Source organism: Protomyctophum bolini (genome assembly GCF_963924005.1).
Source record: "Protomyctophum bolini genome assembly, chromosome: 9".
NCBI classification, from domain to species: domain Eukaryota; kingdom Metazoa; phylum Chordata; class Actinopteri; order Myctophiformes; family Myctophidae; genus Protomyctophum; species Protomyctophum bolini.
In genome coordinates, this window is record NC_137870.1 from 8452151 (window position 1) to 8524239 (window position 72089).

At 44.8% G+C, this 72089-nt stretch overlaps 2 protein-coding genes across 3 annotated transcripts in view; both read right to left on the reverse strand.

Annotated features, from left to right (window-relative positions):
* Nucleotides 1-21065: 21065 nt before the first annotated feature.
* rsf1a (remodeling and spacing factor 1a) lies at nt 21066-44315 on the reverse strand (the record flags this gene model as incomplete). Its single annotated transcript, XM_080772140.1, has 22 exons — nt 43969-44315; nt 41223-41314; nt 37669-37761; nt 36899-37104; nt 36358-36482; nt 35390-35551; nt 34885-35207; nt 32542-33045; nt 30936-31978; nt 29556-29727; nt 28432-28656; nt 27825-27929; nt 27472-27551; nt 27199-27247; nt 26615-26736; nt 26260-26327; nt 25572-25746; nt 25017-25237; nt 24573-24767; nt 24144-24331; nt 22933-23049; nt 21066-21470 (listed from the first exon to the last, which is right to left on the reverse strand). Coding segments are annotated over exons 1-22 (4857 nt in total), but the record flags the coding sequence as incomplete, so codon positions are not given.
* Nucleotides 44316-46552: 2237 nt separating this feature from the next.
* LOC308321931 (cullin-3-like) overlaps nt 46553-72089 on the reverse strand; it is a 25669-nt gene continuing 132 nt past the window's right edge. The window contains exons 1-17 of one of the 2 annotated variants that reach the window (XM_080773041.1): nt 71864-72089; nt 67254-67424; nt 66468-66494; nt 65063-65176; nt 62301-62461; nt 60919-61033; nt 59719-59947; nt 59420-59565; nt 56710-56886; nt 56258-56428; nt 55445-55552; nt 54799-54923; nt 53764-53860; nt 52059-52196; nt 51257-51443; nt 50951-51096; nt 46553-49293 (exon numbers count right to left, since the gene is read on the reverse strand). The exon at nt 71864-72089 is cut by the window's right edge and continues 132 nt beyond it. In XM_080773041.1, the coding sequence (XP_080629167.1) occupies nt 49162-49293; nt 50951-51096; nt 51257-51443; nt 52059-52196; nt 53764-53860; nt 54799-54923; nt 55445-55552; nt 56258-56428; nt 56710-56886; nt 59420-59565; nt 59719-59947; nt 60919-61033; nt 62301-62461; nt 65063-65176; nt 66468-66494; nt 67254-67424; nt 71864-71926 (2307 nt within the window). In that variant the 5' untranslated portion in view covers nt 71927-72089 and the 3' untranslated portion in view covers nt 46553-49161. Of the gene's footprint in view, nt 49294-50950; nt 51097-51256; nt 51444-52058; nt 52197-53763; nt 53861-54798; nt 54924-55444; nt 55553-56257; nt 56429-56709; nt 56887-59419; nt 59566-59718; nt 59948-60918; nt 61034-62300; nt 62462-65062; nt 65177-66467; nt 66495-67226; nt 67425-71863 lie in introns of both variants that reach the window. The other variant, XM_080773040.1, reaches the window with a different exon arrangement.

The window sequence follows — 72089 nt, forward strand, 5'->3', positions numbered from 1 at the left end:
CGTTTAACCAAATCACAGAGCTGACCTACACAGACATGTGGCTTCTTCGTGGTCCGAATGGAAGCATCCTTCTTTTGGCCTTCATCAGCATCTTCACCTGCTATTTTCGGATCTTTCGAGCGGCGAGGAAGGTGGCACTGACTCTGCGTAAGAGCTACCGTAGAGCAGTATTGCACATGGCCTGCTACCTCGGGATGTTTCTGGTGCAGATGCTACCTCTGTGTTGGTTGATGGTAATGTCTGTATTCGATTCGATTCACCCGGGAGTGATCCCTCAAACTCATAGCCAACTTGTGCTGTTAATTACGATGATGGTCAGTCCGTCAGCTAACGTGCTCACCGTGATTTATTGCAACAAAGTGTTTAAGGAAGCATTGCTCCCCGTCTGCTTTCTCAGGGTTATGTGTCGAGTGGGTCCAGAGTGTAGGGGTCCAGAGTGTAGGGGTCCAGAGTGTAGGGGTCCAGAGTGTAGGGGTCCAGAGGAACTTGATCTGCCACAGATACAAGGACGGGCTTGTGACTCAAACGAACAATAGGTATTATTGTGGTTGTCATTGTTATTATTATAGATTACATGGTTATTGTTTGTTGTGTGTGATTTAATTAATTCAATTCAATTCAAAAGAGCTTTTTTGCCATGAGAAAATGTACATTTAACATTGCCAAAGCAAAAGTGGACGAAAACAATCTAAACAAAACTAGAACTGCACTCTGTCGAGTGCATACTTGCTTGTTGCACACTAGTAGGCCATAAATGGCCTGCTAGTGCACAAGCAGAGCGCGCAAGTACTTTCGACCGCTACAAACTGTCAAATCTCAGTTTCTGCCTCTATGTATATGTCATTTGTAAGCGGTATACTGTGGTTACTTTGCGCCCTATGCACCGTCCCAGCCTTTCCGATGCGTATGCACCGTCCCAGCAATGACTAATGACTAGACATACGTATACATATACATTATACTATATAGAGTATGTGGTTGTAATTTGATTAGCAGTATACTGTGGTTACTTGGTGCCAAAAAGTGACAGCCGTCTTTTTCAACCGTTTTTATGTGTATGCAAATCTGTGCCTGGTTTGCTGGGACCAGATTACACATTACGTCATCGTTGAGAGCTGGGACCAGAGTACATGGTGTGTATATGTATGACTAGCTCTCAGTGATGACGTAAGAGAAATGGTCATCTGTGTAATCTGGTCCCAGCAGACCAGGCACAGATTTACAAATTACAAATCACATTACAACTACATACAGAGTATGTGGTTGTAATTTGATTAGCAGTATACTGTGGTTACTTGGTTACAAAAAGTGACAGCCGTTTTTTTCAACCGTTTTTATGTGTATGCAAATCTGTGCCTGGTTTGCTGGGACCAGATACCACATTACGTCATCGTTGAGAGCTGGGACCAGAGTACATGGTGTGTATATGTATGACTAGCTCTCAGTGATGACGTAAGAGAAATGGTCATCTGTGGTATCTGGTCCCAGCAAAACAGGCACAGATTTGCATACACATAAAAACGGTTGAAAAAGACAGCTGTCACTTTGAAGAGACCAAGCGAAATTATTACTTGTGCGCTCTGCTTGCGCAAGTAATAACGTTTAACCATTAATGATGAGTGTGTTAGGGCTACTCTAGATCAGCCGGTTCCCAAACCATGGTGCGTGTGTTACGCACTGTCACGCACTCTAGGGGGTGCGTGACATAAAAAGGGTAATGGCGGTTTTATGGTGTTAATAAGCATAAACCATAATCTGGTAAAACGCTGTTGCAAGGAGATGAAGAGCAGCTGTGGGAGTATACAGCAGCAGCATGTCTCTCAGTGCAGTGACATTCTGTGATCTATTTTCCATAATCATATTGAAATCATTTTATCATTTTCGGCCAAATACAACGACCGGCCAAAAAAGGTTTGGGGACCGCTGCTCTAGTCAGAACTTGTCAGTGCACCACTGTGTAAAATGAGAAATAGTGTTCTGATAGACCGTAATAGAGTTATTGCCATTGGGCAGTCAGAGAAGGACTCCTCCCAGTCCCAATCATTAAGGGCACAGAAATTGAAGTTGTAGAGAGTTACAAATACTTGGGTGTCGTTCTGGATAACAAACTCTCCTTTGACTCTCTACATCAAAAAAAGTCCAGCAGCGTTTTTTTTTTTTCTGAGGAAAATGCGTTATTTTAATGTCTCGTCTGTAATGATGAGTCTTTTCTATAGAAGTTTTATTGAATCTGTTCTCATGTTTTGTATGGTTGCACCATAGATACTGGTACGGTAATCTGACCCTGGCAAACAAGAACAGGCTCAGCAGCCTCGTCAAAGTGGCCAGTAAGATTTCTGGGAGAACCCAAGCCCAACTCATAGAACTGTACAAGTGGCAGATGCTTAAGAGAGCCTATCAGATCACCCACTCCGGTCTGAGTTTGAACTGTTGCCCTCAGGTCGTCGGCTGAGGGTGCCCACTACAAAGACTAATTGGTTCAAACTATCCTTTGTCCTGGCTGCTATTCAACTGCTGAACAGCAGATAACACTTTATTCTTGCCTCTTTGCACATACTGCCCAGTGCCCACTAATGCACTTTTGCTGACTTTGCTACTATTGAATGTCATGAATTCTCTGTCTCTAGTGGCCTGTTCTTAGATCTTGTATTGAATGTTGTTGTTGTGTGTGTATTTTTACTATGATCTGGCTGCAAACCAATTTCCTGCAAGGGACAATAAAGCTAACCTTGAACCTTGAGAATGGCACTGTCATCAGAGTATGTATTTTAAAGTATGTGATGTTAGTGGTTGAGGGGCTATAATAGTCATTCGTGTATAGTGTGTAGAGGGAACGACTGAGGACACAACCTTGATCACCATTGTGCTATCTTTTTTTCCATGTGCAGCAGGTATATTTAATGTAACTGTCAGCAGGCAGAAAACGTATTTTCTTTTCTATTACTGTTTATTTCTTTGTTTGCTGTGTATTTTCTATTATTGTTTATTTCCTTGGTTGCTGTGCTACAATTGAGTTGATTATTTTGATGCATGATTTGTTTACTTTTTATATTTGTGTTTCGGTATTGTTTTCTGCCACTGCACCCAGGACAAATTAATGATGGACAGTGATCTAGGTATAGTGATCAGTATGGGAGCACTCAGGCAATCGGGAGCCGAGTTCAGTCAGGGGAGGGTCCCATGGCATACAGGCGGAAAGATACAAATGTTTGTGGCAGAGACGAGACAGACAGCGAAGAGAGCAAAGACGAGACGGAGCAGAGGAACGACACAGCAAGCAGAACAAAGAGGAGGTGTGCGCGAGCAGTTTGGGCAGACAGACACAGCGAGATCGGGTGGACCACCAGACCAGAGACGGAAGCAGAGAGAAAACAGCGCGGGTCGCAATACTGCACGCCGACGACAGAAGGGCTCAGGTTAATACCTGGGCTGGCCTGTAAGTACCCGATTCGCAGTATCAAATGTCACTACCTGTCACTTCGATCCACATAGCCGAAGGCACTGTTAAAAACCAGATGAACTGTGTATAGTTTATTTTTGGGTTGCAGTATCCAAAAGAAGAGAAGACACCGATGTGACTGTCCCCACAACCGCACCTCCTCCTGCATTGTTGCACATTGCTCCAGACGTTTTAATTGGCATTGATCATTGTTTTGTTTTATTGTTTGGTTTAAGATACAACATATCGTTCAGGCTGAGTGTCAGGCTAGTATAATGACTCACTCCCACTGTAGGTCTGCACAAACCTTAGTCTTTTAGAGCATTATATGGGCATACCTATAACAATATATGCCAAAACAATGGGAACATATCGTGTATTTCTATTATTTGTAGCAAGTGGCATAGTTGGCTACATTTTAACTTAAGTCTCACAGTATAATGCACACACGCACTTTAACTAGTGCACTTTAATGTGTTTCTTGTTTTGTATTTTACTTAACCGGCTCCCGTCACATAACCTAATTCTGATCAGTGTTGGTTCTATTGTATTGCTCCTCTACTTGTGCAGATCCAAATAAAATAATTCAAATGCGTGAATGTGTGTGTGCATGGGTGAATGTAATGCACAACCTCTGTAAAGCGCCTTGGATAAAGGTGCTATATAAATGCACCACTTACAGTAATATATCATAATAAATAGTAAATAAGTGGAAGGAAAGAACCAAGTATAAATAAGGCTTTAAATATAGCTAATAGGCTAAGGGATATGAGAAGATATCTGCTTTTGCCAATAATAATAAACAACAATAATAATAATTCTGATATGGTTATACAATGTAATATGTATTTTATATATTGTCTATTCTTATGACAATTTGTAAATGGCAAAACCTTGGGAGCTTAATTTCTAATTCCCTGTGAGTCTGTGACAATGACAATCATCAGGTCTTTAGAATGGTTTGTTCAGCCTAAGTGACAAACTGAGCTGGATCTGTTGCTAAATACAAGAGGTTTAGAATAATAGGCTACATTGTATCTTAATGTCATTTTATAATGTGGGTGATTTGATTGATTGTTTTTAGACCCGAGGTTGAGGATGATTCTACAAATATCTTCTAAATCCTGACAGTTTCCTGAAAAACCTATGTTTCTATGTCAGTGGTTCTCAAACTATTTCAGGTCAAGGAGCCCCACAAATTATATGTAATTGGCCGCTGACCCCCATCTGAAAATATATTGTTCCTCCAGCGACCCTCCCAGAAACAAAGATTTTAGTTTAAAAAGTTCGCTCCAAAAGAATATATATAAATATTCAAAGATGTGCGCCACATTTTCACGATTTTTCAAAAATAGCAGATCTACAAGCTCATAGCTAGCTATGAGCTATGAGCTTGTAGATCTGCTATTTTTCCAATAGTTGAAGCATAACATAATGCTTAAAACACCAAAAAGGGTTCCGACCTAGAATGGGATAAAGATGAGCGGTGAACACTGCCACCTGAGCCAAACCAATTATCCAATATCACAATAATAATGAACATGACAGGTATAAATATATATATACATTTTAACACGGTACAGAATGTATACACCGTGTGCAATATATAAGCACAACAATACACAGACTGAATTCAGTATAGGGCACAAATAAATTGTCAGGGATAGCAGTAAATCCAGATTCCAGATTTAAAAAATAAACGAGTCAACTATTAAGGGCTATTAAGCTCAGCTGTCCATATAATGAAATAACATATTATCAACGAAGTAGAATCACAATCAGAGGAACTTTTAGAAGCATTTAACCAAGCCATTTAAATGCTAAATGTGACTTTTATATGTTGAATAGGTTTTGCATCATGCTCAAATTTATGTTCTGACGAAATGAAATGAAAATTCAGGCCGAGTGTCAGGCTAGTATAATGACTCACTCCCACTGTAGGTCTGCACAAACCTTAGTCTTTTAGAGCATATCCATGCGGTCATTATATGGGCATACCTATAACAATATATGCCAAAACAATGGGAACATATCGTGTATTCCTATTATTTGTAGCTTTTGTTTTCCTGTGGCAGATTTGTCTGGTCGCCAAATACCAAAAATACTTTGTGAACTGACTTCCAGACCTTTACGTGTAACAAAGTGTTTACTTGACTAAATCAACTGTAGATTTAGTCAACAAAAATATTATATTTAGTGTACTAAAAGTACACCAAATCTAAAACATTTCAGATGACTCAAACTAAATGGAATTGTATTTAAAATACTTAAAACTAAAACTAAATCAAAATGTGCTGTCAAAATCAACACTGGTGTAAATACAAGACACTGCCGCCATCTGGTGGTTGACATCTGACAGAGCATGGTGATGTTTGACAGCATCATGAAGAACACCTTGGGAGCATCCTGCTACCCTAATAGAAAGGGGTGCATGAGCACCTGGCCGCTCATTCGTGCTCTATCTCCGACCAAGCCACACTTCCACCACACATCTCTCTATGCAAAATAAAACCTGCACACTCCCACAAAAGACATAGACTACATAGCATTCGCCAAAAATGCCTTATTTACTGCTTAAATATTACTTTTCTGAAACACGCTATTCTTGCTCAACCTCAACAGCCTACGTCAGAATCGTCATGTTGGCGTCTACTACGCCAACTACGTTCACTTAATGGGGCCAGTCCTTCACAGTGACACACGCGTTAGATGAACCACGCGACCGGGATGGTTTCTACCCCTCAATGTCGTGCCTACTCTACACTGCCATCCCAAGTCCCCTCCCCCTTTCACTGCTCCTGTGTGTGACCTGTGAACTACTCTCTGACTGCACTGTGGCTTGATTTATATGTGCGAGGTGGAAATGTAATGCACATAAATTAATTATAGGTCCAGCAAGCAAATCATGATTGTCTGTTTGTGCTCAATAGGTCACCATCACATTCCGATTTTAGGTGTTGTGTTTTTTATGACATTTATTTTGGCCAGTAGTTTCATATCTATCCTTTTCCCTTTCACCAACACAGACCATGCTAACGGTGTTAGCGCGTTAGCATCACACAGCTTACAGCGTCAGTGTTGCATGAATACTTTCAACCATGACAATGCCGACTACTTTTGCTACACACACTTCCCAAGGATTATGGAGATGTCTTTATTTATTTTTTAAGGTTGAGAAATGAAATAATTATGGTCGTTTCTAATCTCAGCATTTCACAAGAGAAAGACGTGGATGCCTTTCGCTGCTGTTGCCATGTCTCATAGAAACAAGTAAATAGGTCTATAAAAATAATCCCAAAACAAGCGCATATAACAGGGGTCTGTAACCTATTTTAAATGAAGTGCCATGTTTTCATTTTCTAGATAGTCAGTCAGCCACAAGCTCACATCACAATTACAATCCATGTAATAATCACAATAACAATACTAATAATAATAATCATAATAATAATAATAATAATAACAATAAACTTCTTTGTAAACTCACTCATTTACAAACAAGCTCACATCAGAACAATAATGCATGTAATAATAATAACAATAATAATAATAATCATTATAAGAAAAACAACAATAACAACACTAACAACAGTACAGTACAGTAAAGACGTACAGTAAAGTACAGTACAGAGGACAACATTACAGTACAGTGCAATACTAAGGAGTGCAGTACAGTATCCTGCTACCCTAATAGACAGGGGTACATAAGCACATGGCCGTTTATCCAACAGCTTTCTCCGACCCAACCACACTTTCACCACACATCTCTATATGCAAAATAAATTCGGCACACTCCCAGAATACATATAGGCTACATTTCATTGAAAGAAATGTCTTAATTACTGAATAAATATTACTTTTGTCAACCACGCCATTGTTGCTCAACATCAACAGCCTACGTCAGAATCGTCATGTTGGCGTCTACTACGCCAACTACGTTCACTTAATGGGGCCAGTCCTTCACAGTGACACACGCGTTAGATGAACCACGCGACCGGGATGGTTTCTACCCCTCAATGTCGTGCATTTGCTGCGCCCTTCTAATGCTGCGCCACGCCTACTCTATACTGCTCCATGCGACTCGAACAGCGTCAGCAGCAGCAGCTCCGAGCCTCCGTCAGAAAGGCTGCCCACAGCACTGCACAGCCCCACACCCAAATGAATCGAATGAATGAATAAGGCGCTTATATCGCTTTTGCTCAGTGGATGGGACATTTACATTAAAAGCAATCGGATGGACGCGTGGATAATGGCATGGTTGTGTGCAATCGGAGGGAAAGCTTCCATAATCCATATAGCTTCCATGCTAGCTGCTTCAGACACAGGGGAGGGGAGGGAGAAATAGTGCGAAATAGCGCTTATGCAACAATTACCCTAAAACACAAACACCTCAACTCGATGTCATTGTGAATAAGAATTTCGAGCGCAATAACAATTTTTGGAAGGACACTTTCACCCAGTATCAAGCTAAATGTGGAAGCCGTGTGTGTCACACCAAAACGGGTGTCCTATAGAATCCTGTAACCAGCCTCTCGCACTGCCTGCGAGTTGGCTCCGTCTAAGGCTCCGTCTTATGAGCAAATTTAGAACTTCCGGTCTGAGAGCTAGCAGATTTAAGACATCCGGTTGCTTTCACAATAAAATAAAGTTATTTAATTCGTTAATTAAATAATTTTTACATTACATTATTAGTATTATTATTACATTACAGTTATTGTAAAGACACACATTATGTTTCTGTGTAAAAATAAGTAATTAAATAACATAAAAAAGTTATCTAAATGGATAAATGCTATTCACTGGAGTGCATGGACTTTATAAAGTGGACACTGGACAAAACACGGCTCCGCCAGGCAACTATCTGGACATACCCACGCGTTTGGGAAGATGTCCTCTACCACCCCACAGTCTCCGCTAAGCGGGAGAGGTGTAAAATTCACAGCAGCAGAGCTTCTACTGGGGTCAATGCAAAAAAATGTACCGTTTCCGGACCCAGAATGGACACTGGACAAAGAGGCCTCCGCGAGGCAACTATCTGGACATACCCACGCGTCCGGGGAGATGTCCTCTACCACCCCACAGTCTCCGCTAAGCGGGAGAGGTGTAAAATTCAGAGCAGCAGACCTTCTATTGGGGTCAACACTCAAAAAAGTGCCGTTTCCAGACCCAGAATGGACACTGGACAAAGAGGCCTCCGCCAGGCAACTATCTGGACATACCCACGCGTCCGGGGAGATGTCCTCTACCACCCCACAGTCTCCGCTAAGCGAGTAAATGGGTGCTTATATTTCTATGTGAAATGTGGTGATGCTGGCATCACAATAGATGCCAGCATCACGCTGCCTCCGTCTAATAAGCACATTTACAACTTCCTGTTTGGAAACCCAAACAGATGCTTCTGACATTTGCCTGTGCGTGCTTAATCGTTGTACTTCTGAACACATTTCCCAAATCTCAGTGATTTATCCACACATCGCTCTGTGTGTGTGTGTGTGTGTGTGTGTGTGTGTGTCGCGTCGCCCTCCAGCTGCAATTGCGAGTGTGCGCAGGGCACACTACTGAGTTTAAAACCACAGCTGAAACATGAAGTGGAGTCTCCTTCTTCCCATATTGCGCTGCAACGACACTAGGATTGAGCCCCCCGAAGGGGGGCGAAATTCTAGTTTTTAATATACGAAGATATACAATCTCGGAAATTGGAGAAATGGACTACAAATCCTACAAATGGTCTCCTCCATATTTTAGGGTTATTTTTTAGGGTTATTTTTACAGCCTACGGCTGCACAAAGGTTTGGCATTGTGACATATTTAGTCAATCAAACGTTATTTTTGTATAGGTGTTGTGAATGTGAGCGTTAGCACAGTGCACACTAGTGTCAAATGCCATGAATCTGAACTAGCCCAGAATCAACCAAGACCATACATGTGCAACTAACTGGCGGCCCGGGGGCCACATGCAGCCCCCACCATCACTTAATGCGGCCCACAGGTTAATATCAGAATACTGATATATTTCAGCTGTTACATTTCAGGATTCCAATTTAAAAAAAAATAGAAGAAAAAAAATCAGGATTTCAATTCAATTAAAAAATTATCTACAAGCTCAAAATGAGTCACACTGCGACGCGTTTTGAGCTTGTAGATCAGCTATTTTTGCTACGGCATTAGGCTAATATGCAAAGTGGCCCACCTGGAGTGAGTGTGTAAATATAGTGGCCCTCTCCATCATCAAAGTGGCCCACCTGGAGTGAGTGTGTAAATATTTGACATTTGATCTGATATTCCATGCAACGGCGGGGGCGAAGGCTCACGTCCAACCCCTAAGTACAGCTGCTCTACCATAGGTGGGAAAAAATAAAATAACATTCTTTGACACTCATTCTTGTGGGAATATTCTCCGTAGCGCTTTTGATTTGCCAACATGCCGTGCAACAACTGCACTATATGCGATAACCTAGATGAGCTTGAATGTGGTTTTTGGGACGTTTTCGTAAATATTGTACGTCTAACAGTCTTCCTCATCAGTTATGGGAGTTTGTTCACGTTCTCTGTTGCAATAAATGTCTGCCTGCTTTATTTGGCATTAAGAGACAGACATCACAGGCATCCTCAGGACATAATTGTGGCAAATCTAGCGGTATGTGATATTTTAATAGCCATTATTCCATCCGTACATCTGCTGCCCAGTGTGGTGCAGGGGAAAACTGTAATATTAAGTAAATGGTGCATAGGTTTTGTACCTGCATTTGGCAATTGTATTATAGCGTGCCAGCTGACTTGGACCTTACTGGCAGCTGAACGTTACACTTTCTTCTGCCAGGGAATCCACTACCTCCGGATCGTCACAACACGACACATTCGCTGGGCTTTGGCAGTGATCTGGACCATAGTTTGTCTTTTGAACATCTACCATCAAGTCGTCATTCACTGCAAGTTCAAGTTTGCTGAGAGGCCCTTGGACACGCTGATGTGTGACCCTCTGACGTTGAACCAAATCACAGAGCTGACCTACACAGACATGTGGCTTCTTCGTGGTCCGCCTGGAAGCATCCTTCTTTTGGCCTTCATCAGCATCTTCACCTGCTATTTTCGGATCTTTCGAGCGGCGAGGAAGGTGGCACTGACTCTGCGTCAGAGCTACCGTAGAGCAGCATTGCACACGGCCTGCTACCTCGGGATGTTTCTGGTGCAGATGCTACCTCTGTGGTGGTGGATGGTAATGTCTGTATTCAATTCGATTCACCCGGGAGTGATCCCTCAAACTCATAGCCAACTTGTGCTGTTAATTACGATGATGGTCAGTCCGTCAGCTAACGTGCTCACCGTGATTTATTGCAACAAAGTGTTTAAGGAAGCATTGCTCCCCGTCTGCTTTCTCAGGGTTATGTGTCGAGTGGGTCCAGAGTGTAGGGGTCCAGAGTGTAGGGGTCCAGAGTGTAGGGGTCCAGAGTGTAGGGGTCCAGAGGAACTTGATGTGCCACAGATACAAGGACGGGCTTGTGACTCAAACGAACAATAGGTATTATTGTGGTTGTCATTGTTATTATTATAGATTTCTTGGTTATTGTTTGTCGTGTGTGATTTAATTAATTCAATTCAATTCAAAAGAGCTTTTTTGCCATGAGAAAATGTACATTTAACATTGCCAGAGCAAAAGTGGACGAAAACAATCAAAACAAAACAACGTTTAACCATTAATGGGCTACTCTAGATCAGCCGGTTCCCAAACCATGGTGTGTGTGTCACGCACTGTCACGCACTCTAGGGGGTGCGTGACATAAAAAGGGTAATGGCGGTTTTATGGTGTTAATAAGCATAAACCATAATCTGGTAAAACGCTGTTGCAAGGAGATGAAGAGCAGCTGTGGGAGTATACAGCAGCAGCATGTCTCTCAGTGCAGTGACATTCTGTGATCCATTTGCCATAATCATATTGAAAAATGTATCATTTTCGGATGTAGATCTGCTATGTTCAAAAGATTTGTATTCATATGAAAACTTGACATGGGTAGTGGGTACATTCTGCATAATGAGTACTTTCTACTTTTTTTAACTCTGAACTTTTACTTAAGTTGTAACGGAGTCTACATTGTAGTATTGATACTTTTACTGAAGTGAAACATTTGAGTAATCTTTCCACCACTGGAAATATGGAGATACAACGTTTCTGCCTGATTGCAACAGGTGGCTTGTTGAAATGTGCCGTCATATGGGCTGTATCTCTGCACAGTGGGCTACGTACCGCTCCACCAGAAATCATGTTTCCTTGTGCGATTAATGTTATTGTAGCAGCGTAGCGTTGTGTGCTCTCTGTCTGCAAATTTCAAAAAGCACACACACACACACACACACACACACACACACTGCTGTATTTGCATTTGTGCAATGATGCTGCTGATATTTGTCTAATACTGTAGTATTTTTAAGTAAATAAAATATTCAATATACTATTATTGTGTATAGGTGCCTTGTTGAAATGTAACAAAAGGTATAGAGCATTACACATCCACTCTAGCCCAGGTGCTGAAGGACAAATGGCAGTACAAGAGAAAGAAAATGGAGTCCACAACACTGGTAAGGAATAACTCAGCTCCACCGGTTCATCGATTCAACGTTTCAATCACTGGGATCTTCTTCAGGAATAGTGCGACAGCCAATGGGGTGTCCACCTCTACATAGGAAGGGACGGATGATTGGCTATAACCCATTTAGACCCGAGGATGATTCTACAAATATCTTCAAAATCCTGACAGTTTTCTGAAAAACCTATGTTTCTATGGCAGTGGTTCTCAAACTATTTCAGGTCAAATTATATGTAATTGGCCGCTGACCCCCATCTGAAAATATATTGTTCCTCCAGCGACCCTCCCAGAAACAAAGATTTGAGTTAAAAACGTTCGCTCCGAAAGAATATATATATATATATTCAAAGATGTGCGCCACATTTTCACGATTAAAAAGAAAATAGCAGATCTACAAGCTCGTAGCTATGAGCTTGTAGATCTGCTATTTTTCCAATAGTTGAAGCATAACATAATGCTTAAAACACCAAAAAGGGTTCCGACCTAGAATGGGATAAAGATGAGCGGTGAACACTGCCACCTGAGCCAAACCAATTATCCAATATCACAATAATAATGAACATGACAGGTATAAATATATACATACATATTAACAAGGTACAGAATGTATACACTGTGTGCAATATATAAGCACAACAATACACAGACTGAATTCAGTATAGGGCACAAATAAATTGTCAGGGATAGCAGTAAATCTAATTTCAAATTCCAGATTTTAAAAATAAACGAGTCATCTATTGAGGGCTATTAAGCTCAGCTGATTGAGCCTGGGCAGGGGCTTTTGTGGCGGTTCTGGACAACCGTGGGTCCAATCGACTCGACACCGGGCACTGCACTGCACTACCTGTGGTGGTGTGGAACGTGTGTTGAATTTGAAGTCACGTGGATTTCAGACGTACACACAGAGACGTGGTGCATTTATAGATAGACAAAGCGACAATTCCATAGTTCAAATTGACGGGTATATAGTGGCAACCCTGGTTGAGACTGGCCTGACAGCTACTAAACATCACATCAGCCCTGGCTGGTTGTGACCGGCCTGAGAGCAGTGAGGGTTGGAGTTGGGGAGGCACTGACTCACAAGTCAGATTTACAAACATGCAGTAGGATGCCAATACCTAGCCCCGCAAGCAGAACCCAAATGTAGTAAAGTTTCTGACACTTTGGGACCCTATATAAAGCGACAATCAAATTTCATAAAAGCTTTATGTAGGGTTCCGAGAGGGGCTAGCCAATACCTAGCCCCTCTCGGAACCCCCTGGGTCAGCCCAATCCGAACCGAACCGGGCTGACCCGTAGGGTTCCTGGTCAAGCTAAGATTTTTCAATGCGATTGTTGGGACGCGGATATACACAAACTCATCGTTTAGTCCATCGGCGCGGAATTAGGACGCTTTTTATTGTGTTTGTTTACGGATGTGCGAACTATAAGTACCTTACATACCTCTGATAAAATCTCCTGTGTCGCGGAAGCCGTTAAGTATTTTTAATCCATGTTTGATTAAAAATGTCGCTTTGATTTCTTCTTGTTTATTTACCGTTTATTGTACCGCCTCTCGATGTGCGGTTGGCTTTGCGGGCTATGTCCCTTCCTCTGATCTGCTCCGTCATAGCTGTAGCACCACTAGCTAGCCAGATAGGCGGTACAATGAGGTGTCAATAAACAAGGTAGGAAGAAGCGACATTTTTAATCAATCATGGATTAAAAATACTTAACGGCTTCCGCGACACAGGAGATGTGTCGGTATGGTATGTAAGGTACTTATAGTTCGCACATTCGTAAGTCAATACATTAATAACCATGGTAAAAGCGCGCAGAAGTCCGTCTCATGGAGTGTTTACATTGTATTTGTTTGTGCGTAACTGGCGACAGCCCCACTTGAAGCAGGACCCAATGCAGTAAAGTCTTAAAAGTGTCAGAAACTTTACTACATTCGGGTTCTGCTTGCGGGGCTAGCCAATACCCAGATAGCAAAGATCCACCGGGCGGCGCCGGCACCAGCCAAACCATTTTAAACACCAATGTGTATTGCAGTATCTTACCTTTACTTGTAAATGAAGTCCATTCGCCTTTCCTTCTGGACGAAAATATCAGTGACTTTGTTGTAAAAGTCCTCCTTTTGTCCTTTGAGTTTTAAAAGTCTCTCTACCTCAATTGAGATAATAGCGAGTGAAGAAAGTCGTCCTTGGTCAGTCCTATTTCCGAGTGTATGTTTGGATTATTTTCAATGCAGAACAGGACAGAACAGATGCCTAGCAGGTATAGTGATCGAGCACCAGCTGGAGTAACTTAAGCTAAAAACTGTAGAAGCTGTAGGCTACAGGATATTTGCATTCACTCCTCACCGTTTGTAAATAACGAGTTGTCACTCGTTGAGAATAAAAGGCGGGGAAAGCAGTAAAGACGTTTTTTTTATAGCACAGCCACAAAGCCATGCAGTCTTTACGAAATTACGAGTAGTTTCACCTTCACGTCTGTTCCCGACTCCCGCCGTTTGAAGCAAACCTCGTAGTTCTGGCGTCGGTCTCCCAATATTTACGAGTTCTTTCTTTGACTGAAAGTCCAGCTTTGAGAAATGTCTTAATTTAGAAATCAAATCCTCCATTTTCATGGCGAGAAATCACAGCTAAGCTCTAGCGTCGCAATTGTTGTTGTGTTTTTTTTTCTTTCTACAAGAGTGACCCGGTCATGAACTCTACACAGCAGGGCTAAGTAGGCTCAGGCTCTGAGCCTGCTTAAGCTCACTATCGCCGCCTGCCTTGAGGCAGAGGTACTGGCTGCCTCAAGGCAAGCATTTTCCACCATACATTCTGCATTGTGTAGGCCATTCTTTAGCTCATTATTAAATGTGCCAATTGTTATTGAAGATTGAACAAATCTTTAAAATATCACTTAATCAAATGAAAGTAGCCTACCACCATTATGACTTACAGTAAAATACAGTAGCATTTACATACCCTAGGCTATCCCATCCTATTCACACAGGAGGCAAATCAATTCTAATTACTATATAAAATATATGAACCATGTTAGGTTATTATTAATAAAAGTAAACTGTATATGGACAGGGTTTGAGCCACTGCAATTTCCTGACATTTGGACATTAATTAAACATCACCCTCTAGTCAGGGTTAATTAGTCTGCCTTAGTGCTGCCTGTGTAGACCTTTTGACCTTTAGACCAATTTGGTGTTGGGGGAATTTCTCACTTGAACTGAGTCAATGGGTCCATAGACATGTTGAACTGAGTAAATGGGTCCCTAGACATGTTGAACTGAGTCAATGGGTCCCTAGACATGTTGAACTGAGCCAATGGGTCCCTAGACATGTTGAACTGAGTCAATGGGTCCCTAGACATGTTGAACTGAGTCAATGGGTCCCTAGACATGTTGAACTGAGTCAAAGGGTCCCTAGACATGTTGAACTGAGTAAATGGGTCCCTAGACATGTTGAACTGAGTCAATGGGTCCCTAGACATGTTGAACTGAGTCAAAGGGTCCCTAGACATGTTGAACTGAGCCAATGGGTCCCTAGACATGTTGAACTGAGCCAATGGGTCCCTAGACATGTTGAACTGAGTCAATGGGTCCCTAGACATGTTGAACTGAGTCAATGGGTCCCTAGACATGTTGAACTGAGTCAATGGGTCCCTAGACATGTTGAACTGAGTCAATGGGTCCCTAGACATGTTGAACTGAGTCAAAGGGTCCCTAGACATGTTGAACTGAGTCAATGGGTCCCTAGACATGTTGAACTGAGTCAAAGGGTCCCTAGACATGTTGCACTGAGTCAATGGGTCCCTAGACATGTTGCACTGAGTCAATGGGTCCCTAGACATGAACAATCAACGAGGTGCTTGTCCGCCATAGTGTCACGAATGGCGCAATGACCACATCAAATATGGCCAGCATCGGCTATGATGAAAATACAACGTATTTGTTTCTGGGTGTATTTGCACATGTAATACATCCATCCTGACTATTTCAGGTGTGTGGAATTCGTTTCTGAGAGTATTTTAACAATTTTTGGTGTTATTGACCTTGAAAGGTCATGGTCAAGGTCATTTTGCCATTCCGAAGTCTAATGCCAACTAATTGTGACATTTGCAATTGATTTCTGATACTATTTTATCTTGTCATTGAGATATCAATATAAATGTTTTTATTCAATTCCGATTGTTGTTACTTACTGTCACTTTTATTGTATTTTTTCAAATCCTCGTTTTTCATCATTTTTGACAATGGGCTATAGCCCATCTCAGACGGCATACTATAGCATCCCGTTTTTTAATCATTTTTGAGGATTTGAAAAAATAAATACGAAAATCACTCGAGACAATGGACTCTATAGCCCATGGTCTCGGACTGATTTTTGTCCTTTTTTCAAATCCTCGTTTTTCATCATTTTTGACCATGGGCTATAGCCCATCTCAGACGGCATATGGACTATAGCCCATGGCCTCGGAGTGATTTTTGTGAAGTATAAACATAATCCTTAAAACACTGAAAGGGGTTCCCACCCAGAATCGGTTAAAAAAGATCCATTGTCGAATCGGGGGTGCCGTCTGCTTCAAATAACTTTTATTGACATCCGGGTTCCCGTGGGAGCAGGAGCTGAGAACCACAGTTTGTTTCTTCTTAATACATAAAACAGAGCTCCATTATCCCCTCCTTATGAACAAAAACAAAACAAAAAACAAAACAAAAAAACGGTCAACAGGGTGTGGGGGGGGGGGGGGGAATGAGTAACAATAAAAACCTTTAGGTAAGAATATGGACAGTATTCAGTTCTTTGTAACGTCCTGTAATAAACCTTCTTACTTCACAACACGTATCGTACGATCACTTTGAAGAATTGGATGAAAACAAAATAAGACAATAAAAAATAAGAACAATTAAAATATATCGGTTGGGTTCTTGGATCACCAAAACAAAAATCATAGATCAAAACATCTGGCTTTATTAAGTTATCGTTAAAATTGCTCTGCTGGAGTTTTTTTTTTTTTCAAAAGAAAAAAAAATTAGGAACTTTTTTTTTTTTTTTTACGAATGAGGCCACCCCAGGTACAGAGAGGCTCCATGCCAGTCATATTCTAACAAGACAAAAAAAAGCAATGAAACGCTGTGACCAAAAACCTATCGACACACACACACGCACACGCGCATGCGCGCAGTCCGCGCACCCACACACACACACTCAAGAGCAGCATCTATATCCTCCTCTCCTTCATTTTATAGAAAATAGAACACTATATTTTACAAGAGCACTAAAAGAAACGGAACATCTATTATTATTATTATTATCTTACAAAGGACAGTATACAGGCAGAGCATTATGTACAGCAAACGTGTGCTCGCTCGCACGCGAGACTCTTGAGTCGCCACCCCGACCGACCGACCTCAAGCCAAAACATCTCTGACCCATTTTCTCGGCCATTTTGTCATCGTCAGGCTAATATCACTGTAATATTTCATTTCATCATCAGTAACTAATGAGTAGAGTAAAAAGCCAAAACAGCAATATTATACAAGAATATTACTTTGCACTGTCGGGCTACCGTTTGAAAACATTTCATTTAAAAGGTCAAGAGAGATCGCTGCTATATTGTATAGCCTTTTTGGCTCGTCGTCGTCGACTTCTTCTTATTCAAAACAATTGGATCGAGTTCTAAAAGAAGCTGACTAAACAGATTGTGTTCTTGTAGGATTCCTTTTCTTTGTGGGTGTGGAGGGCAAAAGTAATAATGTAATATAATATTGTAACTTTTGTAAGGAGTAATATGTAATAATAAGAAACATATTACTCTCTTGTCTTGAGTAATATTGCCCAACACTGGTCATCAGGTCGTTTATCCTTCCGGCATTTCAGCGGCTTGTAAAACTTGCATCTCCATATTTTCCATATATATATTTATGTTTTCTTTTTGCCAGGTGAAACTTATGACTTATGATCGCTGCTGTTGGCTATGAGGACGTTTACGCAACCTACAGTCACTGATTGGCTGAACCGCCTACTCTGAAACGCCGCGCGGGAACTCTCAACCAAGCCCCCAGACTTCCATTGAAGTGAACACTCCTCATCCGCTCTCTAGATATTATTATAACTCCATGGTGTCAGCGCAGTCTGTAACGCAGCTGAAAAGGGGGACAGATGCACAGCAAAGAACACTTGTTTCACCTGGCTGTTAATGATGCCCGTGTCATTCTTGTTTTCTTTTTCATTAACCTAATGCCCTACTTTGTCATCACAAGAGTGTCGGCGCATAGGCAGCGAATAAATGTTAAAGGTATTTGAATGAAAAGGTATTGATTGACACGAGCTGGGACTGAACAGTAACAGACTGAAAACGGAGCGGAGTAGGCCAATCAGAGGCAGTTGGGGCGGGTCTAAGCTTGGTAGGCCAATCAGAGGCGGGTGGGGGCAGGTCTAAGCTTGCCAAGCTTCCCGCGTGTGGCGCAGAAGGGGACGTTCGGTATGTAGGCCAATCAGAGGCGATGTACTGTAAACGTTTGTTTTTTAATTGAATTGGTAAGTCCCCGAAAAAGACGCGCTATGATTGGCCCAGTATAGTCACTTTGAGCGGCAGCGTGCCTTCTGCCTTCCCTGCGACACAGGTATGCTCCAATGAACGGCAGCGGCCAATGAGGTCGCTACAATGAACTGCAGCGGCCAAAGAGGTCGCTCAAATGAACTGTAGCGGCCAATGAGGTTGCTTCAATGAACTGCAGCGGCCAATGAGGCATTTAGGCTTTTACATCTACGCTTACAACCGGATGCACCGGCCGGTCCGAGTGCGTGACCTGTGACCTCTCCGTATAGCCAGCTTCGAGTGGACAAAATGTCGGGCTTGAGCTCGGAACCAATCCCAGTAGTCCCTGGAGGCGGGACGCTAAGTGCCATGAGAATGATGAAGTGCTTTAGAACGAGGTACAAGACCGTTACGGACCCAACCAATGGGGTCAGGCCCGTTTGGAGCCAAAACCGGGCGGGAGTTAAGTTAAGTTGCTTTCCTATGACTCTCTCTGGCTCGTTAGTATTCTAGTTGCGCGAGACACGTTCTGTGTGCTCCTCCTGACCCAATACTAATTTAGAGCCCGGGGACAATCACACGGAACCTCCGGCTGGTAGTGTGTGTGTGTGTGTGTGTGTGTGTGTGTGTGTGTGTGTGTGTGTGTGTGTGTGTGCGCGCTGTGTATATACGCATCTCCGTGTCCAAATGTGAATGGCTGCCACTCTGGGGGTGGGGTGGGTGGGTGGGCTGGTGAAGATTCTTTTAACCCAGCTTGTTTGGGCAGTCAGTCTCGATCTGCCAGGATGGTCCAGTAGGAGAGACCGGGCCGTACTGACGGTCCAGTAGGAGAGACCGGGCCGTACTGACGGTCCAGTAGGAGAGACCGGGCCGTACTGACGGTCCAGTAGGAGAGACCGGGCCGTACTGACGGTCCAGTAGGAGAGACCGGGCCGTACTGAAGCCTCTTTAGACGCCATGGCGGTCAAAGCGGACTCCACCACAGCAGCAGCAGCACGGGGCAACGCAGGGCAACGAGGGGCAGGTAAAAGACCGGAGGAGAGGGAGACGGGAGGGAGGGAGAGGTGCTCCCATCAGGACTTTTGGGACCGTTCCCGATTGTTATTTTCTCACGATCGGGCCGATACCGATCCTGTGCGTTAAAATTATTATTACGTCAAAACCCACGTCAAAACTGTTCCCGTGTGTGTGTGTGTGTTGGTGTCAATTGTCAAACTGCACTGGCAGTGTTTATGTCCTTTGTACTAGGTATTCCTGTACTTCTCATTATGTGGACATAAATAAACATTTAAAATGTGTGTGTGTGTGTGTGTGTGTGTGTGTGTGTGTGTGTGTGTGTGTGTGTGTGTGTGTGTGTGTGTGTGTGTGTGTGTGTGTGTGCGTGTGTACGTGTGTGTGTGTGGGGGGAGGAATGAGAATGTTTTAGGCCCGTCACATACAGTCGATGCAAAACGATATTATACTATATATCTGATTGGCTCTTTACACCACTTAAATGTTAACAAAAAATCAGTTTCTCCAGATCGGGAAATTTGGAGTGAAAATGGGCCGATCGGAGGGAGCACCTCCGGCGGAAGGGAGAGGAAGGTTAAAAAACGCCTGACGGAGGGAGTGTGAGAGAACGAGGAGAGAGAGAGAGAGAGAGAGGTTCCGAATCAAAAAGGTGAACTACTGGTGAAAGGCATGAGTATGAAAGAAAGAAAGAAAGAAGCCAACTGTATTCACACATTCACAGCTATCCATCACGACTGTGGACTGTTGTGGACCAAGTTCTTAGAGTCTGCTTGCTCCTCCTCCTCCTCCTGCCGAGGTAACGGGCCGTTGTGCGGCCGCCTGCTCTGCCCGCCCGACCCCGCACTGTCCCTGGGTTGAGCCGGACTGACCCTGGGTTGAGCCGGACTGACCCTGGGTTGAGCCGGACTGACCCTGGGTTGAGCCGGACTGACCCTGGGTTGAGCCGGACTGACCCTGGGTTCAGCCGGACTGACCCTGCGTTCAACCGGACTGACCCTGGGTTGAGCCGGACTGACCCTGGGTTCAGCCGGACTGACCCTGGGTTGAGCCGGACTGACCCTGGGTTCAACCGGACTGACCCTGGGTTCAACCGGACTGACCCTGGGTTCAACCGGACTGACCCTGGGTTCAACCGGACTGACCCTGGGTTCAGCCGGACTGACCCTGGGTTGAGCCGGACTGACCCTGGGTTCAGCCGGACTGACCCTGGGTTCAACCGGACTGACCCTGGGTTCAACCGGACTGACCCTGGGTTCAACCGGACTGACCCTGGGTCCAACCGGACTGACCCTGGGTTCAACCGGACTGACCCTGGGTTCAACCGGACTCCCGGCCCCAGGCTTCCTCGCCGCTGTTGTTGTTGTGCCTTTGGAGGCCCGGCGGTGTCCGTTGCTTACCGGAGAGCGGCTGCGCTTGCCGGCCTTCCTCTGTTCCTGAGTGTCTTCTTCTTCTTCTTCCTCTTCATCCTCCCCATCCTCCTCCTCCTCCTCCTCCTCCTCCTCCTCCTCCTCATCCCCTTCCTCCTCATCCTCCTCCTCCTCCTCCTTGCTATTGTTGTCGTCACCGTCATGCCTGGCGGTAACACGAGAATTCTGCTCCTCGGATGAAGACTTTTTGGTCGTGGATTTCTCCTCCTCTTTATCGTCGTCATCGCCGCCGTCATCGCCGTCGTCGTCGTCATCGTCGTCATATATGCGGTTGAGTTTCTTCCGGATGGGCCGGTCCTCCTCAGACGACGACGACGAGCCAGACTCCTGGTCTTCGTCCTCGTCCTCCTCGCTGGAGGCGGGCCGCCGCTTCTGCAGCATCTGAGCCAGACGCTTGTGCCGCTGCCTGGACAGGATCTCCCTCCGCCTGCCCCGGCCCAGCTTCTCCGAGTCCTTCTCCTTCTCCTCCTCCTCCTTCTCCTGCTCGTGGAATGAAAGCAAAACATATACAAATCTGAATTACTGAAAATGCAAATGATGATGTTTAACAACGTTTAGGCCTTGAGACCAGATTCTGTCAAAACCGTGTTCTGAAAACCCCCATGTCAGTGAGTCTCAACTTTTTTCATGTCAAAGACACCCCAGAATTATCTGTATTTGGTCCAGGACCCCAATCTGAAAACATGTTGTTCCTGGGACAACAAAGATTTGAGTTCAAATTGTTTGCAAAGAATATATATTCAATATTCGATATTTTTCAAAAATATATCTACAAGCTATGAGCTTGTAGATATGATATTTTCCAATAGCTAAAGTATAACATAATGCTTAAAACACCAAAAGGGGTTCACGTCCTGAAGGGTTAAGGTATTATCATTCTTACGTCGCTACTGTTCTGCAGACAGAACGACCAGTTGAAGAAATGAAAGGTCGAGGCTTCATGACATGTCTGAGAGCATTCATGTGTCATGGAAGACGCTTCTGAACATATATTCTAGTGCTAGTTTGGCTACTTGAATTCGCTTCAATCTTAATACTACCGACTGAAAATAGTAGATCCACTGGCTCAAAACACTTCACGAGCTTGTAGATCTGCAGTTTTCAGTGAACAACATGCTCCCATAGAGCGCCGCAGTCTCGCCCCCTGCGGGGGCACCGGAAGAGAATGTCCCATTAATTATTTCCCCCCGAAGACGTTAAAAAGAATGTAAAGACCTTTAAGCCTCGGACAAAGCCAACTCGGCTCCTGACAAATCGTGACAATAAACACAATTATTTGGGCCAAACAAAGTATTAGAAGGAAGAAAAAAAGGGCAGGATACAACACCTTTTTTTTTTGTTTTTCTTCTTTCTAAATATTATTTGTTCGGACCAAAAAAATGTGTTTATTGTCATGATTTGTCATGACATTGGCTTTGTCCGAGGCTTTAAAGGACTTTAAATAAATATTTTTTGAAAGGTCTATGGGAAAAGAATTATGGCGAATTCTCTTCTGGTTCTTGAGGGAGTTCCAGGGGGTACCTAGCTCAATTAGAGATAGTTAGAAACCAAATGGACCTTTATGGGTCTGTAACTCTGAGAGTGTACAAATATAGAAGACGGGGTCCATTTGGTTCCATTTGTACACTCTGGTTAACAGTGAACAGTGGTTTTACAATATAAACTGGGGGTCCCAGAGATAGAAATTCCATTAAATCGGGGGTCCGTAGCATAATGCGTGTGAAACTGGAAGGGGGGGGGGGTCCATGAAATTAATATGTTTCGGAATCACTGCTAGAGCTGTAAAAATCCTCCCTCATCACTGGCATAATGTTTTCAAATGGGGGGTCCGTGGCCTAATAAATGTTGATTTGGGGGTCCTTTGGGAACCACTGCTCTATAGAAGACATGCTGTGGCTTCTTTGGAAGCCAAACGGTGGCAACTGAGAACTTTAATCCATGCCTTCTTCTTCTCCTTCTTCTTCATCCTCCTGCGCCTCCTCTCCCTCTCCTCATCCTCCTCCTCCTCCTCCTGCCTCCGTTTCATCCTCCTCCTCCTCCTCTCCCCCGCGTCCTCCACCTATAGGGACGGGCAACACATCGGTCATCACATCAGTGTCGGGCGCTATCGGCCTTATAATGCAATATCGTGGACCACTGGTGGTCCGTGGAGGTATCGCATGTGGTTTCTTCTGACCATGCATTTAGTAATGTAGGATTTGTTCATTTGTTTTAAATGTTCTTTCCACTAGTTGAGAAACCGTGAACTGAATGACCTGGTGACCTATGATGAGTCCATCCATGTAGTCATTTACTACATTTTTAAATAAAAAAATACTACATTCAAGCTGACTTTGGGCCATCATTTCAATAATGGTGCATCCCTAGTTTTGGAATAAGGAGGCATTGCTTTTTTCCCCAACCCTTTTTTCAGAATGGGTAAAATTATTATATCTTTTTTTTAATACAGAATGGGATCATGTCAACATCGGTTATATTGGTTATCGGCAATAACAGCAATTAATTCGATATCTGCCTAAATGTCTTATCGGTACATCCCTAAATAGTCTTGCGTTGCCAGACTCGCAAAAGTAAAATATAAATGCTTCCGTCATACAGTCTGGAGCAACATTGGAAGCTCTGATCATGAGTCAAATATAAATGCTTCCGTCATACAGTCTGGAGCAACGGAAGCTCTGATCATGAGTAAAATATAAATGCTTCCGTCATACAGTCTGGAGCAACGGAAGCTCTGATCATGAGTCAAATATAAATGCTTCCGTCATACAGTCTGGAGCAACGGAAGCTCTGATCATGAGTCAAATATAAATGCTTCCGTCATACAGTCTGGAGCAACGGAAGCTCTGATCATGAGTCAAATATGAATGCTTCCGTCATACAGTCTGGAGCAACATTGGAAGCTCTGATCATGAGTAAAATATAAATGCTTCCGTCATACAGTCTGGAGCAACGGAAGCTCTGATCATGAGTCAAATATAAATGCTTCCGTCATACAGTCTGGAGCAACGGAAGGTCTATCATGAGTAAAATATAAATACTTTCGTCATACAGTCTGGAGCAACGGAAGCTCTGATCATGAGCAAGTGAAGCGTCTCTGACTCTAGATTGGGATATTGTGGAATGGCTGTCTGGCTTAGCGAGACTAATCCCTACCTCCTCCTCCTCCTCCTCCTCCTCGTCTGGTCGTCTCCTCTTGGCCCTCCTCCTCCTCCTGAGGAGGTCCTGGGCCTCTCTCCTGCCCCGCCTCTTCCCCACTCCTCTCTTCTTGCGCTTGTCCTCTTCCTCATCTTCCTCCTCAGAGTCATCATCGTCATCCTCTGAGTCTTTGGAGGAGGCGGACGCTGTGAGGGGCAGATACGACCAAGGAAAACACAGATTACAACACCTCCCCGGTTCAAAATCAATAGAAGAACTGTGTTCAGAAATAACGTCTTGGTTGGGTCAAACTAACTAAATCACACACTGCTACTGATAACAGATATGATGAAATCTAACGTGTCACAGGAATGTTTTGGACATGCTTCAGTGAGGACAGTCAATATATTTGCGCCCTTTGAATTGAATTGAATTGACTTGACTGACCGTTACTGTACTCGCTGGAGAGATGTCGTTTGCGCTTGATGCTGCCGGACTTGGCCTTGTCGCGGCCGGCGGAGGCCTGGGAGTTGTCGGAGGAGTCGGTCTCGCGGTAGTTGACCTGCTGCCGCTGGCCCCGCCTCAGGCCCCGCCTCTTCTTGTCAACGTCGCTGTCAGTCATGTCGCTGGAGAACTCGGAGTCTGGAGAGAGGATGACATGGAGAAGAGGATACAAAGGAAATTAGTTAAAGAGGGAGTGCTGTGAAGACATTCATAGAATCTGGTCTCAGGGCTCAATGGGTTTGACTGCTGATCGACTTTTGTTTTCGTCGTTTAATTCGCTGTTTTTGACAACTTTTAAGTGGATTTGTCTAAACGTAGTACTGTGTGGGTATCCGCGCGTCACACATCCACGGCTCCACGCTCAACGTCGTCTCCGCTCCAACTCACCGTCCTCTTCGGTCTCCTCCTCCTCTTCGTCAGACGAGCGTCTCCGTCGTCTCTTGAGCCGTTTCCGTGTGCGGTGTCGTTTGGTCCTGGCGTCGGTGGGTCGGTGTTTGTTCGCCCGCCTGGGCGCCCGCGTGGAGCGGACGCCGCTGGCAGAGCTGCCCGCGTCGCTGGCCCCGTCTTCATCCTCCCCCGACACGGCAAAGTCCTCCTCATCCTCCGAGCTGTGAGGAGAAGAGAGGAGTTTCATTATTCATCTTCCAAGGTCCTCCTCTAACACTAAAACATTCCAGGTGACTAAAATATCACTAAACTAAAATAGAAATTAGGGGTTCAGTGTCTTGCCCAAGGACACTTCGACATGTAGACAGGAGGAGCCGGGATTCGAACCGCCGACCCATGGATCATTGGACGACCTGCTCTACCTCTTGAGCCACAGTGACGTCATGGGCCACTGTGCTCGATTAACAGGCTTGATCATTCCAAAGCCTATTGATACCAGGTACTCGATAAGCTTGTTATGGGGTCCATCCCTACTCTCCTGAGTCATTACGTTACCTGTTGCTGAGCATGAACTCGTCCTCACTCTCGGCGACCGAGCTGTCACTCTCCAGGTCGTTGAGTCTCCGCCTCTTCCTGTTCACGGGCCGACGGAGCTGGGTGGTCCTGGCTTGCGGCCGCTCCCTGCCGTCCTCTGATTGGACGTTGGCCAAGTCTTTGCCCCGCCCCGTTCCTACAAATGAGCAACATTTGACGGCCGTCAATGTTCTATTGCTGTGGGTTTTCAACCAGTGGTCCAGGTGGTCCCCAGTTTGTAGTCAAATAGACCCTTCTGAGAGCTTAACATGAAACCAAAGGGACCCGTATGGGTCCATTTGGTTTCATTTTACGCTCTCGCTATTGTTAAACATCTGCATTACAAGAAGTCTACACATTAGAGAATGTAGAATTGTTATTTTGATCAATGTTTGAAATGAGATTTTTTTCCTTTTTTTCATGTCATGTGAAAGCAGGGAATCATAGCTTCAAATTGACATAATGGTTGTTCAGTTTAACCCACCAGTTTTGGAGATATGGCTTAAATAATAGAGTAAAGTCTCGCAGAGAAACAGTGAGTTGAGAAAACAGGCTTGAAAGGTTCACTTCTGTGGACTCCAACATTACACCTAGCTACATGTTTAAGCTAGCTTTAAAAATAACCCGTTTTTCTCCTCTCCTGAACACCATGTCTGCCTACACTACTCACCGGCACCGTAACCATCGGAGACATCCTCCTCTATCGCCTCGTCGATGGCGTCGTCAAAGTCATCGAACCTGTGACACACACACACACACACCATCAAAGTCCTATCCAAAGAGAAAAGTCCTATCTGAATGACAGCCCCATACATCCAAACAAAAAAGTCCTATCTGATTGTATTAAACAATGTTAAACTCACTTGCACTTCCTGTTTCAGAGAGTTCCAGACAGTTCCCCCAAGTCCTACCTGTGGCTGATGCACTTCCTGTTTCAGAGGGTTCCAGACAGTTCCCCCAAGTCCTAACTGTGGCTGATGCACTTCCTGTTTCAGAGAGTTCCAGACAGTTCCCCCAAGTCCTACCTGTAGCTGATGCACTTCCTGTTTCGGGTGGATCTCCGGCCCAGGTTTTTACTCTTCTTGGGGTCTTTCTTCTTCGTCGTCGTCGTCATCGCCGCCGATTTCTCCTCTTCCTCGTCTCCCTCCTGAAGAAGACAATTCTTATTACTTGCTAAAAATGTGTTGTATTTTTGTATTGCTAAATGTTGTATTTATTGTAATGCATTGTAAAAGTTTTTAATTGTATTTCGACCCCATGACTAATGTGGATCTAAAATAAACAATAAACTATATAATTAATTGTGATATTTATTTGTCATATAGCCTTAAAGGACCAACTTTGTTATTCGTTTCAACCAAGGTTCATGTTTTAGGTTGTCATTAGAGAAAGTAAAAGATGGGTGTTCATTTTTTTTTCATTTGCCGATTCATTTAGTTTCCAAGAGCAAGGATGGCCTCATTTTAGCTCGCTAGCATGGAACCCGAAAGCGGACGCGCGTCATAGACAGTGGAATTGATTCTCAACACGTGGCACCCAAGCAGCACCACTTTCGTCCACCAGGTGGCACTCGTTATGCGGTTAACAGATAATCATCCAGGGTACTCACAGGGATGATGTTCTCTACGCTGATTCCAACGTACACCAGACGCTCCCTCCTGAAGAGACGGGGAGAAAACTATCAATGTATTGTCTTACGGTTGAATGTGTATTAACGTGTGTTTGTGTGTGTGTGTGTGTGTGTGCGCGTGTGTGTGTGTGTCCATACGTGTGTGTGCGTGTGTGTGTGTGTGTGTGTGTGTGTGTGTGTGTGTGCGCGTGTGTGTGTGTGTGTGTGTGTGTCCATACGTGTGTGTGTGCGACTGTGCGTGCGTGTGTTTACCTCCGCTCAGCTCTATCCCTCTTCTTCAGAGCGCTGTCCAGATTCAGCAGCTGCTCCTCCAGCTTCTCACACAACAATTTCTACAGAAGAACACAGAAAAGCAACAGCTACTATTACTGTCTGTGTCCAACAATGAAGTTAAATATGGTCACTATCCGTAGGAAAAAGGTACAAGGCTTTTGGATAGCAGTGTGTAGCGCCCAGGATTACATTAGATAATTGGCACTGGGTGAAAAAACTGGGTTGCAAAATCGTGGGATAAAAATTAATACAAAAAGAACATAACTCCTTCCACATACATAGAATTCTAAATAAAGCTCAAACAAACATCTCTCTCTCTCTCTCTCTCTTACATGTTGACAGGGCGGGCAGAACCACTGCCCGTCTGGAATGATCATGAGAGGAGGCCGGAGGCAGGCGGTGTGGTACCCACTGTCACAGGAATCACACAACAGGATCTGTGGGCGCACACACACACACACACACACACGATGAGGCTGGATGTGCTTGAAATGATTGGCGCCAATATACACATTTGTTGTTTGTTTTGTCCTCGATTATGTATGTATAAATGACAATGTACTTGTTGTATTGTTCTGCATTTGCTGTATATTGCTGGACCCCCTCGAAAACGAGATGATACATCTCAAGGGGATATCCTTTTCTCAATAAAGGTTCATATACACATTATGCCCTGGCTGCCTGCAGTAATTTCAAATGAACACCAGGGAGTGCTGAAAGTCTTAGGAACCTCACCAGTTCAGGGTGGTTGGGGAGGCCACAATGGGAACACATTAAGAACCTCACCAGTTCAGGGTGGTTGGGGAGGCCACAATGGGAACACATTAAGAACCTCACCAGTTCAGGGTGGTTGGGGAGGTTACAATGGGAACACATTAAGAACCTCACCAGTTCAGGGTGGTTGGGGAGGCCACAATGGGAACACATTAAGAAACTCACCAGTTCAGGGTGGTTGGGGAGGCCACAATGGGAGCATGCGTCCTCGTTGGGGATCCCCTCCTCCTCCTCCGATTGGCTGGACTCGGAGCCACTTCCTGCTCCGCTGCGCTCCCTCCTCCCCTCCTTGGCGCCGTCCTCCTCGATCGCCCCTCCTCCTCCCTCGTTGGGCTTGCGTCTCTTGGCGCGGACGTTCGACCACCGGGGGCGCCGGTGCCTCCGTTTACCCTGAGCGCGCAGAAATATTTAAAATAACATTTGATCACGGTTATTATTACATAATAATCGCCTAATCTTAATCTTAATTATTTGAGATAATAGCAGAAATAGTTGAACTACAAGCTTATATATATTTTTGTTTTTAGAAAGTAAACATGATTAAACGTGTCAGTGAGTTGTTTGTATAGCATATTCAAGTTATTTATGTCATATATCTGCCCCTGTGCAATTTGTGATTAAGAAGCCTAAGAGGCAAACGGAACACAATGTTCAATGCAAAAAACAAATACCGGTAAATCCTTAATCGCAACTATTTGTGTCACAATTAACCTAAATGTGTAAATCGTGACAGCCCGATAATCACTGTACTCTGTATGCTTGTACCCAACGTAACATCCATGTAAACTAACACACAATGTCATTTAACTAAACAACGTGCCTTCAATAATATTTTTTAAAACATCTTTTGAAGCGAGAAATAGACGATGCTCTACCCGGAGAATTGATTACATTTGATCAACACTCACTTCCTTGTTTCTGAAGCGACTCGTTGCCTCTGTGGGGCTTTTTTGTAGACTCAATAACAAATCATGGGAATATTTTCAAGCGGATTTTCATGGATCAAAAAGGTGCAAATACTTCGGTGTTAAGCTCCATAGGTGATTAAACAATCCCGGCAGTCACGGTATCTTGTCAATTACAATAATATAACGTGTATAATGTGTTAACCTGCCACATGTTAGTAAGTAAGTAAGTAAGTAAGTAACCCGGGTTAGTTGTAACCGGCCACGCATGTCGATAGTGACGGTGTTGTCGGACTAATGCCTGTCAGACTGTTAGTATGTCTGACCAACGTGTCACACACACACACACACACACACACACACACACACACACACACACACTACCTTGGGTCTCCTGGTGGGACCGTCAGGGCAGTCTTTCTTCCCCGCCACCTTTCGCCTCTCCTCTTCCTCCTCCTCTTCCTCCTCCTCCCCTTCCTCTCCCTTGGTCCCGGGAGGCGACGTGATCTTCCGGTCCTCCTTCCTGCTCTGGCTGTCGGCCACCTTGGAGCTGGGCCTGCAGATCGGCAAAGCAGAAGATCTTCAAGAGAGAGACCGGATGGGAATGAAATGGAAGCCATTAGTGAATGGAAGAGTGAATGACATTACATACACACACACACACACACACCCCTCTGGTAAACAGAGTTTTTCAGAATGGGAGGTACAATGTTGACTGTTCCATTACTACCTCTAAACGAGATGCTTGGTTAAGTCCGAAATTAGGACAGAACATCGGCGTTCTGATCAAAACCACGCAGATTTAAGGCTCATTCATAGATTTTTCAGTGGTCACTGGTCACCTCACCACCGCCCTGGTGGTGAGGTGACCACTGCTCCGGTGGTGAGGTGACTACCGCTCCGGTGGCTGACCACCGGAGCTGAAATAACGTTGAGCGGTGGGGAGTACAAACAGAGAGAAGGGCAGTGGGGGTGGTTTGCTCAGTCTTCACCGCGGCTCGTGACGTCATGTTGGAAAATCCAGACTATGAATAACGCTTTAGACAGCAAGTTCTGTCGGCCCGTAAACAAGGAAGTGAACGGCTGCGTGTGTGATGCGCAAAACATGTCCGGGAGCTCTGAGCAAGGTGTTGCCTAGCAACGCCCGCTGTCAAAAAAAATATTTCAGCGATTCTGTTTTATATCATTAAAAATCTAATAAAACAAAGACCAAAAGGTCAACCAAAGTGCCGTACAATATCAGATAAAAGAAGAATAAGACAAAATAGCATGGTATAACAACAAAAGCAAAAGACGTCTTTATAATTGCACAGTAGGGTGCCCACTGCCCAGGACATTTTTTTAATATTTTTTATATCCTTCTGTTTCGCTCATGTGCACTGCCTTTCACCTCCATTTCTGACTTAACCTTGCATCTGGTTTGAAATATAAACTCTTCTAGAGAAGAGTTTAGATGTGAGCGCAACATAATAATGGAATATTATGTCCCCCTGTTTTGGGGGGGCTTTTCAGTGCCTCATTTGCTGGGCACTCTGTTGACAAACCAACGGTACAGGCACAAATAGTGCTAGGCTATTCAAAAATCTAATGTGAAACATGAAAAGGTATCTTTTATGTGTGTTGTTTTAGAACGCTGCCATGGTTAGGGGCTCCATTTGTACTTTGACGTCACACAATAACAATGACTCATGTAAACGGCACATGACAAACGTATGCATTATAGGCATACTCGCCCACACAAAATCAACAGAGTCTCTCCCGTACCTGCTGATCCGCGTAGATCTCCTCAGGGACCTGCCCTCCTCTTGGGTCTCCTCCTCCTCTTTCTCCTCCTCCTTCTCCTCCTCCTTCTCTTCGTCTCTCTCCTCTCGCCCCCTGTGCTTGCTCCTCCTCCTGTGGTGCGGGATCTTGATCTTCAGTCGGATCCCTTCCTTCTGGACCTCCGAAGAGGCCTTTTCCCGCGGCGGACCCTGCCTGTCCTCCGAGCCCTGCCCCGCGACACCCTGCCCAGCGCCCTTCTCCGCACCCTGACCCCCAGCGCCCTTCACCTTGACCTGGGCGCCATCGTCACCCCCCTCGGCCTGGCACTGCTGCGTTTCCTGCTGGCGTGCTTTGGGAGCTTCGAGGGCAGTCTCTGAAGCGCCCTCCGCCTTTCTCTCTTCTTTCCTCTCTCCCTCTGCCTCCGAGCCCTCTCTTCTCTTCTCTTCCTGCTCTTGGTGGTCCTCGCTGTGGCCTATGGACCGGAGGGGCTCTCCCAAGCGGGCCTCCGTGCCAGTGCTTTCAACGCCCTCCTCCTCCTCCTCCTTCACCTCCGCGGGGGAGCACCGTGAGGCAGGCGAAACGCGACTCGACGCCACCGGCTGCTGCTTCTCCAACCGTTCCGCCGCCTGAGTCACGGCGCCCGAGTCCGAGGAGGGCCTGGCGGTCCGGTGGTTCGCCACCAGCACACTAGGGGGCCCCGCGTCCCCCCCTCCGACAACGGGGGGGCCCTTCCTCACCAGCACCGACCGCCGGCACGCCTCCTCCCTTTCCGGCGCCTTCTCTCCTCCTCCCTCCCGCTTTCGCTCCTCCTCCTCTTCGAGCGGGAGTTGTTTTTCGCACTCCGCGCTCGGACCGTTTCGCTCCTGCGGTTCCGAGGCGGGCGGCGGGGGGCGCTGCTGTCGCTCCAGCAGTGGGGGCGGACTTCGGATGACCCCCACGTGACCTAATATGACCCCGACCTGGCCCCCCGCGGTCACGACGCCGTTCTGTCCTTCCTTGTGAGACGGAGGGAGGAGAGACGAAGCTTTGCCGTTGGTCAGCGAATCCTGAGCGTAGGGGGTGTTCGACATGGACAAATATTAATATCACAATATCTTTCCAAGCAGTATAATATTATCACAATATTTTTCCAAGCAGTATAATAATATCACAACATTTTTCAAGCGTTTTTTAGGGCTATTGTTCAAGTTACTTAACAGTACAACCACCTACCTACAATGTAACAGAAACTAAAAGAAACGGAATATTTAGACCAAAATATGTATTACATTTGTCATTCTACAAAAGTATAAATTAAGGTATAGAACTGCAAATCAAAGAATGTGCATTCACTGTATCAAAATCTATACGATATCTGAATATCGTATCACGATACGACATTTATCACCATATCGCCTAATATCACTTTTAGTTTTTCTAATTCTTTATCCCACGATTTCTTTGTAACCCATTTTTCACCCAGTGTCAATTATCTAATGTATTCCTGGGCATTTACAGTATTATCTAATGTAATCCTGGGCATTTACAGTATTGTCTAATGTAATCCAGGGCATTTACAGTCCCTCCCCAGCAGGCCAACCCGGGGAGAGCATGCTTCCATATCACCTACCTGAGTGGACGACGTTGTTTCCGCCGGTTGTTGATGCTGCCGTTGTTGGGCTGCAGCCGGGCTGAGAGGAGCGGGCGCCAGGGAGTTTGGCCCCTGGCCGAGAGGAGCGGGCCCCAGGGAATTTGGCCCCTGGCCGAGAGTCGCGGGCCCCAGGGAGTTTGGCCCCTGGCCGAGAGGCGCGGGCCCCAGGGAGTTTGGCCCCTGGCCGAGAGGCGGGGACGCCAGGGAGTTTGGCCCCTGGCCTAGAGGCGCAGGCGCCAGGGAGTTTGGCCCCTGGCCTAGAGGCGGGGGCGCCAGGGAGTTTGGCCCCTGGCCTAGAGGCGGGGGCGCCAGGGAGTTTGGCCCCTGCTGCATCACCAGGGGGTTACACACGATGATACTGCTGCTGCTGCTGTTGTTGGTGGTGTTGTTGTTGGTGAGATGGTTGTTCCCGTGGTGCTGCTGCTGCCTCCCCTGGAAACCTTCGTCCAGCTTCAGGTCTCTCTTCTTCAGCGGTATCTTGGCCTGTCGGTAGGAGAGACGCATTTAGGGCCGATTCATACTCCTATTTTAGAGCCAAATAAAAGTCGGTTCGGCGCTGTAGTGCCTACAATGTGACGTCATTTGAGGTTCGGGGGGGGGGGGGGGGGGGGGGGGGCGGGTACCGTCCTAAAGTCGTCTCTTCGGTGCTACTGAAAACTTCTGACGAGCCGAAATCATTTCGGCACTACAGCGCCGAAACAGCGGTAAAATAGGAGTATGAATCGGCCCTTACCGTTATAACTAGTTAATAAGTGTCTCAGTGTCTAGTCTAACATTACTCCAATAAACATTCAGCATGAAGCTGCTGTGCAGAGATACAATAAAACATCAACCAAGTTCAATCTCATTCAATTTCATATGACCACTTCAGAATTAACATGCATGCTATCGTTTGTAGCATACTGTAAGTCAATGGCATTTCCCTGTGTTTACTGTACTAGCATTAGAGCTAATGTTAGCATATAGCAGTGAACAGCCTCTCACCATAGGCATTTTTCTCCACTAAACTCTCAGACTTCAATGTCAGGTGACAGTCTCTCTGGCTGCACCTAGCTGCTTCTGCATAATACAGTTGCTGGACTGTTTTAACTTGATAATATAAGGGAAAATTAGCTTAAGTTATGGAAAATCTGGTAGTTCTGCAAGACTGCAAGTGGAGAGGGCTATGGAAGTTTTGGACATGCACGCCAACAAGGAGGACATCATCACAGCCAGCTGTGAACTATTCAAGCTCATGTTCCATGGGGAATCGCACACAAGTTTTGTGGACTGGAGATTTGTCATCTTCAGCTACTGGGAGTATCAAAACTGAAAAACTGCCCCCAACAACAGGAGCAGCAGCACGACACTCTCTCCGAGCTTACGTATATCCAGACCGGAGATTGGCAGCTTACATTTATACTCCAGTACATACTGGAGAATGGATGGAAGCTTCGTGAAAAAGGTGACATATTAATTATTATGCATGTTTGGGACATACAAAAGCAGCCAATGTTATGTCATTTTTACTGAAAGGTAATGGCTGGAACAGATTCAGCACCCCAAAAGAAACACCTCAGAAGGTCATAATGTCCTGCATTTATCCTAGGTCCTCCGTGTGCCCCAACTTTGATTGGCTCCCACAAGGTTTAACAAAGGGAGTTGGCTTGGAACAATTTGTTCTGTGATAGTAGACACGTTTATGAAAACATCTGTGAAGAAAGCTAGTGGTAAGCATTTTTTCCCCCCAGATTTGACACAACTTAAGCTTATTTTCTACTATGAGTTTTATCAACTTTTTGTAACTTTTGTTCAGAATACTGGCTTGTGCAGGACTTAGCTGGCTCAAACAGGAAGTGTCACATTCAAAATAAAATCGCTCATCTCTGAAATAAGGACTTTACTTGTGTATAAGCCATGCTACTGTTCATTGTGTTCTGTTCTGTGTAGCTAAGTAATGCTAATCAGAAATGCCTGTGGCATAATTACATATTACGTAGCCTACGGCTTTTGCACTTATTTATTGGAATATTGAATAAAAAATAAATGTTCCGTTTCATCTGTGGTATTTCTTTGTAAAATATAGCATCCAGAAAAGCTATTGGGTGGAACAAGGTTGAGATACAAAAATGTGATATTATTTCCAAAAGTAATTTCTGTACTACCCATTTCCGATCCGTAAAAGGTAAGTATACGTTGCAACTATTCCTCATTTACCAACACGCGTTTAATACCATTAAAAAGGACCTAAAGACGTCTCCACACGCCCTGGGCCTCCTACGGGTGTAATCCTAAAGGAGTGCTACTCGTCAACTTAAACGTCTAACGGTGACCCTATTATACCTGTTGGTTGCTCCTGACGACCGCGTGGTCGACCTCCTCTTCCCGGTTCGCGCTCCGTTGTTTCGCCGTCGTCACCGAACACGGCGCCTTGACGACCGACACGGCGTTGCTAGGGGCGTCCGCGGCAGCGTCCTGCTGCCTGCTCTCCGATTTGACGATGGCGGTGATGGTGCTCACGCGGTTGTCGATGACCGCCGGCGCCGTCACCGGCGGTGGCGACTCCTGGCGGAGTCTAACGTCCGTCTGGCTCTCACTCGGCTCCTCTTTCACCTCGGCTAAAATGTTTTCTTTTTCGACAGGCTCCGCCTCTTCCTGTTTAATCACTACACAAACACACACACACGCACACACACGCACACACATTACCCTTTCATTTTGCCATTCACTTGAATGCCACATGTGGTCACGGGTGGGTCAACAGACATCCATACACACAAAGTGAACGCAGAGAACATGACCCATTGTAACACACAGAGCGTAGTAGTGGCCGTTAACATTTCATTACCTCTATTCAGAGGTTCCATGGGTTCCTCTTTCTTTACGTCGACGGCCATCTTGCAGTCTGTGGGTTCCTCTGTGGTCCTGGAAGACGGCTGGTCTCCACCGCCAGCCTCGTTCTTCGAGCTCTGGTCATCCGCATCGGGCTTCTTTAGAGCTCCTGTTTGCTCTAGAAGAAACAACGGTTTGCATAAAAAGGTGAGCAGTCAATTACTTCAGGGAGCAAATTCAGTGTCGCATGTGAGCGGCGTGAGGAGTGGAGTGGGTGGACTTTGAGTTGAGCGCGTTTTAAAATGGGTCACAACGAAAGAGTGTTACAAATTATTTTTTTAGAACGTAAACTCTTGGATTTAGTGTGTGCAGAGTGCATTTAACAAAATATGAAAGTATGCTGGATATTATGAACAAGCGACCACGCATTAGTGCTGCGCCATTAATCGGAAAAAGATCGAGATTCAGGCACCTACAGACACAGTATGCAATCTCATTTGTGAAGAATCGCGAAGAATCGCGAAGAATCGTGCAGCACTAGTCGGCTGACCAATTCATTTTAATTACTCTTATGTTTTTGTCTATGAATCTTTTATAAATATTTTCATGGGAAAAAAAATAGAATTGTGTGAGAATCGGGATCTCAATTCCTGTGGAGGAAAATCGAGATTCACGTTTTGAGCAAGAATCATCCAGCACTACCACGCATCAATCTCCTGGGGGCAGAGGGGTAGAGTGGATGGATGGTAACTGCAAGGTTGCCAGTTAGAACCCGGACTCTCCCAGAGTTTGTGTCAAAGTGTCCTTGAGCAAGACTATGAACCCCTAATTGCTCCTGATGTGCATGTTGGTGCCTTGCATGGTTTCCGCCGCCATCGGTGTATGAATGTGCGTGTGAATGGGTGAATGTAATGCACAATCTATGTAAAGCACCTTGGATAAAAGGCGCTATAAAAATGCACCATTTAGCGGCGGGCGTCCTACCTGTATCTTTATCTGTCCGTGCCTCTCTCTCCGAGGGGCTGGCGATGGTGGACTCACCCTGGGCCTGGCTGGGGGTCACCTGGGCCTTGAGCAGCTCCAGAGCCTCGGCCAGGTCGTTACGGGTCCTGGAGGAGGAGACGTTGTCTGGGTCAGTGACCTGGATTCACTACCACACTGTGATACAGCCTGTTAGCTCATCCCCCGCCAGTAGGTGGCAGCAAAGGGTAAAGCTACTGCCACTATTCAGTCCCATTATATTTGGCTTAGACTGGAACTCAACTATGCTTTCTATGGCATAGGCATCTCCCGGCAGGATAATTCATAATAAATAAATAAATAATTAGAGAGACGTGTGTGTATACCAAGCCCCCAGTAAGGCTATCCAACGTTGAAGCTGCCTCTACCTACTGGCAGAGTAGTCAAAACTGAGGTCCCGGAGGCTAAACTTCCGCTTCCTTCTTTTTGTTTTCTCCCTGGAAATAAGAACGTCTGGGTTTCCGAGGCTCACTGGGCGTTTATCTCCATGTGGAGCTCCTCCTACCTGACGATGCACCTCCACGTGGAGCCGTCCAGGTCGTCCTGCTCCTCGGTGTACAGCCTGATGTTCTGCTCGGGGTCCAGCTGCAGCCAGTACATCAGGCCCTGCTGGTCCCGGCCGATGGGCTGCAGACGCATCTTCTCCGGGTCCTCCTCGTTGATGGCCGTCTTGAACTTCAGGTTGTCGTCGAACTGACACTCGCAGAGGTACTAGTGGAGAGAGAGAGAGAGAGAGAGAGAGAGAGAGAGAGAGAGAGAGAGAGAGAGAGAGAGAGAGAGAGAGAGAGAGAGAGACGTCACAGTGTTGTTTTTGGCAGCACATTTAGATTTTAGTTTTAGTCATAGACTCTTGAATAGTTTTCATTTAGTTTTAGTCACATTTTAGTCACCTGGAGAGTTGTAGTGTTAGTCTAGTTTTAGTCGACTAAATATCATAAGATTTAGTCGACTAAAATGTATTTTGGCGGGCCTTGATGCTATCGTAATGACTGTTTTTACACTTGCTGACAATAGCTGATATACAAGCTCACAACGCTTTGCGCTGCGACGCGTTGTGAGGCTATTTTCAGCATGCAACCAAGTGTAAAATTACTTATACTGAAGTAGAGATAGCATTAGTGTTGATCGTGTCAACCAAACGTACAAAGGTTAGTGAAAATCTCTGCAGTGATGGTGATTTGATGATTTCAATTCAACGCAAGGGAGATGTGTTAAAATGAGTTTGTCTGACCATTTCAATGAGAGGAATATCGTGTCGTTTTGTGCTAGACGTACCTTGAGGATAGTGGACTTGCACTCCATGGTCATTTCCTGGTAGCCTTTTTGTTCCAGTTCCCACGCCCAGGTGCTGTTGAGATCCTGGCATACCTGGAGGACAAGATGCTTATAGTAAGTATTATATACCTAGAGGACAAGATGCTTATAGTAAGTATTATATACCTGGAGGACAAGATGCTTATAGTAAGTATTATATACCTAGAGGACAAGATGCTTATAGTAAGTCACAGACATGAACTAAAGCTAAATAAATGACCATCAACTATGCAGGGGTGGGAAACTTTGACGATGGAGAGGGCCACTATATTTCCACATTCACTCCAGAGGGCCACTATATTCCCACATTCACTCCAGAGGGCCACTATATTCCCACACTCACTCCAGGGTGCCACTATATTCCCACATTTACTCCAGAGGGCCACTATAGTTCCACACTCACTCCAGATGGCCACTATATTCCCACACTCACTCCAGAGGGCCTACTATATTCCCACACTCACTCCAGATGGCCACTATATTTCCACACTCACTCCAGAGGGCCACTATATTCCCACACTCACTCCAGAGGGCCACTATATTTCCACACTCACTCCAGAGGGCCACTATATTCCCACACTCACTCCAGAGGGCCACTATATTCCCACACTCACTCCAGAGGGCCACATTGCATATTTCTGTCGTAGCAAAAATAGCTGATCTACAATACAGCAGTAGATCAGCTATTTTTGCTATATTTGAATTCAAATCCTGGCCTACACCAGTTACATTTGTATTTCACTTACACGGTAGCCAAGCTGTGAGGGAGATGAGAGTGCACGGGAGATAGGATGTATTTCTAGTCAGTGGTTTCTGAGGTTTGCCTTAAAATACATCTGAATGTTCTTTTAAGTGTACAGTTGGAGAAATGCAACATGTCATATTTAACCCATTCTGACCGGGAACCCGTTTTGGTGTTCAGCATCATGTCATGCTTTAGCTATTGAAAAAATAGCAGATCTACAAGCTCATGGCGTGCCACCGAGTGGCGCGCTACGAGCTTGTAGGTCTGCTATTTTTGGAAAAATCGAAGAACGACTGACATTTTTTTTAGAATCTGATCTCAGGTCAGAATGGGTTAATCAGACCAGTAGTGTGTCCAGTGGAAACCTCGTATGAATCTGATCTCAGGTCAGAATGGGTTAAACAAATTAACATTGCAGTGCACATCACGAGCCTTATTGGACACAACAGCTGTATCAAATACGCAGCGTGTCTGCCTTCGGTATATGAAAGAGAGTGAACGGAGCCAAGCTTCTCATTAGGGACTGAGCATACTGTACAAGACCAAAAGCATCCAAATACGATTAAACCATCATCTGTCCTTCTGGAAATGTTTTCCAATGCCTTGTGGTTTCCTAGTCAGTGGTCTCCTTATCCTACTACAAGTACGCTTTCAGAGAAAAGCCTTTTGTTTAATTTAAAAGGAAGGCGAGCCCATAAAAAAAAAGAAAAGTGAAACATAAGCCTTTTTTTTCTCACTTAATGTGACACTTGTTTTGATAATATGATATGCCGACCAACGAGATTTTTTTTCTTATACTGTAGTGTACATATTACACATCCAAGAGGATTAAGTTATGCCTTCTGGCTCAAGAGACAGAGGAGATACCACAGTGTAGTGTATCGAGTCTAATACAATGACAAAACATGTCCGTCGACTGCCTTTTTTCACTGACGAAAACAAAATGTCTTCAAACAAATAAAAACTAGACTAAAATGTTAGGAAGTGACTAGCAGACAAGAGATCATTTCACACTTTGTTGCATGCTGAAAATAGCAGATCTACAACTTGAGCTTGCAGGTGACTTAAATGTGACTGCATCTAAATGAAAAGAATGAAGAGCCTATGACTAAAACTACAATCTAAATGTGCTCGTCAGAGAATCCACAGCGCAGTGCGGTGTAGAAACCAGCCCATATTGGACAGAACGAAGCCCTTCTCATAACAATGTGTTGAATTCAAACAGAGAACTGCAGGCGGTCGCTTTGAAAAGAACTGAACGAGCATGTGATACTGCAGCAGCACATAGCTGGATGTGTTTTATGAATAATTAAAATATTATATAATTGTAAGTCACACAGCTACTGTAACTCATACTAGTGTTGTATTACTGTAGTCCGGCACCGAGTCCACATTCTCATTGACGCGGTCTCGTCTCGGTCTCGCCCCTTAACCCAGTCGAAATTTTAAAATCACGCACCCGTGTGAACTGAGTGGTGCAATTCCCTCGTCCACCCTACGTCCGAAATGGTCGAGAAATGACAGTGTTACCGTGTGGGGGTCCCCGGAACATCCAAACCCCCAGGAACGCGGACAGGGGGCCGGCCCGGTTCCAGCGAGCTGCACCGCGTCCGAAAAGTTTTCTCAAAAGGTTGAGAAAGCCTCTACTGTACGGACGGTCACTGTACTGTGCAGTCACACCCAAAATCATCATATATACAGTTTGTGTTTGTGTGTTAGTGTGTGTGTGTGTGTGCACGCACGTGCAGAGGTTAAAATAGGGTGCATTTTGTATCCCAAAATGCAGTTTATAGTTGCAATAAAACAACAACCTCTGCACTACTCTACTACTGTACTGTTGTTTTATTCTAGTTTATTTAGCTAGTTTTAGTTATAATAATTATTTCTTCTTTTGTTATCTACATGAATATAACCACATTATAAACATATAAAATTAAATGAGAGTTAAATGCTGCAATTTGTAAAAAATTGCAAAATATGACTCCTAACGTCGTTGAAGTGGGACTCATAAAATGTCCCTGCGACTCATCTAAAAGACCATCCCTGCATCCCGGGACTCATTACATTGAAAACATATACACACGTCCGAGCCTGAAAACGCTATTTTCAGGCTCGGACGGACGGACGGACCCAGACAGCCAGCCAGGGACACAGCCAGGGACCCAGGGACACACATAGAGCTATCTATAGGAATGGTTACACCACTCAAAAATAAGAAATAAGAAATCTCGGTCTCGCCTCCCATTGGTCTCGGTCTCGCCTCGGACTCGACCCCCTCCCAACTCCCCCTGGCTTAGCCCCTCGATGCCGAGTGTTAAGCATGGAGACAATGGGTTACACTGACAGTGCAGTGCGTTAGTGTGTCTATGGTAACCGGCAACTACTGGTGATAGCTGGCAGAGAGGCGATAGTCGAAAAGTGGGCCGAGGAACGTCGCCCGAAAACATGACAATATTTTATCTTTGGACATCGTCCGGCGATAGCCAATCAAATTCATGTGTTGCTTGGTTTGCCCTCCATACCACCTACACGAGGACATGGGTAATGACAGCAGGAACGCCCACTAGGAGATTTATATTGCCCAGAATCGCCGTTGTTCTCCCGCCGTTAAAACGTACCGTCGGTCTTCGGTATGACTCGCCTGGGGATCGAACCCTGACCTCCCAGTCACCGTCGTTCGGTATGACTCGGCCGGGGATCGAACCCCGACCTCCCAGTCTCGGGACGGCCACTCTAGCCACGAGGCCACTGAGCTGGTACTCAAACTCACCTTGGCCAGGTACTTCTCCCAGCGGTCAGGAGTGACGGACTTCCCCAGCTTTCTAAGCAGCTTCACGTGAAGCTCCACCAGAGGCTTTGGAACTGCAGACAGAGGAGACAACAATATGAGTTAGCCTTTAATTTTTTGCTTTCATTTCATACATTTGGGGAATACTCATTGCAGGGCTTGACAACTTGATGCTAATGTCTCAGAGGCACAGACAAGTGCAGGTGATGTTCTACTTGCCCAAAAAGTAAAGTGTTCATTGTAAAATGATAGGTACATTTTAAATTAACGCTCAGTTTAACACCGTAACTCCTTGCCTACTGTTAGTACAAGAAAGGAATAATACAAGTAGTATTATTCCTTTCTTGTACTTGATTGTTTATTATTTTTTTTTCTTTTTACTACTACTACTGTATTTTTAGAAAAGTCTCCTGTGGACAGGTGGTGAAAATTAGCACTTGTGCCAACACACTGTAAGCAATGCATTGACTAATTGTACAATTGTACAATGAGCAATGTGATTGTGTAAAATAAAGGAGAAAGGAAAAGACAGAAAGACAGCTGAAACGGCTATCCAGCCTTCCTCAGTGTGGAGAGTCTGTGAAGGTCAGACTTTTTTAAACTTAACAAAATTAACTAAATCGGTTGTTCTCAAAGTATGGTCCAGGGCCCCCCACAGGGGTAGCTGAGGAGGTTCCAGGGGGTCCCCAGCTAGCTAAATTATTGGCAAATCTGAGTGTGCAAATGGAACCAAATGCACCCTTACGTGCCCATTTGGTTTCCGTTTGTAAACTCTCACAGAGTTATGGGGGTCTTAATTGGTCTGTGGCCTATTAATGCATACTAAACTAAGGGGTCCTTGGAACTAAACATGCTTGAAAATCAAAAGGAACCTTCATGGAAGCACAGATTGTTTTGATTACCAAGGTGGTAGTATAGTACAGTGGTTCCCAAACTCTATCATGTCAACGACCCCCAAATTGACACAAATTAGCCTGCGGACCCCATTTGAAGAGATATGCCAGGGACCCCCATAAGAGAAGATGTTTACGGCTCTAGCAGTGATTCTCAACCCGTTTAACTTCAAGGGCCCCCAGTTTGAGATGCATTAGTCTACGGACCCCCATTTAAATGGCATTTCTCTCTGGGACCCCACAATTTATATTGTAAAATCAAACGTTGATTTAACTCCGAGTGTACAAATGGAACCGAATGGATTCGGTTCCATTTGTACACTCTCTGAGTTACAGACCCATAAGGGTCCATTTGGTTCCTAACTATCATTTAGCTGGGGGCCCCTTGGAACTCCCCAGACCCCACTTTGGAAACCACTGGTATAGTAACACTGTAACAGAGTTAGTATAGTAGCATTTACAACTTGACTGATTGATGAAGTCATTATGTGTTGTCTGATGAAGTGAAATTGACAAGTCGGTATAGCTTGCCCAAAAGAACAGATCGCTACAAGCTCACACTGGGATGCGTTGCGAGCTTGTATAGAGCAGTGGTTCTCAAACTGACCCCCAAATTAAAATGTATTAGCCCCACGGTCACGGACCCACATTTGAATATATTCCAGGTACCACCCGACCCGTCCACCCCATAAGAGAAGACTTTTACGGCTCAGCAGTGATTCTCAACCATTTAAATTTAAAAGACCCCAGGCCATGCATTATAGGCTACGGGACCCCCAGCCCCATGTAATGGCATTTCTATCTCTGGGACCCCAATGTGTACTGTAGTTGCAGACCCATAAAAGGGTCCATTTGGTTCTGGGACCCCCTGGAACTCTCTCGGGAACCCCTGGCGGTCCCCGGACGCCCACTTTGAGAACCAATGGTATATATGGTATAGTTAATTATATTTGCATTAATAGTTTTCGGTAAGAGCACCTCTCGCGATATTACCGACTGTAAGCTATAATGCAAGTATGCTAGCTAAAGAGCTTGTAAATGACAACGAGGCTAAAGTAACAACAAAACGACACCTAAAAACTTGTCTTTATTTAAAAACATGACTCTTTATCAGCGCATCATGGCCGGGGGGGAGGAGGGAGGGGGGGACCCACACTGCGTTCTATGCTTATTCCTCTGTAATAACACAACGCGAGGCTAACGTCAGTTAGCCAACAAGCTAACTTTTACACTGACTGTAACCCCGCGCATGCGCCGACCTGCCACTGTTTTTATAATAATAATAATAATAATAATAATAATAATAATAAATAAATAATAAATGATAATATTGACAATAATAAACCTCGCGAGAGTACTACAACAACAATACTGTCAACAACAATACAAGCCCAAACGGTGAAACAACAGCACACTGATGATACTCTGTGTGTGTGTGTGTGTGTGTGACTGTGTGGTGTACAGAAGAGAACACACATGATGATGATGGTGGTGGTGATGCTAGTACTGTATAACAGTACAGCCTCCTGCCTAGATATCTCTATGCTTAGGTTTCAAGTGTCGCAGCTCTCTCGCTCCTTCTCTCTCTCTCTGACTCAGTCTCTATCTCCCTCTCTCTCTCTGGGCTCCAGGCGGCCCTGATCTTTCTTTCCTTCCCTGATAGTACCCTCACCATCTCTCTCTCTCACACACACACACACACACACACACACACACACACTCTCACACACACATACACACACACACACTCTCACACACACACACACACACACACACACACACACAGAGAGAGAGAGAGAGAGCCCTCCTGCCTGGCCTCCTCCTCCAGTCCTCACCTGTGTTGGTGTCCCGCAGATACCTCTCCATCTGCGGGAACGTCATGTCGGGCAGGTCCAGCGCCGCCCCGTAGCGCTCCATGAAGGAGCACACCACCGCGAAGCTCGGGCACAGCTGCTGCTGCTGCCCGGGTCCGGCTCCCTCTGCCCGGCTCTGAGCCGCTGCCGCCGCCGCCGGAGCAGCCATTTTCCTCCCAGTGAGAGAGAGGAGGACGAGGGAGGAGGAGGAGGATGATGTGAAGTTGGGAGGACCAGCGGGGGCACGCTAGCTTAAAAGTGCCCCACAATTCAGCGCGCTAGCAGCATCATAGCATGGGGGGCGCATAGATATTGCGCGAACGAGTGGATGGCACGAGGCGGGGTCTACGGCGTCGCTCGCCGGCGGCCATCTTGCTACAGTCAACTTTTCTGGTATGTTCTATGGTAGCTGTCAGAGCCATCGGGTAAGACAGAGTTATGCAAACTCCGTTCACTTCATGGGGCTCTTCTCTCTTCTACATAGACTTCTATTGGTTTGTCCCCATTACCGGAAGTTTACGGAATGCATTGGAGTCTGACTATTTTAGCCGTGACGTACCCGGAAGACACGGATATACAGGAACGCCCATAAACGTCACATCCGGTTTTAGCTTTGGAGAAACAGAATGGTCTTCTTGATTTGAATCACTTTCACATGATAGATAGAAATATTGACAGCCAAGACAAATCCATCAGAAGGACATATCTGGAATGCAATCGTTCACTCGTCCCCGGAAAGTTGACGTATTCAAATATACAAGACAATTTAGTCATGGTTCAAGATATGGCGCTCGTCTGTCATGGCGGAACTTCAACCTGTTTTACGCCCCTTTTCCATTTACAACATTAACATCTACATAAATGTTTAGATTTCAAATATAAAGTGCTCACCCCAGGGCCACCGTTGTTACAATTCTGCTCGGGTGGGTATCAGAGATCCGTTTCCCTCTCCATGTTACAAAACATTGTTCAGCGTTTAATCCCTTGGTAGAAACACTATAGAGATATGATCAATTAAACTTACCGTTCCTTAAGTTGTCGAGCGGCAACAACGATCTCTGTACCTGTGATCTGGCAATCCATGACGCCTACTTTTAAATTAGTATTCTTTTAAAGCATCTGGGTTTCAAAACCCAACACCCCACTGTTTATCCTGGTTGGGAGAAACTTACACAAACATTGCAAGACAAAGGTGAGGACGCAAATGCTGATTGGCCGGAATGAGATGATGTATGAATGTATGAATCATGTACGATGATAAAATGTCCCCTCAATTTTATTTCTTTATCAGCGAAAGCCACAAAAACGACATACTGTGCACTAGTGCTCGGGCCCCGAGTGCCATTTTAACTAGTTTGGGTCCCATGCACCTAATATCTTGAGTCTCAACCTGAAAAGTCTGGGAACCACTGGCATAGTGTAGAGGCACGTCCCACTGGGAGGAGACCCCGGGGAAGATCAAGGCGCAGTTGGAGGAAATACATCGACTCACTGGCCTTGGAACGTCTCGGGATCCCGCAACTGCGATGGAGTGTTCCAGCAGATTCCCAGAAAAAAAAACTGAAATGACGCAAAACATAGCTTCTTCTGTCCGCTCATGGAAGTTCAAGTGTGCCCAGGCTGAGTGTATCCTCACATTCCGTGCTCAGCCAATCAAATCATCGCTATGGGGTACACACTACTACACACAAAGCTGTCCAAAAGGCCATAGACTTGGCTGCCACATGTCATTTCTGAAAGCCAGATGTTGCACCCCTCAAAAGAAAAATAATCACCCATGTGAAGTGAGGGGCGCTCTTATCGTACATCATCCATTCATTGTCAATGGCATTTAATGTTTGTGAATCTACACTATACCTCAATATAGGAGGCGCCCTTCAAAAAAAGAAAAATAAACTACTTGCCTGCGAGTGGCAGGGATGAACAGTATCAGAGTAGGTGTACAGCGGCCACAGAGAAGTGTCTATTCGTTTTAACTGTTATGTGCGAATGAAATGTAATCTGTTAACAGACTTACAGTGGCAGCAGTGTGTCAGCGGTAGAGTGGCCGGTAGAGCAGCCGGATGGGAGCGATCGACTGAGGTTCACGGTTCGATCCCGGGCAACCCCAGAGTTAGTGTCGAAGTGTCCTTGAGCAAGACTCTGAAGTCTGAACCCCCAATTGGTCCCGATGTGCAGGTTGGTGCCTTGCATGGTTTCCACCGCCATCGAATGAATGTGTGAATGGAATGCACCATGCAGTTATCATTTGCAATATACCACAAAGTGAATCAGATTCAGCAAAACAAATTCATAATGAAACCTCCAAATTGGACCCAGAGGTCTGCATATCAGAAGCACAGATCCCATCATCATTTGCATAATTTAGGATGTGATGATTGGGTTGCGACATTGGTTTCACAAGCTGGTCTTGCACCATTTCTCGTTACTTACAGGGGAGGCAGCGTGGAGGATGTCGCCTTAGGATTTAATTATATCAGAGGTAAGTATTACACAGAGATTTGCAGATTTCTTCCTGTGGTTGTAAGTTAAAAAAAATAATAATAAAAGAAAAAGGAATGCACGCTCATTTCATTTATTCTACATTTAATATGATGAAAACAAGGCCCTGTACAATCCACCGTAGCAGTGAGTACGATAACAATTATTTTACAATTTGTACACATTAGAACATGGAGCTTTGATCGGTTCCATCCATTCCGAATGCAGCTGGAGAATGAAAAAAATAAAATAAAAAATAGGGACAAAAACATGCACTGGGACGAACCCTTTCGCTCAAGTAGAGGAGACATGGTCTGGGTCGTTGATCCAACACTGCTTTATGCCAGAACAGAACAAAAACATGATACAACAGTGGTTTTCAACCTTTTTCATATCAAAGCCCATTATTTATCCAGCATTTGAGCCGCGGACCACCACTGGATGACATTTAACCTTGCAACCCAAAACGAAATAATATGTTGTCGTTTGTATAGTACTTTGTCCACAATAGAGCACCGAAGTCTGACGTCAATATGGGTAGAGGGCGCTAAGCCCACGGGTTCATGTACTTTTTATTTGCATTGTAATCCCCATAGGGGGGGATTTCAGATCGCCTCATATAAGAACTGTGATTGAAAAATAAGCAAATCATCCCGGCCGTTTCACTCATATGGATATGAAGAATCAACTGACTGTGAGAAAACGCTAATGTTACTGCTGCTGAGTTAGTTACATTTTCGCTAGAAACAAGACTATGATGGACTGACTGCCATTAACAATACAGAGGCACCTCCACGACAATATCGCGGTTTGTTTCTTTTTGGACCAACATTCTTACATGAGACGATTTTTAAGATGACCCCATGCTATTCTCCATAGAGGAAAAACTCCCATGAACCAGGGGATGAGCGAGTGACGTCAGGACTCCTGTACTCTATCCGATGCTGTATTGATGTTGGTACCATTAGGAGAGATAACAGGCAAACATTGATCAACATAACAATTCTTCTACATTCTCTAATTGTGTGGACTTCTTGTAAATTAAGTAATGCAGAATAATTTAGCTCGTGGGAGTATAAAATAAAACCAAATGGACCCGTACGGGTTCATTTAGTTTCATGTGATACTCTCAAGGGTTAAAGCTCTAATGAGGGTCCATTTGGTTACCAACTCTCCCATCATTTAGCTGCATGGGGAGTGGGGACCACCTGGAACCCCCTCAAGGACCACTGGTGGTCCCCGGACGGACCACTGGTTGAAAACCACTGTGATGGACCAAAAAACACAATTTTCCAGAGCATTATGTCAGCCCAAACCCATCCACAACAGGAAAGCATGCCGTCAACAAACCCTACCTACCCATCATCATCATCATGGACCTGGGCCATCCGGACCTCTGAATGTGGCATCACATCATAGCCTGCATGAGATGCACGTGATTTGTCTTCCAGATACTAAGGGCTCTAATACGGTCCATGCTAAACGTCTTATCCCTAAACTTCCTTGCCTTTTTTTTTTTTACTATTTTGAAAAACATTTTTTAATAGTTCAAGTAGCCAATCTACATTGACACGTTGTGAGCTTGTAGATTGGCCATGTTAACTATTCAAAAATGTTTTTCAAAATAGTAAAAAAAAAAAGGCAAAGTAGTTTAGGGATAAAGGGGTTTACTATTTACTATTTTGTAAAACATTTTTGAATAGTTAGAATAGCCAATCTACAGGCTCACGACGTGTCGATGTAAATTGGCTATTTTAACTATTCAAAAATGTTTTTTTAAATAGTAAAAAAAAAAAAAAGAGGAAAAAAGAGGAAAACCAGCAAAGTAGTTTAGGGATAAGGGCTTTAGCATGGACGAAAACAAGAGCCCTAAAACCTTACACACACCCCACGCCTCCTGTTCCCAAGAACTTACAATAAAACCACTTGAGCCCTATTTTGGGCATGTCATAAATAGGCAAAAAAGAAAAAATCTAATAATTCTCAAAAATAGTCACTCTACAAGTTTACACCGCATCGCGTGGTATGCTTATAGATGTGCCATTTCTCCGCAATTTGTCGTAGGACAAATTATATAGGGCTTTTAGTGGTTAAAACTGCCTAATATAGGAGACCCCATACCTTATTCTTCTTAAAAAACCCCAGGGAGACAAAAAGGCCAACTGTGTTTGACAACCTGTATACAGCCATCATGGTGCCACAAAACAACGGAACACATTTACATCAACACTTAAAACCGGGGATCAATTTCAAATATTTTCTCGGTCTCCTCGAAGGTGCTCTCGGTCTTATAGTAACATTTTTTTTTGTCTGGTTTTTGCTCGCTCTTCGTTCACCTCCTAGGATGGAACGCCAAATGAGCTGTAACGCACTCGACACACACTCCGAAGGCAACGTTAGAAACATGAATCTGTAACAAAGCTAGATCCCCGTCCGCTCCAGCTCAACGCGGGCGGAAGAAATCTAACGTCGCTAGAATCCTTCCCCGCCTTTTGAACGCAACTCTCTTTTCTCTCTCTCTCTCTCTCTCTCTCTCTCTCTCTTACACGTTTATGGAAGAAAAAGCTTCCCAGTGTATTCCCGGAATCACATGACCATCAAAAGTTCTTTCAAAACGCATTGCAGTCCAAGAAAAGGCTCTCGAGGTTTTTCTCTGGACTTGGTAATCAATGGAATTCAATTCGTCGTTTTTCTTTATGCTACGTAAGTGTATATTTTGCGGTCCTCCGCCGTCCGCGCCAGATATTCCCTCTCAATGAGTCCTTCGATGCGTTTCTTGATGACCACGGGACTGGGGAGGAATCGTGATTTCAGCTGCTGGGTGACCTGGAGAGGAACAGCAAACGGCCATCAGAACCTTTATAGTCACTCTTTTCCGATTTTTAATTACATCGTATGTCTGTCTGTCGAAACTGTTACTTTTCAGTCTACAAAAAATAAAAAAATTGCAAAAGTAGAAGATCTGCAAACTCGATATGCTACTTTCGATGCTTTCAAAGGTTTCTGCCCAACACCGACAATTCATAATGCACAGCAGTGAGACAGGACAGAAGTAACCAGATGAAAGACGGATTGAAACTTTAAATCCTTGCAACGTCTCAGGTCAGCACACCTCCGTAAGCTCAGGTATATACCGTAGCAGGTGTCTCTATATAGTTTAGTCGTGTAACGATAATAGTAACCGCATCGAGAAATCTATTTCAAATTCTTTTTGGCTTTTGTGCCTTTATTGATATAGTTACAGTGAAGACCGACAGGAAAGGAGAGGGGGAGAGACGTGCAGCAAAGGTTGTCATGAACAGGACTCGAACACGCAAGGCCAGAGCCTATACACAGTACGTGGCATGTGCCTGGACCACTAGGCCAGCGGGCGCCATCAATTTCAATTCCAAGAATCAAAGTATATCGAAATGTAAACGGCAACATTGTGTCGTGTCGTTTTGCAATGCAAATAGTCGGTATCGAATCGTTTTGCAATGCAATCGATTGTATTGCAATTTTAAGAAGAAAAACTGGTCTATCGATAAATGTGTGTATTCTCTGTATTCATGTCAAGGTACGGGTTTGTCTATGACTGTGTTCAAATATAATGTCTATGTATTTGCCAGAGAATCACAGTTTACTTATTTATATCCATGTTCATACATCCCTTAAAAAACCAGCACTAACCACATGTTTCACACAGATTTCGTATTATTTTATTTTTGCTAAATAGTTACTGTACGTATCGTATCGCTATTAACACTTCTTATCAAATAAGACCGTGGTGTGCCTGGGACATGTGGGGACGTCTTCCTTCTTTTCTTTTTTTAGCTTTATGAAATGGGATCGCAAAAATTAAAGTTTTGGGCCGTTGCTAGGCAGCGCCTTGTTTGGGGGAGCGCACACCCATCACCCACTTCCTTGTTTACGGCACGACAAAGCCCCCTATTTTCGCTGAATCTAAGCTGCCTCTGCGCTGATTGATCATAACGCCGATGTTCTGTTCTAATTTCTGACTTCAACATGCATCTTGGGTTACGATATTAACACTTCTAAAGAGAGATCAGACATACCAGTGCGATGTAGTAATGACGATTTAACTTCACGTTTCTTTTGGGGGGAAAGGCAAGTTTTTAAGAATAAAATCTTCCTCATCTACTAGTTTGCACTCTAGGCAGCGCCTTTATTTTGAAAGATTCCCCGGGGGCACCAGAAGTGTCCAAATGTATCGTTACACCCCCAATCTGAGAACCCATCAAAAAAAAAGACAACCCGTCAAAAGAAAAGGGAAAAACAGCGGCCTCTTTTTGATGGGAGTCAACAGTCTGTCTCTAGAGACTATTCCACCCCTAACCCATTCAGATTTTTCAAAAACAGCAGACCTACAAGTAGATCTTGTAGATCTGCTATTTTCCAATAGCTAAAGCATAACACGATGCTAACACCAAAAGGGGTTCCCGCCCAGAATGGGCTAATAGACCCTGTATGGCCGTCGACTGACCTCTGCTACCAATACGTTGTGCTGCATCTTCTTCCTGGACTTCATGATGCGAACGATGGCCGCTTCGATCTCGTGCTTGCGGTCGTCGTCCACTTTCTGCCGCGTCTCCTTCCTCTCCGGGTCAGACTCTCCCTGCTTGGCGGCCACTGAGAGAGAGAGAGAGATGCACGACGACAACAACAAAGGACACGGAGCGCCCGTTACACACGCCGAGAGGCGACGCACAGTGTAGAACCCAACCCCTAATGATTAGTTTAATGTGCAAACAACGTTTTCTTATTTACAATAGAAATAAGGTGAACCTACCCGTCTGGATCTTGACGCGGTGCAGCTTGGAGGTAAACTGGTCGTTGACTGTAAACACGTGACCGCTCTCGATCTCCTTGGACTTTGGCTCCTTGGTGAGAACTCTCTGCGTGGGTTTACCACACGCCAGAGACTGCAGCGCCCGGACCAGCTCCCTCTCTGGGATGTCCGTCTCCTGCTGGATCTCCTGAAACACAACAGAGAGTTAATGTCTCCAGCTGGATCTCCTGAAACACAAGTTTATTGTTATTATTGTTATTTATTATTAGTTTATGTGGATGCAGACAGTGTTGTACCTCAAAGTGTGTTAGTTTATGTGGAGACAGTGTTGTACCTCAAAGTGTGTTAGTTTATGTGGAGACAGTGTTGTACCTCAAAGTGTGTTAGTTTATGTGGATGCAGACAGTGTTGTACCTCAAAGTGTGTTAGTTTATGTGGATGCAGACAGTGTTGTACCTCAAAGTGTGTTAGTTTATGTGGAGACAGTGTTGTACCTCAGAGTGTGTTAGTTTATGTGGAGACAGTGTTGTACCTCAAAGTGTGTTAGTTTATGTGGATGCAGACAGTGTTGTACCTCAAAGTGTGTTAGTTTATGTGGAGACAGTGTTGTACCTCAGAGTGTGTTAGTTTATGTGGAGACAGTGTTGTACCTCAGAGTGTGTTAGTTTATGTGGAGACAGTGTTGTACCTCAGAGTGTGTTAGTTTATGTGGAGACAGTGTTGTACCTCAGAGTGTGTTAGTTTATGTGGAGACAGTGTTGTACCTCAAAGTGTGTTAGTTTATGTGGAGACAGTGTTGTACCTCGAAGGTGGACTTGTCTCTGTTGTTGAAGAGCATCAGGATGGTCATCTGGAAGGTGGACACCTGGAGGATGTGCTTCCTGGTGTTGGAGCCCGTCACCTGGGCCCCGCCCACCCCCACAGCCTCTGACCCATCGTCCTGGACCAGGGGAGCGCACACACACACACACACACACACACACACACACACACACACACACACACACACACACACACACACACACACACACACACACACACACACACACACACACACACACACACACACACACACACACACACACAATTCAATTCAATTCAATATTTATTTCAGACTCAGGGGAATCCATATCACAATAAAAACACATCACATATATATAATTATTATTTATTTTAAAAATGTTAAGGTGAAATTTGCCACTATCTATCTATGTATCCATCTATCTGTATCATGTTCAGTGAAAAAAAAGTACTCAAATTTAGAATAACTGAAAAGAAAAGAGACAAATAATTGGCATTATATCATTTGAAAGTGAAATATGCCTTTAAACATGTTTTGGGGGCTATGATATAATATATTACTGTAAGTTGATGCTATATAAACTTAATATGATCACATGCTACATTTGTTTTTCCTTTTTTTCATTAATATTTGTATTAGAAGTGAGGCACCAAATATTCACATCTGTATGAATGTATATGGTATATCAACTAAGTGTACATGGAATGATATATTTCTATCATCAACACAGGATCCTACCTACTTCCTTCATTGTTTTCACTTTTTTTTAATGGAAACTGATAGGAAGAAATAAAAATAATATTTAAAAAACAACATGACACCTCATCTCTATTAAAAACAGCTCATTCTTGTCGGGTTCACTTCACAGCAGTGAGTTGTCCTGTGACATGGAGCCATCTACTGGACATATCATGTAACAACAGCACACTAGTAGTCACAATGTTATCAAACACACAGAATGCTACTGGAGGCTGCATTTCACCTGTTGAGACCTATCCACACATCTTAATGCTACTGAAGGCTGCATTTCACCTGTTGAGACCTATCCACACATCTTAATGCTACTAAAGGCTGCATTTCACCTGTTGAGACCTATCCACACATCTTAATGCTACTGAAGGCTGCATTTCACCTGTTGAGACCTATCCACACATCTTAATGCTACTGGAGGCTGCATTTCACCCGTTGAGACCTATCCACACATCTTAATGCTACTGAAGGCTGCATTTCACCTGTTGAGACCTATCCACACATCTTAATGGAAATGTACAATGTAGGCACATATCAGACCCTCTTAATCCAGAGTGATTTACCGTAAACTAGAATAACAACACATGGTAATAAATCAAATACACAGTAGTCATCAAGAATCATGCGTAAGCTAAGAACCTCAAATCAGTCAGTGGAATATATATATAATGAAACTATGCGTATAGACTATATGTTTACATAAAATGCATAAGTTGAGCCTTTCCATACGCCTGTAAGGTCGTCGAGGCTAGTGCAAGTGCTACGGGCTGAGATGGAGTCTGAAGAGGTGGGCTTTCAGACTACTTTTGGAGCCAGGAGGGAGAAGAGTTTGGCCACACCTAATTTTATGAAAACGTGTTGGTCTGAAACTAGCAATGTCTACCGTACGTGTGGAAAGGTAAGGCGCAACGTGTTTGCGATTCAGCTCCATAGCCCTTTAAAAAGCGCCACGTACCTTTTTGATTGGACCGTGGAAGGTTGCGTTGAGGTCTGCAGAACCCATGTGATGCTGCAGTGTGAGCTGTCTGCCGCTGTGCTTGGCCAGGTAGAACCTACAAACGCACCGGGAGGACAAGACACATGTTCTCTTAACCCATTTAGACCTGGGAACGATTCTACAAATGTCTTATAAATCCTGACAGTTTTCAGAAAAAAATCCCATCAGTCATTCTCAAACACTTTCATGTCAAGGACCCCCAAAAAATATATGTAACTGATGATATTCACACGGCTGCCATCAGCAAGGTGATACCTAGGTGACACTTCCCATAGAGCCCATTCATCCAAACAGAAAAGTCCTCTCTAATTATATTAAACAACGTCAAAATCACCAACATTGCAGCTGTAGGGAAAGCTTGAATTATCCTCTTTCAATCTGTTTTTGATTTAATAAAAATCCACGTAGACATTTTATGAGCTACTTCCTGTCAAGAAATTCCTTGCAGATGATTATTTTAGTAGCTCATAAAATGTCTACGGTGGGTTTTCATGAAACAAACACAGATTGAAAGAGGATAATTGGCGCACTATGAGCGCCTGGTCCTGGCCCGTGGCTCAGTGGTCCAGGCACCTAATCCAGTCTGGCCAGTGTGCCGCGGGTTCAACTTCCCGATCCCGACGGCCTTTACTGCCCACGACGGCCTTTACCCCCCCCCATCTCTCTCCCCATTTCATGTCAGCCTACTGTCTATCCCTCCTTAAAGGTATATTCAGTGATTTCACTTAATTCAAATATCTTTGTTTTGTTGTGATAATCCTCTCTACTATAGAGTGTGCTGACCATATAAGGAGTTCCTCCCTGTCCCCAGTTTAACCCCTGGGGGTAAAAAAAACCTTAGGTTTAGTTTTTGGCTCTCTATCCTGATTGGACGAAAGGCTTTGGGTCCCAGCCAAAAACGAAACCTAAGGTTTTTTTGAGTGAAATCACTGAATATACCTTTAAAACATATATAAAATAAAGGCAAAAGCCACAAAAAAAACAGAGACTGACCGTCGGAACACCTCGAAGGCGTGGCGTGGCGAGGGGGGGATGCTGCACTTGGGCGTGGCAGACTGCGTGGGCCAGTACCCCGTGGTGAGCACCCGCACGATCAGGTCAACGCCGTTCAACGACAGCTGGGGATTGGACAACACAGATCAACGACAGCTGGGAATTGGACAACACAGATCAACCACAGCTGGGGATTGGACGACACAGATCAACCACAGCTGGGGATTGGACGACACAGATCAACCACAGCTGGGGATTGGACGACACAAATCTCGTTGGTTCATTGCAGGTGAGACGGAAGGGGCGTGCCAGTGACTGACAAATGACAATTTACAATTCAGGCATTTAGCAGACGCTATTAATCCAGAGTGATTTACAGTAAGCAAGAACAACACATGGTAATACATCAAATACATAGAAATGTAGTCATCAAGGATCATAAGGAAGACAAGGAAGCTAAGAACCTAACAGTCTAACAGTAGAATATCTGTACAAGGAAACTGTATTCACTAACTTTGACAATGGAGAGGGCCACTATATTTCCACTCACTCCAGAGGGCCATGTCTTAGTGTCTACTCATAATATGCTAATATTATAATAATATCTAAATTCTATAAGTTCAGCCGTTTGCATAGAGGGACTCACCCCGGTGGTCTGCAGATGATTCCTGAACTCGTCCATGGTGGTGTTGGAGATGCTCATGTCGCGGAACATTCCTTCCAGTTTGGAGGTGAACTGACAGCCGCACTCCGTCTGAGCATTGGGAGAGAACAGCGGGATTACATTATTAAGACAGTGGTTTTCAACGCTAGTCCTAACAAGGTCCATTATTCATTCTCCATTCGAGCCACGGAAAACACAGTTTGATGTCACTTAGCCTCTCAGACGCAAGACTTAGAATATGCTGTTGTCGTTGGATAACATTCTGTCCATAATTCCATGCTTTATTGATGTTGGTAGCATTAGGAGAGATACCAGGCAAACGATCAAAATATCAATTATTCTACTTATTCTCTAATTGTGTAGATTTTTTGTGAAGAAGCGTAAGTTCTTTCCGCTGCCGGCCAGATTAGAAACAGGAAAAACGGTACCACTCCCACTCGGCTAGCCCATTTAGATCGGAGGACGATTCTACAGATGCCTTCTAAATCATGACAATTTTCTGAAAATCCCATGTTTCTGTGTCAGTCGTTCTCAAACATTTTCATCTCAAGGACCCCCAAAATTATATGTAATTGGCCGCCGATCCCCATCTGAAAATATGTTGTTCCAGGGACCTCCCTAGAAGCAAAGATTTGAGTTAAAAACGTTCGCTCTGAAAGAATATATATATATATTCAAAGATTTGCACCACATTTTCTCACTATGTAGATCTGCTATTTTTCAATAGCTAAAGTATAACATAATTCTTAAAATGCCAAAAGGGGGGTTCCCGTTCAGAATGGGTTCAACGTTCACCTTGAGCTTGGAGATCATGTTCTTCTCCGAGTCGTCCGAGACGCTCTTGTTGGTGAGCAGCCTGCGGGCCAGGTGCTGTTTGTAGTACCGCTCAAACACGTCCTTCTCCTGCATGAAACGGAACAGAACCATGGCCTTGTCCAGGATGGACTCCACCTCCTGCTCTGTCAGCTGATCAAACACATCAAACACCACAACATTAACCCATTTAGACCTGACGTCGACATAAAAATAAATGTCTTTTTGGAGTGGAGGCTCCACTTCCGCTTTATATTTGACTCATGATAGAACTTCCGTTGCTCAAGACTGTATGATGGAAGCATTTGGAGGCAACAGTCTGGTAACGCGAGACTAGCTTGTCGTCTATATGTGAACGGGGTGAGGTACTACTCACCCCTTTGACTCCCTTCTTCAGCTTGTCGTCTATATGAACAGGGTGAGGTACTACTCACCCCTTTGACTCCCTTCTTCAGCTTGTCGTCGATGAACAGGGAGAGGTACTCGGGCGAGCGCGAGTTGAGGTTCAGGAAGTACTCGAAGTCGCCGGCGATGGTCTGCTTGAAGAGGCGGTCGTTGCCGAAGGATTCCAGCAGGAAGCGGTCAAAGCGAATCTTCAGGTCCAGGAGGCCCTGTTTGTGGAGGACGGGAGGAAGACAACCAACGGACAGAGTGTTTGTGGAGGACGGGAGAAAGACAACGGACGGACAGTGTTGACGAAGCTGTCTGTCTAGTGGCAGTTGAAGAGTAGACGCCATGCATACATTGACAGCAGATAAGGGCCGATTCATACTCCTATTTACTTGCGCAAGCAGAGCGCACAAGTAATAATTTCGCCCGGTCTCTTCACCGTGACAGCCATTGATGTGTATGCAAAAAAACAGCAAATCTCTGCCTGGTTTGCTGGGATCAGATTATATAAATTACCTTACATCATCATTTAGAGCTAGTCATACGTATACTATATACATACGGTAATCAGTAAAAATAAAATAGCAAATTGTGCCTGATCTGCTGGGACCAGAGTACGTGGTGTGTGTATATGTATGACTAGCTCTCAGTGATGACGTAAGAAATATGGTCATTTGTGTAATCTGGTCCCAGCAAACCAGGCACAGATTTGCTGTTTTTCTTGCATACGCATCAAATGGCGGGACGGCTGTCACGTTTTGGCGCAAAGTAACCACAGTATACCGCTAATCAACTTACAACTACATACTCTATATGTATATGTATATGTATACGTATGTCTTACGTCATCATTTAGAGCTATTGAGATTCCACATTTACAGAATAATTATACTGTATAACATATTGTAGAACATATCTACATCGATAAAACTGTATTTCTTATATAGAAATAGATAGAAACTTGAACCATACTTAATAATACTAGGTGTTTATATGCATAAAGTAGGTAGGTAGCAAATAGTTACACCTAATAATTAGACATTTCAAACGTTCCTTCACAGAGATACTGAGATTCCACAGTTTACAGCGGTCGACAGTGTTGGGACGTAACGTAACGTAAATAACGCGTTACAGTAACGCCGTTACGTTCGGCAGTAACGGTTGCTGTAACGCGTTATGTTTTTAAATTCAGTAACTTGTTACCGTTACTACATGGTGCGTTATTCCGTTACTCTTCCGTTATTTTTCATGTAGTCTCGATCGGGGGAGAATGAGAAGAACTGTCATGCTTGCCTTGCGGGAGAGAAGGGGGAGGAGGAGGAGTGTGTGTGCGTTTGTGTGTGTACTACACGTGGTGATGCGCAAGTTTGTTTACTCTGACTAGTGTCATGGCGGCGCCCATATCGCAAATGGCTATATTCCTCCTTATTTCCTTCAGCTGCTCCAATCCAGCACAAAGTACAGTCAAAGTAAGTTGTTGAGTCCCAGGCAGCAAATTATGATGATCCCATTCCCACCGGCTATACCACCGTGTGTTTGTTTATTTCGGTCGCGACTCGCGCGTGTGTGTGTGTGTGTCGTGTGCGCCGTGTATGCACATCAAGTGAGCGAGCGAGCGAGAGAAAAAGAGAGAGAGAGAGAGAGAGAGAGACACTGAAAGAGGCTGCGCGTGTGCGTTCGTGTGTGTGTGTGTGTGTGTGTGTGTGTGTGTGTGTGTGTGTAGCCTAGCTACTTTTGAGCGAGAGAGAGAGACGGACAGATACTGAAAGAGACTTTGCGCGTGTGTTTGATTATCAAATATTAATTCTGGTTTTGGTCTTACTTTGTTTATAAATCCAGACTCAAATTAGTATTGCCACCACCACCAATAAGAGCAGCTATGAGCTATATCAGCCTATCTGCACAGTATCCTATACAACATTCACTGGAGCAGTGGAAATGGAACCCTCATGTTGTTGGTTGTAGCATACTTGTATTTAGTTGTTTGCTATAAATATGTATTGATAGTGTGACGGCCCCCTGGGCCTACATAGCATCATCAAAATCACCACAAGTCCCCCCTGCTATTGGTATATTATTATCACTGTACTGAACTGAAGGCATGAATGAATGGCCTGGAAGTGGGAGCCCGTTTTTCTTTTTGAGTGGTGCAACCACTCTATTATAGACAACTATGTGTGTCCCTGGTTGGCTGGCTGTGTCCCTGGATCTGAGCACGGAAATAGCATATTTTCTCCACCAAGTGTTTTGGATGCGGGGCGGCTCGCCGGAACCGGCACCGGCGAGCCGAGCCGAAAAGTAACGAAAAAGTTACTTTTTTAAGTAACGCTTTACTTTTTGGTTTAAGTAACAGTAAAGTAACTAAGTTACTTTTGAAATGATGTAACTAGTAACTGTAACTAGTTACTTTTTCAAAGTAACGGTCCCAACACTGGCGGTCGAACAATACTTGTGCGCTCTGCTTGGCCTACTAGTGTGCAACAAGCAAGTATGCACTCGACAGAGTGCAGTTCTAGTTTACCGCTGTTTCGGCGCTGTAGTGCTGAAATGATTTCGGCTCGTCAGACATTTTCAGTAGCACCGAAGAGACGACTTTAGGACGGTACCCGCCCCCCCCGAACCTCAAATGACGTCACATTTTAGGCACTACAGCGCCGAACCGACTTTTATTCGGCTCTAAAATAGGAGTATGAGTCGGCCCTAAGAGCACTCCCTCAGGTAGGAGCTCATAATAACAATAATAATAATAATAACCTGGATGTAGTCGACAGGGTTCTTGCCCTCTCCCTCCTCTGACACCAGAGCCTTGCCCTGTTCCCTCAGGTAGGAACTCATACACTCACACATGGTCTTCAGGCCGTTGGGCACTCTGCTGAACAGCTTGTACATGCACGCCAGGTCTGAGGAAGAGAGAGAGAGAGAGAGCACGCACGTTAGAAACTCATGACTACCATTGAGCAGTGTCCATCATGGTGGGCGAGTTGCGTTACGTACTCATGGAATATATTAAAGCTACATTTAAATTAAACACTCATGATGGCGGTGGCACCGACCTTCCGTCTTGCCGTTCTTGAGCATGTGCACCAGGCCAGAGTTCTCCATGTCCACGATGGTCTTCATGTGCTTGGAGATGAGCTGGCGCTCCACCACCTTCACGATGGGCTCCTCCGTGGTCAGGTCCAGGCAGTGCACCACCCTCTCCATCTCCTCCTTGATGCGAGCCTCCACCTTCTTGATGTACACGCTGGCGCTGTTCTCGCCCAGGAACTTCTGGCTCTCCATCTGCCAGAGAGTAACCAAGTACATTTACATAATTAAGCATACTGTAGATATTTAACCCATTCTGACCTGAGATCAGATTCATACGAGGTTTTCACTGGACACACACTGGTCTGATTAACCCATTCTGACCTGAGATCAGATTCTAAAAATGTCAGTCGTTCTTCAATTTTTCAAAAATAGCAGACCTACAAGCTCGTAGCGCGCCACTCGGTGGCGCGCTATGAGCTTGTAGATCTGCTATTTTTCAATAGCTAAAGCATAACATGATGCTAACACCAAAACGGGATCCCGGTCAGAATGGGTTAAAAAAAGGCTGCTGCAGTTCATTGGAGCGACGCGTCTCCAGCGAAGGCGGAAGTCAAGTGGAAGTGCAGAATGCGTGCTGCTCAAGTGACTATTGGCCAATCACAGCGCGTCTTTTCCGGGACTTATCAATTCAATCCAAGGGATCTTTATTGTCATGCGAAAACAAACGTTTACAAACATACCGAATGTCCCCTTCTGTGAGGCATGCAGAAGCTTGGCAATAGAGGGTGTGTGACATCACGCATACCGAGTGGCAAAACATCTACTTTCTGGCCTCGACAGCCCATACATGCCAACAGAAAAGTCCTATCTGATTGCATTAAACAACGTTAAACGATGTTAAACTCACTTTGCATGTTGCTTTGCCACTCGATTTGTCATTCGATGTGCCATTCACTTTAAGCATGCGCATACATACACTCTATTAAGCTTCGCAAGGAATCTCGGGAAAGCTTGCCTCCTCTCGAGATCCACACACCCCAGAGCCGAAGGAGGGGTCCGCGGCCAATTACATATATATATTTTGGGGTCGTTGACATGAAATAGTTTGAGAACCACTGGCATAGAAAACACATTTAGAAGCCTTTTCGGCCTCAGGTCTGAATGGGTAAAAGCCAGATTCTCAGAGCACTCGGGTTCAGGAGCAGGAGGTTCAGCCAACAGACCTGGAAGAATTCGGCCGACATCTCCAGGAACGGAGCCTCAAAGTCCTCTTCATAAACCGACCTCCCTTCCAGGCCGAGGATCATCAACATCTGGCAGGCATTCCTGATGGCGCCCCTGGTGGACACAAAGGCAAACTGCACCAATTAGCGGGAATACAACGATGACAAAAGCACGATTGATGGTAATGGCGATGATAAAGCTGCGGTCCAGAAGTTATTTGAGGATTAAACGATACAATACAGTCATGTGACAGAATTAGGCATGTGCCAATATATCGTATATTGATTTAAATCGATATGAATCCTGACGATATGAATCCATTTAATAAAAATGTAAATCGATTTTTGCATTCTAAATAACCCCATGATTTTGCAACCCATTCGTTTCACCCAGAGTCAATTATCTAATCATGCAAGGTTTCCCAAACTGTGGTGTGTGCACCTCCTGTGGTGCACGAGTGCTTTCTAGGGGGTGCGTGACATGAAAAGGGTAATGATGGTTTTATTTTAAATATATGGACATATTGTGCCAATATAGACCAGGATGGATTACTGTATGTTTTTTGTAAGGGTGTGTGTAGGCCTACCCTCACGAAATAACATTTCATAAAATACAAAGTGAGAGAGGATACCCCTGTTGTTTTGTCTATGGAATATTATTGTGTTTAATTTGAAACAGAAAGGTACCGTGCCTCGTTAAAACACTTGCCTTCACTGACTTAATGTATAAAATGATATCTTCCTCCTCTTCCCTCTCAGCCTTCCTACTCTCTCAATTAAAATGACCATGTAGTAATGCCTACTTCAACCATCCTCAAAGTTCACTTTGAGAATGACGGACATCGAAAACCGTCATGATTTAGAAGACATTTTTAGAATAAAAATGGGTTAAAAGTCAGACAGATATTTTGTGAAGCCACTAAGGAAATCGGGACATCCTGAAAGTTCATATAATGGCCTGTTGTGGCGCTGTCATTGGGCCCAAAAAACCCCATAGCTCCATAGAGTACCATGTATTTGGGCACCACTTCACCTAGACTGTATTACCTTAAATAAACATGGTCATGAATACTTTCTGCTTCCAGTCACTAGTTTAAAGTCTCATTTCTCATGTCATAATATTCTTTTTGGAAAACTATGGTCCCATTTATTAAAAAAATGTTCGAGTCAAAATAAAAACCAACTAAGAAGAAGGGGGGAAGTCCCGCCTCGCTGTCTGGGCCAGCCAATGGCCAGCTGGGCCCAAACGGTTCTACAAAGACTAGCAACTTACAGTTCAAGGACTGACAGGCTTCATTTTACGTCCATATAAGACCCGGAGAACGCTTTGTCCATATTTTTTTTACAGTCTATGGTTAAAACAGGGCCGTGGGCCAGCCTACCTGTCCACCACCTCGCCCTTCCTCTCGCGGGAGATCATGTCCAGCAGCGTGGTGCGCAGGTGGTCCCTGATGCAGCCGTAGCGGACCACCTGGTCCCGGTAGATGATCAGGCCCAGGTTGTACACGTTCTCCACGTTGTTCTGCTGCACGTACACGCGGTCCTGGGGGGGGGGGGGGGGGGGGGGGGGCGGGGGGGTCACAGCATGACACAAAAGTGTTAATTCTCCCGTCTTACTTTCATTCTGGGTTTCCCCGCCTTGTGGAGACGCCGGAGACCGCCTTGTAAGGTAATGTTGGCAATAGCTCAGGATATTTAACTTTTGCCAACACGCCAACATGTCGGGTGCCTGCCTGCCTGCCTGCCTGTCCGTATGTTTAGGGTACCAACAGGGGGCGCTGTTGCACCACTCACTTCAGACAGGTTAGAGCAGAAATATAATTTTCCCAAATATATATGCAACATACAAATTGTTACCAAGATCTGTGTGTCTTAACACAAATAAAAAGACATGAACATATTCTCTGCCAGGGACCCCCCCCCCCCCCCCCCCCCCACAGTGTGCATGCATGTACGCCACGGTGTGCATGTACACTGTGCATGTACACTGTGCACGCACGGTGTGGTCTGGGGCAAGTGGAAACCCCGAGGCGCCACCTCATTCCAGCCGCTACGCCATTGTCCCGTCTACTTCCGCTAGCCCGGTCCAAGTGAAAGGTTGGACATATTTAAGGCTGTGCAGAAACAATGAGAGGAGGAAGTGGGTTGTACAACCTTCCAACTGCACGCACGCACAGCGCACTACCCCTACACTGAGATACACACACACACACACACACACACACACACAGACACACAGACACACACACACCGTAAAAATGGTCAAGTCAAGCCTCCTCCTATCGATTTTAAAACGCTTCCTCTGCCAAGGTTAGGTTCAAGGTTCAGATATTTGACGCCAAGCTTTTCAGCCGCAATCATGTCTTATTTTGAAGGGCCCAAAACACTGATCCGGTGAACCGGAAGCAATAATTGGTTATTTTGTACCAAAAGAGCAAAATATCAAGAGGGTCCAACTTTGCTTTACTTCCCTATATCTGCGTGAGCCGAGAGGTGGGCGGACACATTGTTAGGATACGGGAAGAATGTTGGAGTCTATTCATTTCCAATGTGAACACAACGTTCCCATAACGGTCTGAAACTCTTGCTTGATGGGGGCCGATTTTGGGAAATAGGAATCATGACATTTGCCATGTAATCGCTCTCAATGCTCAGCCTGGGAGAGGGGAGGGGGAGGGTGGTGGGGAGGCCGAGGGAGAAGCATATAAACACTATGTGGTATCGATTAATTTAACGTAGCCTACTTAGTAGATGATACTTAACACTCCAATTACCACCTGTTCTTCACTGACAAAATCATTAGAGACTGCCGACTCATGTAAACCTATTTCAAACTGTGTGAGTTAACTATAGAACAGAGTCCATTTAAGGAATGCCCATCTCCTGTTACTCCTGAAACTCTGTACACTGCTGAAAGTATAAACGTGTGTGTGTGTGTGTGTGTGTGTGTGTGTGTGTGTGTGTGTGTGTGTGTGTGTGTGTGTGTGTGTGTGTGTGTGTGTGTGTGTGTGTGTGTGTGTGTGTGTGTGCGTGTGTGTGTGTGTGTGTGTGTGTGTGTGTGTGGGACATGTGTGTGGGACATGTGTGTGGGGAGGGCTGAGGGAAGCTCCGTCTCTCTCCGGTGTGATGACATAATACAATAAAATAATGGAGTTCGAACGCTGATGGTTGAGTCCTGCTTCTTCCCGATGTTGTTTACTTACTAATAGTAACATCAGAAGCTGCCAGAACAACTGTACGCCTACTGTATTTAGCAGACCATTTGGTAGGCTTTGTGTACCATTTCGCCTCTAGTGGCTCCAATGATGTACTCCACATGTGATCCACATGTACTCACCATGTACATGAGGATGTGTAATCATGTACATGAGGATGTGTACTCACCATGAACATGAGGATGTGTACTCACCATGAACATGAGGATGTGTACTCATGTATGTACATGAGGATGTGTACTCACCATGTACATGAGGATGTGTACTCACCATGTACATGAGGATGTGTACTCACCATGTACATGAGGATGTGTACTCACCATGTACATGAGGATGTGTACTCACCATGTACATGAGGATGTGTACTCACCATGAACATGAGGATGTGTACTCACCATGTACATGAGGATGTGTACTCACCATGTACATGAGGATGTGTACTCACCATGTACATGAGGATGTGTACTCACCATGTACATGAGGATGTGTACTCATCATGTACATGAGGATGTGTAATCACCATGTACATGAGGATGTGTACTCACCATGTACATGAGGATGTGTACTCACCATGTACATGAGGATGTGTAATCACCATGTACATGAGGATGTGTACTCACGTACATGAGGATGTGTACTCATGTGCATGAGGATGTGTACTCACCATGTACATGAGGATGTGTACTCATGTGCATGAGGATGTGTACTCATGTATGTACTCACCATGTACATGAGGATGTGTACTCATGTACATGAGGATGTGTACTCATGTACATGAGGATGTGTACTCATGTACATGAGGATGTGTACTCATGTACATGAGGATGTGTACTCATGTACATGAGGATGTGTACTCATGTGCATGAGGATGTGTACTCATGTATGTACTCACCATGTACATGAGGATGTGTACTCATGTATGTACTCACCATGTACATGAGGATGTCTCGGATCATGACCATGGCTGTCTGGTGGTCGTTCCACGCCTGGTTGAGCGTCTGCAGGAAGTTGTTGTTGAGGGCGTTGAGGACATCTTCCCGTACCTTAGAGAGGTGGTCCACACACACACACACACACACACACACACACAATGCAAAGGAATAAGTTGATTAGTGCATTTATATAGCGCTTTTATCCAAAGCACTTTACATAGATTACATTAACACTTTCATACACCAATGGCGGAGGAAACCAAGCAAGGCACCAACGCTGCACATCGGGAGGAATTAGGGGTTCAGAGTCTTGCTCAAGGACCCTTCAACACTAAAGCCACATTCCAATACCCAAAATATCGGCCACTCGCTCACTCACACTCAATCACTCCAGCATGTAAAATTAGAATGATTCTAGCGATGCTGGATGCATTATAAACTAAGCGTCATTCGATGTTGTCCTAGGCCATCTAGGACTTTTATAAAAGGTCATCCCTAGGCATAGAATGAGTTAATAACTCTCCTGGCGTAAGCATTTTGGGCATTTTGGGCATTTCATCATACAATGTATTACTCATGAATTTCGTGTGGAAACATATTATCGTTCCAAAGAGCTTTCCATTTGACAGTATAAATCTGACCGAATGCAAACGTTCAAGATAAAGCATGCAACTGCATTAAATAAATGCACCCATCTGACAAACCTCCTGGGTTTAGAATTTTGATTGACGATGACATTGATTGGATTCATATTTCAGGGAGGCCCGAGTGTTGGTTGGTTGAAGATGAAGACTCTATAATTAAGCATGAGGCCAGTTGGCTGACATTCAAAATGTGACATGTGTTGAAATATTGTACCATAGACATGGCATGTCTTCACAATAAAGTAAATTTGATTTCCCGAGCCACCTATAAAGAGTGCAAACGGCTCCATCGGGACAGTGCCAAATAAAATTCCTTGTGCATGTTGTCAGCAGGCCAAGGAAGTAAATCATTGGCCTACCTTGGCCTGTCACAAATCACTACACAATCGTTAATCTCAATTAATTGAACGACAAAGAAATCGTACAGTAAAATGTCATAATTGTGTTAGAATATTTGCACTTTGCAGCTACTGTACCTAGAACCATTCAAAACAGTTCTGAATTACTCAAAACCACTATGCCTGGGCAGACGTGTGTACACCTTGCTCTGAAAGACAATTTATCGATGTTCAAACACCCCCACGGCTGTAGGGATGCAACGATACAGGTTTTTTCCATTCCGATCGGATATATTCATTTGTATATTTCCCGATATTTTGCAGAAATATCTGACTTTCATACCACTAAAATGGTATAGAATATAGGTTTAGGACGGTATACCTCAGGCCCAGTAAGGACCGGTTCTGGTATAGTTTTACCTTGTTAATGAGGTGCTCTGTGACCACCTCCCTCAGGCCCAGTAGGGACCGGTTCTGGTATAGTTTTACCTTGTTAATGAGGTGCTCGGTGACCACCTCCCTCAGGCCCAGTAAGGACCGGTTCTGGTATAGTTTTACCTTGTTAATGAGGTGCTCTGTGACCACCTCCCTCAGGCCCAGTAGGGACCGGTTCTGGTATAGTTTTACCTTGTTAATGAGGTGCTCGGTGACCACCTCCCTCAGGCCCGTTAGGGACCGGTTCTGGTATAGTTTTACCTTGTTAATGAGGTGCTCTGTGACCACCTCCCTCAGGCCCAGTAGGGACCGGTTCTGGTATAGTTTTACCTTGTTAATGAGGTGCTCGGTGACCACCTCCCTCAGGCCCGTTAGGGACCGGTTCTGGTATAGTTTTACCTTGTTAATGAGGTGCTCTGTGACCACCTCCCTCAGGCCCGTTAGAGACCGGTTCTGGTATAGTTTTACCTTGTTAATGAGGTGCTCTGTGACCACCTCCCTCAGGCCCGTTAGAGACCGGTTCTGGTATAGTTTTACCTTGTTAATGAGGTGCTCGGTGACCACCTCCCTCAGGCCCAGTAGGGACCGGTTCTGGTATAGCTTTACCTTGTTAATGAGGTGCTCGGTGACCACCTCCCTCAGGCCCAGTAGGGACCGGTTCTGGTATAGTTTTACCTTGTTAATGAGGTGCTCGGTGACCACCTCCCTCAGGCCCAGTAGGGACCGGTTCTGGTATAGTTTTACCTTGTTAATGAGGTGCTCGGTGACCACCTCCCTCAGGCCCGTGTAGAGCTTCTCCCCGTGCTTGTGCAGCACCATGGTGTAGGCGTTGCGGTACAGCTCCTCGAAGCTCAGCCCGCTGTTGTTCTTCCTCTGGATCTCCTGGATGGCGTTCTTCAGGAGGTCCCAGATGTTGTTCACATACTTCTCGTCCATCGTCATCTGCGACAAAACAAGGCAATAAGGGTCGTCAGTCACGATTATTCCATGATAGTCGTCTATAATGGTGAATTATTTGAGCTACTCGCAGTCGTTTTGTCATAATCGTTTTTCCACGCTGAAAGATGTTCATACATTCAAAATCACACATGTGTAAACTGAGTGGTGCAACTCTGTGTGTGTGGGGGGGGGGGGGGTCCCCGGAACTTCCAGACCCACAGGAACGCGCCCCGGGGGCCAGGCGGGTTCCGGCGAGCCGCCCCGTATCCGAAACGGTTGAGAATCTACTGTACTGTACCGTCACACCCAAAATCACGTAATGGCTGATACAAAATCAGCTTCCCATCATGCAGCTGTGCCCAGTGTGAACACAAACACCGCCACATGGCTGCTACAAATCACACCCGTGTGAAGTGAGGGGCGCTAATATATTAAAGTCTAACTCGTGTTGATTAGGTGATAATCAAACAAACATTATATGCCATTAACAATAAAGAGACAATATGACGTAATGAGGGACAATATGACATAGATTTTCCCTTCATTGTCAAATGGCGTTTTTAAAACAAACATTTAACTAAAAACAAACCTGTATATAGGAGGGTCTAGCGCCCCTCACAAAATCTGCTTCCCATCATGCACCTGTGCACAGTGTGAAGCTCAACAGCGCCACTTTGGTACGTACAGACAGACAGACAGACAGACAGACAGACAGACAGACAGACAGACAGACAGACAGACACTTGGCCCCTTTCTTTCTTCACCCAAGCCTCCAAGTCTCTTTGGCAAAACAGTCGATCAGGTAGATCAGCGATTTCACTGAACGATGTTGGCCTATTTGTGCAGAATGTTGGCCTATCATTAATATCACATGCCTATAAGAATAGTGACATTAGGGTTCATGTGGTTAAAGTATCAAACCAACAAACAAAAGTGACCAGAATTAGCCAGCAAACAATTATTAGCTCAAATGAGCTCCTTGTTTATTTATTGTTCCCTTAATGTGGTTGATGATGAAACAGCAAGCAGCAGGGTGTAACAGAGGTAGGTAGCCTCCGTATGCAGATTCATATCCTATCGCCTTCTTTTCACACAGGATGTTGTTGCCATCATCAGGCAGAAACCTCTTATTTTCCAGATTTTAAAACCTCTTTTTGTTTTTTCGTACACTAACGAACACCCTACCTGATTGGTCATACTACAGCGTCACACAAAACAAAAGCATCAAAAGTATAGCAGATCCACACGATCTGCCACTTTTTTCCATTTTTGATTATCGTTTACATAATTTTTTTTGTCTGCAGTTAGTTGCATGCCTATCCGATTCTTTGGTTTAAGAAATAGTATTATGTCATGTGATACAAAATGTACATACGCAATCCTGGTCTCTAAAACTACCTCCCCCTGGCCAGCCGGGGCGCCTGATGGAGGGGAAAGGAACTGGTCGGAATAACGTGTCCCTTCCACGCGCTACGTCCGGCCGGGAAATTCCCCTCTGTCAGGTGAAAAGAAGCAGCTTGGACTCCTCATGCATAGAAGGAGGCATGAGGTCAGTCCGCTGCCCCCCCAGGTTGGCAGAGGAGGTGTAGCGCCCAGGATTACATTAGATAATTGGCACTGGGTGAAAAGAAAACTGGGTTACAAAATCGTGGGATAAAAATTTAGAAAAAATAAAATAAAAATGTACATACGCACATCATTTTAGCCAAAAGATAAAAACGAAGATTTTGAGAGCATTGTATTGCACCCGTTATCATTTAGCCGAATCTTATCTATAAATGTGTGTGTAATCCACGTAAGTCGAGAACCGTTCGCCCCACCGACTTCAAATTTGACACATGCGTTCCACACCCCCACAGGGAGTGCAGTGCCCGGTGTCGAGTCGGTCGGACCCACGGTTGTCCAGACCAGAACTGCCACAAAAGGCTTCTGCCCGGGCTCTAAACCTGATCACTCTATATCTCCATGGAGCTGGCCTGTTCTGACACATCATATGTGGGTATGCCCGACACATGACAGGACTCCATATCGGAAAAACACCAAAAGGGGTTCCCGTCCTGAATGGTTTAAATGAGCATTGAGTCCAACCTGGTCCTGTTGCTCAGTACACCCCCACACATCCACTTATTCAAATAGGACACACTACTGCCATGACAACATCATAATAATTGCTGCAACAACACTACATGGCTGATTGAAACAATCCATATCGCAGAAGAAACATCCTATATGTATCTCCCATAATAATTATTTTTTTCGTAAAGTAACGCTCGGCATAATCACACTAGCGCCAGGTCAGACGAAAGCATCGAAAGTAGCAACCTTTCGAGCTTGTAGATCTGCTACTTTCGTTTTCAAATTTGAATCTTGAGTGAAGACAGTTGTGGACAACACAGGGACTATATTCATTCAAGTGTGGTATAACAATGCCTGGGTCTCCTTCAGCTGGCACAACAAGCACCAATCGTGGCTGTTTTAAAACTCCAGCACTGTGTAAAGTGGAACTAACCTAATACATATTACTAGGCATGATGGTGCACTGAACACATGCTAGCTAGAGCAAAGACGTTTTAATGCACAGAAGAACTTACACAAGCCCACTATAGCCCACTTTTGGAAAGAGCTAAACATGTGCACCATGTTCCCAGACAGACATGCCCAAACACATGCATATTGTCAACTGGTGTGCTCTCTGTCAGGTTCAGATCAAGTCTATTTTTTTTGTTTTACAAATTATAAATAATTACTGAGCTTATAATGGTGGTGGTGATCCTTTCAGTCATTGTGAGTGTACATACTGTACATACTGCACATAACTTTATTATACAAACATGAGCACAACAATAATGCCCACCGATATGAACAACCGATCCCAGACAACTGAACTGAAGTGTACTGTACATTGATTGCACGAAGAATATGGGGGTCGATCAATCAAACGTAATTAAAAGCAAGACAACTAAATAACACAGAAGTGTCTGTTAGCTCCATCCAGCAGACAGGTAAGACTATAAATGCTGTGGTTAGTACTAGTCTGCTGCCTGCTAGTGTATGTAGCCCCTTTTGGTTACCTTTTACTGTAATACAGAAAAGGTCCCGCAAATGTGCTACAGACAGATGTAAATGCTGTGGCTACTAGTAGTACCAGCACTGCAAGTAGCTAGAAATGCTAAGGTGGCTATGGCTACAGGCAAATTAAACAGTGCCAGAACAATGGAAAAGTGGATCTATAAACAAGCCATGTAAACAACGGGGCTGGTCAGCTAAGTAAACAGTCAAGCAGAGGGCCGGGCTGGGTGTCAAACTGTCAAAAGGCTCAACTGGGGGCAAAGCCAGAGGAATCTGATGCCTACTACAGACAGTTTGTTTACAATCAGACACACAGGCCTCAGACGGGCCTGGGACTGAAGTGGGAAAATGTCTGTCTGTCGTTGTGTCTGTGTAGTGTGTCTATCTGCTTGTGTGTCTGTGTATGTGTAGTGTGTCTGTGTAGTGTGTCTGTCTGTCTGTATGTGTGTCTGTCTGTCTGTCTGTCTGTCTGTCTGTGTGTCTGTCTGTGTAGTGTGTCTGTCTGTGTAGTGTGTGTGTCTGTGTAGTGTGTGTCTGTGTAGTGTGTCTGTCGGTCTGTGTAGTGTGTCTGCGTGATACAAACACCCCCAAACACCAGATGTGGTACCGGTAGGCTCTGGGCCCAGATCTGAGCACCAAGCAGCAAACATGAAGGGGCTTTTTGAGAGGTTATAGGCAGCTATGACAGTGCCAGGTTCTCAAACTTTTTCATGTCAAGGACCCCCAAATTGACTTTTAAAATTTGAAATTTGTATTCGCTGTTTGTAAATTGTAGAATGGGTACAGTTCAACCATATGCATTAGCCCACGGCGGACCCCCATTTGATATGCCAGGGAGTAGGGACCCCTCCATAAGATTTGTACGGATAGCATGACTAGCAGTGATTCTTAAGCATTTTAATTTCAAGGACCCCCAGTATGACATGCATTATCTATCTCTGGGACGCCAATGTATGTTGTAAATATGAGTGTACAAATGTTTTGGTTCCATCTGTACACTCTCTGAGTTACAGACCTATAGAAGGGTCCATTTGGTTCCTAATAACTATGTATCATTTAGCTGTGAACCCCCTGGAACTCCCTCAAGGACCCCTGGCCTGGCCTGGCTTGGCCTTGCCTGGGCTGGGGGGGTCCCCGGACCGGACGCCACTTTTGATGAGAACCACTGAGACCGAGATCATAATAATATTAGGAACATTAGCATATTAGCCTTAGCATTGAGATCACGCATTATAATACTATACTAACTAGGCACGTTAGCATGTTAGCTTAGCATTTAGCACCCAGTCAGTCAGTCAGTCAGACCACGGCGCTCGAGTGGACGCGGGGCGGGCGGACGGAGCGCCCCGCCGCGGGTCGGTACGTGTACTCACAGGGAAGGCCCGGATCCTCATCTTGGTGTCCTTCTTGGTTCCTCCTTTGCTGAGATTGGACATGGTTGTCTCTGACACTCTGTCTCTCCCAGGCAGGCAGGCAGTCCGTTTGTTTATTTAAAACATGAAAGTTGTCCCCGGTAAAGAGACAGACAGACAGACAGACAGACAGAGAGACAGGGGGACCGTTCTTCTGGTGTCACTCCTCCTCACGCACGCGCGCACG